At 39.8% G+C, this 66,743-nt stretch overlaps 1 pseudogene; it reads left to right on the forward strand.

Annotated features, from left to right (window-relative positions):
* The first annotated feature begins 13,797 nt into the window (after positions 1–13,797).
* LOC139641942 (alpha-2-macroglobulin-like) lies at positions 13,798–53,529 on the forward strand (annotated as a pseudogene).
* Positions 53,530–66,743: the final 13,214 nt, after the last annotated feature.

The following is a 66,743-nucleotide window of genomic DNA, read 5'->3' on the forward strand; positions in this document are numbered from 1 at the left end:
CATGCATTGCACAATAATGTAGGATCTTCTTTCTGTTAAAATCAAGAGCTAAATTTTCTCCAAAACTGCACCAGGTTACAGGACCTTCTCTCACTCTCACTCAAACAAATCTCAAAATACAAAAGTGCTCCAGGTTACTGGACAGAGCTTTTTTGTACAAATAAAATGAATGAACTGAAAACCAACTGAAAATGAATTGCGGTACATCCCACTTTATCTAACATGTTTTACTCTCCCAAAAGAAAACAGCTGCAACAGATCTATATAATAACACACCTAATGTCATTTATTTACATCAAAAGGTTATCCATGGAGCCCAGGCAAGCAGCCCAGCCCAATGTAATGGAGATTTAAAGAGTCATAGTGCCATCTTGTGGTGGAAAAAAATGACTTTTTGTTTTAATTGCTGAGATCGGGAGGTAGCTCGTTTCTCCCACACAGTAAGCAGGCTGACCACTATCATGCATGTGATAAACTGAAGCTTTGAAAAGTAAAATCTACACAATTATATCATATCACCGTTTATTTCCATGCACATGCGTGAGCTCTGTCCACCTGATAGCCGTCTGTTCTGTCAGTGGAGAGAGAGACACACAGAGTATGGAGGTTTCGGCGCATTGGCCGACACTTCCTGGGGGCACGGTGCCAGCCAGGGCCGATAGCTGGGTGGCGATTTGTTCCCGGTGATCCGTCCGAGATTTTGGTGGCCGTCCTGACGCCAATGTGTCACCGGGTGTCCGGCGAACAGGTTTTTCGGCACCAACGGGTACCAGGCTGACCTAGGAGTGGCTCGGGACGATCAATGCAACCCGTGGGCGCGGTGGAGAGGACAGCGGCGGAGAGTGGAGACGGGACGCGAGTTTTTACCGGCACAGAATCGGATATATGAGACTGATCTGCCGGTTACCAGTCATGGCCAATCAGCTGAAAACCATCCGATTCCGGTCACCGGCCGATCAATCTGTGCATCTCTACAAATAATCAAGATTAACATTACATTAACTAGTCTAGATACGTCAAAGACGCCACCAATGTTTGAGGAAATTAGAAAGCAAACCACCACCATCAATTTTGATGAGTTTCTCGACAGCTTCCAGCATAGCTGTAGCCGCTAGCAATGACAACGCTGACACAGAAACGCTACTTTGGAGACTGGTGCCAGGGACCTCATGATTCATAAAAAAAAATTAAGAAGAATAATTTTTCTAGATGAATTGTCACTTTTCACAAAGTGAAAGGTTTTGCCTGTTCAGCCTATTGCTGTCTCTCTCTCTCTCTCTCTCTCTGTCTCTCTCTCTCTCTCTGTTTCTCCAATTAAACAATTCTCCTCCTTCCTCTCAGGTGACCAGGCTGAGACAGAGTACATCTACCCTTGTGCTGCAGGTAACAATCTATAATAATATACGGTAGTACTGACATTAAAGAAATGTATTACAAAATTCATTTGACACAAAAAAAATGGAATAAATGCTGACCGATAAACATAGACTGTGAAACATATCTTTTTTTAACTGAATGCAAGGCATAATTAATTGATCAGCTATTGAAATGCATTTAACAATGTTACAAGTCAAAGACACAAAATAAGACTAGTAATAGATATAGACTGTAAGACCTGAGAGTTAAATGTTTACAATATAGTTTTTTCTTTCATTTGCAGGAGCTTGAAGAGAAATGTGTGGTTTCTAAATAGACCTGCATTTTATTAAAGATATGTGTACCTTGTGAACATTCATGCCTGTTTGTGTACATGTATGATCACATGTGTAGTATGCATAGTAGTTAACCTGTGTTTGATTGTTAGTGCAGTGGTGTAATTTATGCATGTACAGCAGCATGTATTGACACCATGTGGTCTGGTTATCAAAAGCAAAACTAGACCTATGCTTTATGTAAAACACAATTATTTCAAAATATAATAAAAATAAAACATAATCAAGAGTTTCAAGCTTTTTTTGGAAACTGTATGTTTAAGAGAAATTGGACATTTTTGAGAGTGAAATTGTCTACACAGGATTGTCATCCAGAGTTCATTGAAATCTTTTAATCTTAAAAGCTCAATGAAATTATGTGCCAGTGTAACCCTGGTTAAATCCACATTTGCTCCCTAAATGAGAAAAAAATAAGGTTTTTTTGTTTTTGTTTTAGAGCCATTGTGTTGTGTAATTTACAAATATAGGCCTAGATAACAGCATAAATATGGATTTAATGCATACAATGTAAAAAAAGATTGATGTAGTGAGTGTGACATCACCCATAGGTTTCTGAGGGGCTGTTTTGAAGCCAAAAGTTGGGGTGCACGAGCGCCACCATGTTGACAGTTTTTGGAGCCGAAGCAACTAGCACGAGACCGAGGGTTTCCCACAGAGCCACAGCGCCTCCTGCTATTTGTCCGTGATCAGCGGGCTGCGCGATCACTAGGAAAACTACCCCCTTTTATAACTATTATATCCCGTTAATGACACAGTTATTTTGAAAATCGCCATATGGACATAAATTAGAAGAAGTGAAATTAGCTACTGAGACCATAACCTCTTGTCTAAAAAATGTATTGACTTTATTTTGAGTGAAAAGTTGTGCCATGGTCCATAGACATGAATGGATTTGGGCGGGATTTCAAGTCTTTTTGGAGCCGACTCTAGCGGACGTTAGAGGAACTGCAGCTTTCAGACACTTCCTTATTGGCTTCAAAATTCACCTGTGGTTTTGGCCAGTTGGTTTCATGTAGGGTTGACGGTATTGACATTTTCTTACCGTGATGACAAACTAACACCCCCCTAAAGTTTGGCAGTTTACCGCAAACCCCAGATACTGCAACTTTTTATATTATTTATCAGTATAATGTTTCGTATAATATGTAGGCTAATTATATATTTGTCAATATTATATTTTGTCATTTTCCTGTAAAATGATAAAGACAGAACAAGAATTAGTATAAGTAATAAGTAGTAGTAGTAGTAGTAGTAGTAGTAGTAGTAGTAGTAGTAGTAGTAGTAGTAGTATAAGTAGTTTGAGGTACAGAGAAGAGCAAGTACTCACATGACGCTTAGAAGACCAAGGGGAAGGATGCCTCGTATAGCCTAGCACTAGTAGTTATGAACTAGAAAAACAGCTCCTGGAGAAACTGTGTGGGCATGCTGCAGGCAATTGGAAGTATACCATGAATTTCCATGAACATTTCGGCATTCATAATTATTTTTTCTTACCTGAATTTGTTCTTTGGTACGCATGTTTAGAAACATGCGTGGGGGCATTACGCATGAAGTGGTTTCCACTTAGAATGCCTTATTCTTTAAGCAAAATCTATTAAAGCAGTTTCAGACCTCATATGCACACTCACTCCGCCACAGCGCAGCATACTGTGCTGGAAGGCCGTTGGATGTGCTTGGACACCGCAGGAAGAAAGCTCCTGTCAACAGCAACAGTCAAAACCAACAATATTATTATATAGAGAGTCTGAGCACAGATGAAAACTGAATGATACAGTGAGCAAACTAAACATTGTAGAATCCGTAACGTAAATGATTGATAGATTTGGATCTGGATGACATATCAGCTTGTTGGTGTTTGTTGACTCATTTCTACAAACGTAGAGCTGCAAACAACAGGGCTGTTTGCAGATATTTTACAAGACACACTAGAAAAGGCACTAAAATACTTTATTTCAATCCAATGTATCAGTCCTTCAGGTCCTACATGTATGCCAGATGATGCGTCACATTGAAGTTAAATATTATTCACACTTACCCTAGTTGATTTTTCCATGCAGCTCCAGTCAGCTTTAAAAGTGTAAAACTTTTTTCTATTTATTTATTTATTGTATATTTTATCTGGGTGTATTGTTAGGTGTGTTTCAGTGTTGCTGATATTCAATTGCTGCAAACATCTATCTATTGCTACAACAACAGATAATTTGGGGGTTTTACATTAATAATAATAAGATTTTCATATATACTCTTAATACAACCACTCAGATTACCAAATAAATCTGAGAATTATAAATCTTCTTGAAAAAAGGATTCATAATTTCTGTAAAGTAAATGCACCATTAAAATACTTCCCGAAGATAATCTTTCTGATTGAAAATATAATTACTTCACATGGTTTAGCTATTTTGATCTACAAACAAAATTAAAATGGCTCATGTATGGTACCATTTTAGACAGTCACAGTTGTCTTGCAAACAGTGAGCTAAATAAAAAGTAGTGTTGCTGTTTCAATAAAAAAATCTTAGCATTATAATGGCAGCATATGGTACTATCATCCTTGATTCCAGATACAGTCAGGTACAGTCAGTCACCATATGGTCCCTTTCCAGAATAGGAATTCTCTATGACATGTCTCCTCTGCTGTTATCTCTATGGTGGCCGCAGCTAGTGGAATTCGACACACTCGCCGTGGGCCTGTACAGGATCTGTACTTGTTTTCCATCTACCAAGTCGCACCATCAAAACTCCATGTTAAGTAATTTCACACATATGATTACTCACATACCTTTAGAGCAACTGTGTGATGAGGCACACAGAGCTTCTGGACATGGATAAACTGAAAGCATTCATTGCACAATATTGTGCTTCCATATTTCAATGGAATATGATCCAAACACAAATATCGACAGCTAGTCGTCATAAACAGACTCTTTTCAGACAAACCATACCAAGGAACCGTTTCAGAGAAATCCTGTGGGAGTGTCCATGCAGTAAATTCAGATGAACAATTCTGTCATGTTTTTTTAAATACCTTATAGTTTGTTACTGTTTAGCATTTACTTGCAAAGTCCCTTTTTGCCGTTAGGGTTAGGTTTTTTCAACCCCATGTTTGGTGTCACATGACCGTGGTATTGCGGTAATACGGTAACCGTCACAGCCCTATCTTGTGGTGCAACTTTTTTCTGATCTTGTCAGTTATAATGATATATTCCCTCAAAAACGATAAATGCCATTGTATGGTAATAAGGAACATTCAAGGACATATTTGGTCATAAAATGTTTTGTTTTCATCTTTATTATGCTTTTTTTTTTTTTTTGTATTTGTAAGATTCTGTACATCTGTATGTAACCCACATTAGTTGCACTAAACAGTGACTATCAGCATACAGTGTTAACTCCATGAAGTTCCCCGTTCTCACCAGTAGAGTGCGCATACACGCTGCAGAGCGTTCTCTTTTGATTGATGCACGAGACACTAGAGCAGAGATATCCCTTTGTGAATTTTTAATATGCTTCTAACTTTCTCTAAAGTTCATCAACAAGTACTATCTTTTAGATTTTACACTAAGAAGACTCCCACTCTTGAAAACCAAAGGTTTACCTTGTTTCCGTTGTACGTTTACATTCTGTGGCTATGTGCAACGTTATGCATCCTTATTATGTATGCTAGAGATTCTAAAAACCAGTCGGAGACAGACTGAATGTATGTGATCTGTTTGGTTTCACGATTTATTCTTGGAAATATAGTAGCTAATGTTGCTATGTTAAGATTATGTTAAGGCTAAGGTTGTTGAGTGAATTCATTTACACAGCTTTATGCATTGTGTTATTGTGTCATTGAATTCATATTTTCATCAGACATCGAAAGTATTATACTGTATAGTGAAGAGATATAGATTTTAATCAAGAAACAACTACTGCTGTATGCAGGTTGGTTTTTATGATACCCTTTTGCAAGAGTGGATTCTGAATGTACAAGATGTCGAGCCAGAGCCCAACCCAGTGAGCCTCGTGGAGCGGAGTGCGGGCCAGCACGCGTGGAGGGTGTGACGTCCCATCTTTTGCTCCATCCTGTGTCCATGGAATGGAGCACACTCGTCTGTTCATGATAACTCAACTAAGATGTTTGCAAAACAAAATCACACTACCCGGGTAGATGAAGACTGACTGAACACAGACACTCTCTCTCTCTCTTTTCTTTTATTGGCCAGTGTATTTTGTTTATTAGTGCATGTGATACTAAAAAAATATATACTTACCAGTATTGTTCCTGTTGAATAGAATTCAATATAGATTGAATGGTTATTTTATTGGATCCATTGATGATATATGAGCTCTTATACTGAAGGCATTGATTATGAATAAATGTCAGTCATAGTTACGCTGTTTTTCTTAAACCTCGTCCTTGTCCATTCTATCCTCCTTGAGCGTACCTAACGTTACCATTGTCAATAGATACAGCCCATACATTGAGTTAAGCCTTTATTGATATATTATATTGTAGTAATTGTCCATGTCCATTACTATACTACATTGGACCTTAGTGTTACATGTAGAAGATAAGCGCTTTTGACATTCACATGAGGATTGGAGTCATTCTACTTTCAACTGGGTAAATTGCTCATTTTAACTGACATGAAGACATTATCAGTAATTTTGCAACTGGCAAAAACTTAGACGCCTTTGTTATTCAAACACAAATCTACTACATGACCTTTAAACATCAACCAACACCCATTTCAGAAGCAAGACAGTCCTCTAGCGGACAAAAGGAAAGACACTGAGAAAGGAAAGGCCATCCATTAGAAGAAGTGGTCAGGTTTCCCTCCATTTTATCAGCTCATTTTCAAAAGCCAAAGGATTGTGTTTTATAACTGTTTATAACTTGATTTGCATGTAATAACACTGACCAGTTAAAATATTTAGCAGTAGAATGAGTTACCAACATCACTAGGAAAAGTTGCATGATTTCACCTGGAGAATGTGAAAAAAATATCTTCCAAGTTTAAAAAAAATACTGCCAATCTTCTGTTAAATTTGTCTTTGGAACAGCTCTTACAGACACATTCACTCCCATCTCTCTTCTTTTCTATTTCATATTCTACCAACTTGTTTGCTCATGACAACTGAAAACAAAAAACATATCACAATCACAAGTTGCTGCCATCCTTATTGCTGAAGTAAACTGCTCTTAAAATGACCAGAGCCGTATTTGATATTAGTAGCCTTCTTTATGCAAACAGCAAAAGGCTTAGAAGAAAACAGTATTACGATGAGATGCTTGGGTGGCTTGTTTGAGGGCAACGGAGAGGAGCCAGTCCCAATGTTGCCAGACAATTTTCCATGTTTTCTGTAACTCACAGCACCCAGATTGTGCAAACTATGCTGTGCAAATTCTTTTATTTAATAATTTAATTTTTTTAATTCAGTGGTTCAATATAAGCAGGACAAATTCAAATTAATTTCTTTCTGTAGAAAGTACAGCTAAAAGCACGCTCTGCTGTGCTGTCTAATGTCTCTCCATGGATTTCTGTCCCTAGAGTTAATGTCAACTTTATGCTATCTTGTGCAGCTCCAGTTGCTTGAATTTTATAAGCGTTGCTTAATCATGCTTGACATTATCACTGCATTTATTTCAAAATTTGTCCTTGAAACACATAAGTACGGAGCCCTCAAGGGGTCACCTGATAGATAATAAATAATGTGGAAATCTGCACCCATGGATAAGTAAACTGTGCCCACGGATTAGTAAACTGTGCTCACGAATGAGTAAACTCTGCCCACACATAAGTAAACCGTGCTTAATGGATACAGGTTTCCTCATCAATTCTGTTTTCTGCCAGGTGACCCCTCGGGGGCTCTGTGCATAAGTTATTGATTAAAGGTAAATTATTTGCATAGATGGTTAACATTCAAAACAAGTGGATGCACACAGTACTCAATATTTCATTATTTCTTTTACCAATATAAAAATATTTATACACTATTTAAAACATTAGGTGAAACTCCTAATGTGCTGGACAAATTTGTTTTGGTTTGCTTTTGTACTGGGAGGTACGGTAAGAGCTCTTTGTAATCACAGAACCCACCTCACTGTAACACTGATAAAACCATTTGATCATGGGAACCCTAATGTTCTTAATAAAGGTCTTTTGACCTGCCAGTCAATCTTACTGCTATGATAGAAAAGTGCAGTATTTATTGATGAACTTAAGAGTTGAATGCCACAAGAGTTGAATGCCAAAAATGATGAGAATAATAATATATATAAAAAAAATCAAATAAATAAAATGTGAGACCTGTAGTCTTGGTCAGTATATTCTCAGTTTGTGCAGTATCAACCAAATTATGAAACAAAGAGGACAAAGAGTTTGTTTTTTGTGCTAGTGCTATCTGCTTTCAACAGGAAAATGTGCTCTTATCTCCAGAACTACAGTGGGTCTGAAGCAACGTAGATTGCAGCAAAGCAGCAGCATCTGGATCCTAGAAATTACTCTAAACAAGACTTTATTTAGTTTAAATAGGATTTATTTTAAAAACGCATACATCTCAACAAGTCATGTGACTTCAAAACTTCATGTCATGTGCTTGTCATATGACTTTTTTGTGTGTATTTATTTGCCAGAGTTACTTCCTGTTGCACTCATTACAACTGATGATGGTGTTTGGATGAACACCAAGATGTCTTGTTTGTACTTTTTAGTCCAGTGTTTTAAAATAAATCCTTTTTAAACTTTGTATCACCTGGATGTTTTGAAAATGAACTTATACAGACATATATAAACAAGACTAGGAGTCTAACAGCTCCGCGACAGGAATCGAACTCTGGTCTCCCACATGATAGTCTGCAACCTAACTCCCTGTGGCCCATATGACCCATAAAGTGGTGAACAGACCGACTGACTGAAAATGCCATCCATAGAGCCCCTGCTGTCACAGGGCTACAAACTAGACTATCCTAGAGAAATAACTTACCAGCCTCATCCCAAATTTACCAACATTTGGCTGATGATGGCTGGTGGTCATTTCCCATCCTGAGTGTCATTGTCACAATTCCATTTCTATAGTTTCCTATTCATTTTCGGTGGAGTGGTAAACCAGACATCACATCACAGACTTAGACTTGAAATAAGATCATCTTTCACAGCCTACTCAGTTCTCAGAATGAGATCTAGTAGTGAATGTGCACAGATACAAACTGAATGATACAGTGAGCAAACTAAACATTGTAGAATCCTTAGTGTAAATGATTGATATGTTTGGATCTGGATGACATCAGCATATCAACTTTGGCTTGCTGGTGTTTCATGACTCATTTGTACAAACATAGAGCTGCAAACAACAGGACTGTTTGCAGATATTTTGCAAGACACACCAGAAAGACACTAAAATTAAACTTGCAATACTTTATTTCAATCCAACATATCAGTCCTTCAGGTCCTACATGTATGCCAGATGATGCGTCGCATTGAAGTAAAGTATTATCTATTCACAGTTACCCTAGTTGATTTTTCCAACGCACCTATCACCTTTAAAAGTGTGCAAAATAATTTTAGCGTTACTAAAATTCAACTAAAATTATTCTTGGGATCAAGTGTCTTTTTGTTACCCTACCCTTGTTTAACAGAGCATATATAGTAGGGTTCTGGCTCTGTGACTGACAAGACAACTGCGTCAACTAAAAGTCTGTGGGCTCTTCCCTCACTAGCAACAGTCTGAAACGCAGATTACATGTTGTGAACACGGATAATATGAAGATGACGTTCCACCACCATGAAAGGATTAGGTATCAGTATGTAGCGATACCAGTGAGACCTTTGGAGAAAGCCCCAACCTTTCTGTGGCTTTCTTGAATCAACACCAAATGGCCTATCACAACAAGTGGCCATAAAGGTGTCTATTTGACACAACCCACAGCTTCAAAAGTGGTATCTGATAGCAGGAGATGTCTCCCCAAAAGCTCTTGGGGATTAACAACAGGATACCGTGAAGAGGTTTGAACTTTATCACACATTTCACAGTTAATGACCTTTATCTTCCAGCCATCAGGACGAGAAGGACTGAAGGACTCAGGAACACTAATTGTGAGAAATTCACTGCTGGACTGACTGGATGTTAAGTCACGCCCCACTCGTTACTAGACTCTTTGCGCACATAATATATTTAGTCTGTGGATGCTACTACCCCGAGTGGTAGCTGCCTTTACCTCCTGGTCCGCTAGCTTAGTTGAGCTGGCTAACTCTTTGTGTAACAGTGTGTGCGTCGCTAAGAATGTAAGTTCAGAACGTAAATAGTTACAGTATGGGAATGCTATCGTACATTAATCCTACTGTTCTCAATGTTACAGCAGCTCCCTCTGTTCCCTGTAACCGTCAAATTGTCCTTTATTCCATAATACACGGTATAATAGTGGAGCATTTTAATACTGAGTGCATGCTGTTATTGGATTGTGTGTATAATTTTATATGCCTATTTAATTATATTAGCATTTTCATGGCGTAGATATACATTAACTAAGGCAGGATAATAGCCACATCCATTTTCTTTCCTTTACTGTTGAACATGGCTCATATGCCATGAAGACCCACAGAGGCAATTGTGGTAAAGACTGCCACCATGTGGGCGTAAGCCGCAACTACATAGTCATTTTATTGATGGAAAGAGGCTTGTTGCAATTGTTGACTGTAATGCCTCATTGTGTTATTCTGTAGTTATTGATATATATATATATATAGTTATTGATATATTCATATTTTGATTCAATTTGTAAATACAAATTGAATCAAAATATGAATCAAGATAATTCAACTGAATACCACACAATAACTACAGAATAACACAATGAAGCATTACAGTCAACAATTGCAACAAGCCTCTTTCCTACAGAAACCACATGCTCATTCACATGCCAGTTGTTAATAAACCAGTGGAACAAACCCAGAGGTTGCAGATTCTCTCTCTAACTGGTGTGCATAGCCAGTTGGATACACCCAGTTATTCAGCATACGCACACTGAATTGCACACTAATGAACTATACACTTACACACCCATACCTTTCACACACCTGAATATAGGGAATCATCCTCCTTTCTTTATTTGGAGTACCAGACTGTTCTGATTAATCAAAAGGGACAGTCACCATTGGGTGAGAATGGGGATACATACTAGGGCTGGGCGATATGGACCAAAAATATCTCTGTATTTTTAGGCTGAATGGCGATACATAATATATATCTCGGTATTTTCTACGAAGTGGGCTAAATGTTCAGTTGTAAGTAGGGCTGGGCGATATAGACAAAATCAAATATCACAATATTTTTTACCAAATACCTACAGTGGTTAAATGATTAGCACTGTCAATCATAGGCTTTAGTTTTTTCTCCTTATCCAAACTATAAAGACTTCACGAGCCAAGGACCACACCATCAAATTGAAGGCAAATGAGGATGTTTATTTAACAGATATGAATGATGAAGAGGAGACTGCGATGAATGGAGGATGGAGAGATGTAGGGGAATCATCTGTGGTCTGGGGAAGGTTTCGGCGACGGATCCGCCCTTGCTCCCGGGCATGGCAGCAGACCCCCAGGGGGCCCTGTAGTAGAGAGGAGGAGTGGAGAGAGAGAGAGGGAGAGCGAGAGAGATCGAGAGAAAGGGGAGGGAGGGTGGGGCACGTAAATGAGAACGAACAGGTATGCTGGGCAGGTAGGCATTTAAAGGGAAACGACAGGAAGGGGAGTGATTGAGGTGTGGTCCTGCTCCTGAACCTCAGCTAATATAGCTCCAAAATGTGTAAAATAGGCCACGCCCATTGTGGGGAAATCACTGCAACGCTCTCCATTCACTTTGCGTGACTGAATGTACATCATTGTAATCATTACCAAACTAAAATATGCCTTAAAGCTGTTGTTTGCTGGGCTACACCTTCAACAAACTTAAAAACCCTGAATTAAATTAAATTAAATATTAAGTTTTTTGTGTTCCTGAGCAAAACAAGCGAACTGTTGAGAAGAAAAATGTGGATCCAGGCCATAAGGAGAGAGGTACATGGTAGAAGAGGGGCGAAACTTTGGGACCCCGAGAATAAGTACACTTATGTATGTGGCCAGCAATTTGTCAATGGCAAGTAAATTACCAGTAATTATTTTCCAGTAATTATTATATTCTTGTAAGATAACCTGTATGTTAAAATTTGTTTTAAAGCTACCATGCTGTCCTAACATTTGGTTACTACTGGGTCGTGCATTACAGCTGGATAGGTGCTGTCTAGTTTGGCCAAGCATATATATATATATAGGCTACATATGATGCATTCAGTTGCAAAATATATAATTTCCATTTGTATTTCAATAAATTGTTTTTTTAAGTAATATCAATCAAACAAACTAGTAGCCTAATACATTGTCAATAGGCCATATTAATATTAAATTAACGCACAGCCAACACACCGCTATACTGTATATAGTGACCCATATAGCATGATCATTTTAATACCAATATTTTGGTGTATTGTTTCTATTAGGTACAAATCAGTAGACTCCCGCACACTGTCTTCACTTACAAGAATTTAATAAATGACACAACGTCATTGCTGTACAATTTGGTGACATTATGTGAAGCTGTTTATTCGGGCTAGAATAAAAATCGAATAGAAAAAAAAAGGAAGATGGACTTGGAGCGTTTGCAGCAGGAATAGGAAGGTGAAGTTATTCCAGACAGGACGTTTGATTAGTCAAATGGTCTGTGAACATATTTTCTATCAGAAATAAAGTTTATTATTATTATTACTGAATTTAAAGGGCCTCCCTCTTGGACCCCCGTTTCTGTGTCTCGCTCTCCAGGCCTCCATGGTGCTGAAAGGACGCACAGTGCAAAATGCGGACTTGTAGCGCAGTGGATACTCCTCAGTACCAGATATAAGGATTTTGTTCCCACACGTTAGCTACTAAGTCGTGGCCACGCATTATTTTATTAACATGAGATGTCACTAGCACATGAAATAGTCTGTCTACATGTGAGAGCCTGTCTGTGGATATACTGAAAGATTCATTGCACAATATTGCACTTGTATATATATCCAATCCAATATCCAAACATGAATATTGACAGCCAGAAACACTTTTTTCAGACAAAGCACGAGCCGCTTCAGAGGAATACTGTGGGAGTGTGTTGACTGTGGATCGGGAGAATAGGAGGACGGAAGAAAGGCAAGTGCGTGCGTCAGAGCACGTTCCCAAACTGGATAGAGCTCATTAAAAATGTATAAATATTTAGCAAACATTGAGCAAATGTTATTCAAACTGTTTATTTTATATCATTTTATGCTATAGAACACTGTAAGGTAGGCTACAGCAAATGTGAGGTAAATCAGAAGTAAGAGGTCATACAGTGCGGCCCCCTGAAGGGCAAGGTTTAAAAAAAATAAATAAATGAGGTAAGAGTCCACCACAGTTTTAAGACACTAGAAACCCCAGTGGATGGGGAGTTTTGTTTCAAGAAGTATGGGCTGGAAAGTGAGTTTTGCAAGCCAGAAATCTCAGCAGTGAGTCACTGAGTTGTTGGTATTGATCAACAACCCTATCAACCCCCACAGAAATATTATGCTCATTTTGTGCTGTGATACAGCAAAAATGTATTCTTACTATTCCTGTGATGTCACATGCATTTCCTACCAATATGGTGCTTTACCTATTGCTCATTGGCAGTGGCTGCAATTTGCTTATAATCACCTCTTAATTTATGACAATCAGCTGTTATTTTCCTACCAAGGTGGCTGTGTGGTGACCTAACAGAATACTATGAATCGCCCCTTCAACAAGACTGATGTTGTACTTGGCAGTTTGACAGTGTGAATGTGTGAAAGTGTATAAATGTGAAGCAGAGTTTTAAAAAAGAGAATACTTGTTCAGTCGACTTCCCTGGATGAAATTGAACTTGGCACTTTGAATACTATGAATGATTGACTTATTTGCCATCTGCCATTGGGTTACATGATGAGTGGGTGTGGATGGGGCTGGGGTTTTGGTGGGTGCAGGGCTTACTGTAGTAGAACCTATTTAACCAACCCAGAGGTACACCCCAGTCAGCCATGGCTCTTCCTGGGATTCAGATGTGGACATGGAGGCTTTTTGCCTGCCTGAGCTGGATGTGTGTGGGTCAAGCAGTGCCAGGACCGTAAGTCTATTCTCCAATAACCCAGGAATGCCATGCGGTGTATTGTGAAATTTAGTTGTGACCTTTACACAGGACAGGTGTACAGTGGCAAAGAATTTGATTTGATGTTGTTTTGCTGTTTTGCCTACTGGGATGGATTCTTGTCCATGTCAGATCCAGTACAGTATGTATGTATGTTTCTGTGGTTGTAGGCAATACATGGTAGCCATTCCTGCAGTTCTTGAAGCTGGAGCTGAGACCCAATTCTGCGTGAATCTCCTGCAGCCCAATGAGACTCTGGTTTTGACCATAACTCTGATCTCCCAAGAGAAGAACACAACCCTCATCCAGGAGACGTCCGACACAGAGTTGCACAGCTGCATTAAATTCAAGGTCACCTCTCCAGATAGGCTTTGTTTTGTTTGAGATGCACCATTCATATCACAGATTGAGTGGCAATCAATACTGTATCTGTGTTTTTTGCAGTAATAGGGAATGGTTACCTTGATTTTTGTCTGTAATATCTATTTCCTTCACAGGCTCCTATAGTGCAGGATCAAGAGGTGTTGAATTTCGAGGTGGAGGTTAAAGGCGACACATTTCATTCAAAAGAAGTCAGGAAAGTCATGATCAAAGCCTATCGTCCAATGACATTCGTCCAGACAGATAAACCAATCTACCTCCCAGGACAAACAGGTAACTCTGAGTGGATGATTTCAGTCTCTGCTAGTATATAGTATACAGTATGTAGAATAGTATAGTATACATGGTATATAGTCTCCCTGCCTTCTACCCAGTGCATGCTGGGATAGGCTCCAGCCCCCCTGTGACTCTGAACTGGATGAAGCAAGTAAAGAAAATTAATAAATGAAATGAATGGTATAGTATTGCTCTAGAACAGATGAGATGGTCAAAATATTTTACTGAACAGCGATGTTGACATCATTGTATCTTGGCATCATTTAAGTCAATCACATTATCTTTGACTATGTATTCATCTAAAATTGATGGAATGCAAGACAGAGATCATCAGAGAGTAGATATTATTTATGTCTTATATCTGAGTAGATAGAAGATAGTTTCATTAGCTTATGACATTATTGTGGAGTAGTTGTAAAAGCTCTGTGTAATGTCTTTTCAGTGCATTTCAGGGTAATTACACTGGATACCAAGTTCAGACCTGCCAATGAGCTGGTGAGTGTTGGAGCAGTCTTACCTCTCTTTCAGACCTTATTTAGAGACCATGTTAGAGACCTTATTTAGAGACCACCAAGCAATACTGTGGGGCAAATTTTAAATTGTGCCTTACTGAACTACAATATACACACTGGCCAGTACTCTAAAATTGAATGTAAATGACATAATTGGACTAAATCTACAGTAGTGTGCTCTTTAGCCTCTGTTGTGTGTTTAATCAGTGTGGACAAACAGCTCAATGCTGAGGCTACTGTTGAAGCTCTGGGTCAATAGTACAACCAGGGCTACTCTGACCAGCAGTATTTCTCCTCATCTTGGCCCATTGGCCCCCTCTGTTAAACCGCATGCAAAAAATCTTGGAGTCGCATTTGACTCAGGTTTAAAGTTTGACAAACAAATCACTCAGGTAGTAAAAACAAGCTTCATGCAGCTCCGCATCATCTCCAACCTCAGATCTATTCTCTCTACTTCTGACCTGGAGAAAGTCATCCATGCCTTCATATCATCACGCCTTGATTACTGCAACTCATTATATTTTGGTATCACTCAGTCTTGTTTATCCCGTCTTCAATTAGTCCAAAATGCAGCAGCAAGAGTCTTGACAAGGTCAAAAAAGAGGGAGCACATTACTCCCATTCTTGCCTCCCTACACTGGCTGCCTGTTAGCTACAGAATTAATTTTAAAATCCTGTTGTTTGTTTTCAAGGTGTTAAATGGTCTTGCCCCCTCTTACATTACAGAACTCCTGTCCCCATATCACACTGTCAGAGTACTGAGATCGTCTGACCAAAGACGTCTGTCTGTCCCGAGATCCAGGACTAAGTGTTATGGGGACAGGGCCTTCTCTATCGCTGCCCCTAAACTCTGGAATTCTCTTCCTCCCACCATCCGATTCTCCCCCACTATTGAGATTTTCAAGAGTCATCTTAAAACACACTTCTACTCACTAGCTTTTAACTGTGCCTAACTTGGCTTAACTACCTCGGGTTTTCCCCCTTAAGTCTCCATTGCCACTTTGGGCTCTGTGTGACCATGTGCCTTTACTGTTATTACTATTATTATTGTTATTTATCATCACTCTGTTTTTTCTCCTCTATTATTGTGTTCTTTTGTTTTTATTCTGTGTGTGTTGTAAAGCTATTTGGATCAACTGTGTTGTGTGTAAAGTGCTATATAAATAAAGTTGGATTGAATTGAAATTGAATTGGATTGTGCTGCATCCTTGTCACAGATTATTTAGTGTCTGAAAAACCAAAGGAACTCATCTAATCCTTCATGTTACATAGAAACATTTTAGTTGCTATTAGGTTTGTATGCACAGAACCATACTAATATTATTTAAGACCATGTAGAGGATGGACTGATGGGAAGGATATAAATAAACAACTTCTCTTTTAAAAAAAATTACATTTTTGTTTTTGTTCTTGCAGTACAAAATCATCGAAATTGAGGTATGACTCCCTGTGGTAAATATGAAAATATCCACACCACAAGATATATTAAACATTAGATGAATGATCGCTGGGCTAGATGAATGACATTGCTGGTTGTTATAGACATTAATTTTGTTTAACAGGAGGTTTACCAAAGATTCCCCCCTCCAACATCAATGCATGTTCTGCCCATATATTTTTAACAGGATACTAACAGAAACCGGATTGGACAGTGGCTGAACACCACATCCAATGGTAAAATATTGCAGCTCTCTTACTCTTTGAACTCCGAGGCCTCCGAGGGAACCTACCAAGTAATTGTGGTGATTGACAAAAAGAAAATATATCACAGGTTCAAGGTTGAGAAATATGGTAAGTTATGTTCCTTTTGTTTACTTTCCATGGTATGTAATGAATGAGGAATGCTAACAACTATGTTTTGTCCCCAGTTTTGCCAAAATTTGATGTAAAGGTAATGCACATGATGAAATAAGCATTGAGCAGGAAGAAATCAAAGCTGAAGTATGTGCAAGGTAAGTAATGGGACTTTTTCTCATATTCAGACATTCTTGTAAATAATCAAAAAACAAGTGAATTTGGAGAGTGGACAAGCCCTTTACATAAATATATTGAGAGATTTGTACTTTAATTTAATCAGGTATACATTTGGACAGCCTGTGCCAGCCAATGTTCATATTGAGGTGTGCCGACCCCTTGGGCGTGAACGGAGGCTTTTGCTGATCACCCCTGAACATCCAGAGGGAATCCCTTTCCTAACTGACCCTTGCTACAAAGAGACACAGCAGGTACAGTTACTGTAGCCTACAGTATCTTCTCTCTGTTGAAAATGCATCCAGGCCTGATATGTAAACACATATCTCAGACAGATATTCATACTGTACATTTTTAAAGCTGCATTAGCTAAGATTTTTAAGTAAAAATCCACCAGTCTTAATCACAAAATCACAAAGGGATGCAAGAGAGAATTAATTGAGACGATGTAGATTTGCCCTTTTTTGACCAAATTAAATTCTGGTTTCAGATATGGACACTGATGGGAAATGCCACAGAAGTGACAAACCGAAACTTAAGCACAATATACAAAACTGTCTCTTAAACCCGTCTTCTTTTCTTTGGTCTCTTTATGACATTGGCCATCTTTTTTCTGTTATTGGCTGCCTTTTTCATCACCCAAACATGTTTTTAACCGGGTTTGTGAAGCACTTTGGGTTACACCATTGTGTGAAATGTGCTATATAAATAGAATTTGATTTGATTTCAACAGCAGCAAGCAGCGCTCCCGTCCAGCTTTCTGGACTCACCAACGGGAGCGTTAGATCTTTTTTCTTTCTCGTCCCTTTGGTATCCTTAGGTATGAAGCATCACAGACTGGCCGGGTTGGTAAACATGAACCAGCAGAATGTACTTTACAGCTTGATTTCACACAGTTATTACCTTAGATGCTTTTTTCAGCCCATACTGCAGTGGAAACCAGACTGAAAAACAACATGAACAAACCAGGAAGTAAGAACAGTTTTAGTGCTCAGAGTTAGTTGTGGAAATCAATGAAAAAGTCATGGAGTTTGCACCAGAGCCACAGTGTGAATCCTGAATCCTTTGGTATAGTAATATTATTTAATAATAAAACGAAAGGACTTGTGATTAGGGGCATTGGGGGTTGTGCAGGGGGGCAGTCAGTACCATGTGCAAACAGGGTTATGATTCTGTTGAATTAATTAATTCATTTATTTTGTACTTTCAAGACGGACAAGACTGGCTGTGCCACTTTTACCTTCAACATGTCAACTTTCACAAAACTCGAACAAAATCTGCTGTCAGATAAACTGTATCTCAATACCACAGTGGAAGAGGAGGGGACAGGCAAGTCTTCACATTGTTAATATATTTTCAAAAAGACAATAACTTATTTATTTTAATGATATGACATTCTAACTGTTGTACATGGTGGCTTTTCTCACAGGTATTATGCACCCACAAGGGAAAACCATATCACTATCTTATATTGTCGGAAAACTATCCTTTATTGACACCCCCAAGGTATATGAACATGGATCAATTGTGGAAGGAAAAGTAAGTACAACATATCGTCTTCACTTTGTCAGTGCAATTCTATACACTACATCCAAATGTCACTGATAGTCATCTTCATTCTCTGTGATACAACTTTGTGTTTCCATCAGGTTAAAGTAGTTTACTTCAATAACACACCAATTCCCAACAAGTTGGTCCACCTGTTAGAGGGTAGGTGGTCATCAGCACGTCTCATACAGAACCTCACAACTGACAGTGATGGTATCGCCACTTTCTCATTCAACACAACTGACCTCAGAGGAGACATCAATCTCAGAGTAAGTAGACATACTGTAGTATCAAAACCATGCTGTGAACTGACCTGTAGTAGTCAGATCATTACTCTCTCAGGAAGGTGATGGCATGAACATACTGACCACGGAAGGGCGGCCATATTGAGGTCCTCAGCTCCGGGCAATAATGGCTGAGAACGCAGTCAGACATTAAGCTGTCTGTGTGGTTTTTGACTGAGAATTTCCCCACTGATACATCTGAGTGATTTTGTGTTTGCATAATGCCAGTTGGTTAGCTAGCTAGCCTAATAGTATCTGGTCAGCTAACCATCACTGTATTGCTGTTAACACTATGTAGTAACTAGCTTCTACTCTAGTAGAAGCTAAATCTATCTAGTAACGTTAACCAGATTCTACTAGTCTATCTAGTAGAAGCTAGTGTTAGTAGTGGCTAGTAGTTGCATGTTAACATTAGCATTGGTTGCTTTGCTAAAGTAGCCTGCTGGCTAGTTAGCTAGCTAACAAAGTCAAAAACAAACAGTGTTTTGAAGTAGAGACTAGGGCAAAAAAAAATTGTATTCCTATTGTTATTACCACCACTACTACGACTACTACCAATAATAACAATAATAATAATAATCATCATCATACTAATAATAGAACCACATCAAGGCTGATCAGACCTTTTTCCTATTCCTGTTTTTTCTGCGATCCAGACAAGCACCACACCAATACCAGGCACCTACGGTTACAGGACTCCACACTATGAGAATGGGGAACACACCCTGTCTTTGGTCCGACCCTCTACACCTGATACTAAATCAGTCAGCTCCCTGGAGGTGAAAACACAGGAGAAACCACTTCCCTGCGGTGGAGAACAGAACATCTCCATCCAGTACACTATAGTTGGAGAGACCCAGGGCTCTGTGAATGTGATGTATCTGGTGAGTGGTGTATGATGCATTTCTCAATTTGTCATCAGTTCTCTCCAGTGGTGGCTGGTGATTGCAAAAATTGGGGAGGACAGGAGGAAAACCAACCCACCACATCATTTTATTTCACACTAGTTGGCTACTTATCTCTACTTTCTTATGTTTAACAAAAAATTAAGCAGTAAAACAATGGCTTACAAGATTTAACAAATGTCTTCTATCCTGTAGTTTCCAGATTAAACCTGCTGTTACGCGCGGCCTAGGGGAAACACCAGGTATAGCATAAAAGTGACTCCCTTCCTTCCCCACTCCCAAGGATGACCAGTGCCACAATAGGTGCAGTCCAAACAAAAGTGATTTATTTATCACGGCAGTGAAAAAACGTTGGGGGGAGCACAGCCAAAATAACAAACACAACCATCTGAAAATTATAACCACTAATTTACCTAAAGCAGCAAAAGAAAACAAAGAAAAACAAGCAGCTTACCTGCCTCCCTAATATAAACAGGAGAAAAGAAAAGAAAGCAAAAGGCTTCCCACCCCTACAGCTACCAGGACTGCTCTTTTAGAAGTTATTTATATTATGTACAACAGAGATCAATCTACAGCACTAGGTCAATACGGCGTTCACTTGGTTGATTTCAGACTCTATAACCAATCCTAAAACTAATGTGTGCTACATGGAGATTTCCGTGAGACGTAATGATATAAACAAATAGCTACATACGCAGGCCAGCTTTCACCTATTTCCTAAAGCTTGTTGTGAAAGTCAGCCTGAGTAATGGTGAATCTATAAAGCGAGCGAGTAAATGTTTTCAACTAGTAAACTTGCTACCTACCTCTTCACTTCATTGTGGGACATGTAACCTTCTGCGGGAGAAAAATCTGGCAAAGCAAGACTGGTAACCAGTGATATTACTCTGTAGGTATATTTATTTTAGCCATTAGCCTTTATGCACGTTTGTCCTATGTTTGTCCTTAAGAGTTTCTGTCGCTGTATGTGTTTACAAAATGTGTTGCGGTTTCTGTCACCCACTAGTGGTCAGAAAAAATCACTATCCTAGCTATTGATTTTTAGCTAGCTAGTGTAGCTTTAACCATACAGGCCTAATGCAGAAGAGAGTATTTATCAAGTATTTAGAGCAGTGGTTCTCAACCTTTTTTGGGCCTGCGACCCCCTATCCATTATCCAGGTCCCTTACTGCCCCCCCATCTAATAAAATGTAGGCTAATTGTCTTCCCTGAATATTAATTATTATTGTTATTATGATTATTGATTATCATCAAGTTTATTATTATGATGATTATTATTATTAGTATTCATATTATTATTGTTATTATTTATATTATTTATTATATTTATATTAGGCCTATATATTTATTATTTATTTATATTCTTATTATATTATTAGTATGAGTATGATTATTGTTCTGTGTTATATCATTAAAAGGCATGTCACTGAATGCCAAATAACAGATTTGCATGGGTCACACATGTCACATAGCCTGTGTCACATATTATGCAGCATGTAACTTTTTGGCATTAAATAGGGCAGAATTAATTTAGCAGATTTTTGAATGGAGTTTGGTCTGACGTTGTTTTGTGCTATTCCAGGCAAATTAAACCTGGTAAATGTCCCATGTTTTGGGATTTCACATTTCCTTTTATTCATATACTTATTAAAAATGTAGACCCCAGTAGAATCCTAGAATGTTGCTGCAGTTCACTGGGAATTCTCACTTAAATCAGCATTTTCTTGCTCATTCCAAACAAACAGCTATATCTCAAAAATAAAAAGAAATTGACTGTCACAAGTTTTTCCATTTAAAGAAAACACAACTTTCCCTTTAATTTGGTACCAAATACATGGCAAGGCGATGCAGGGCATCTCCTTACTTAAGTGTCATTCACAGTATGACAGCAAAATCCTTCCTATCTTGGCTAACGATAAGCTTTCAAAATACATACAAAACCTCCAGCACTTCAACACAGACAGTAATAAGATCAGACAGTAATAGTCGTCAAACTAATATTGAAAAAGTTGCCAAAGTTATATGGATAAAAGTCGCCGCAACCCGGCCAGTCCTCCTACCGACTCTTCAGCGCACCGCCTCCCGGAAAACAGCGTCCGTGTCTGGCGGTGAGAGCCAGGTTGCTGTTTAGTGAAGGTGATCTTATGTCTTGTTTTATCGAGCAAGAACAAGCAATTTTGATCACAAGACTTCAACTCACCGGCTGATGGCGTTGCTGTGACTCAGCTTGTCAGGTGGCAGGTGTCTGGTTTTAGAATATTGTTTTAGCAAATTGTTTATTTATGTTTATTATGATTGTATAGTTTGTGTTAATATGCTTTGGCAACGTTGTATTGTATGCAGTCATGCCAATAAAGCCACTTGAATTGAATAGTCTTATAGTGTGTGTCTGGATGCTAGACACTAAGTTGCTTTCACGGGAAGTCCGACAGCGGAATATCCCTCTTGTAAATTTGTAACCACGCCGATAACCACGGCACCACAACAATTTCCTCCAGGGGGAATACCAAGGAAGAGAGCGTCCATTTTCCTGAGTTGACACAGTAAACGCCATGTTGGTGAAATTTTATACGATACTCTGAGGTCCCGTTCCCGTGAAAGCAGCATGAAGCTGCGCTACAGAAAGCTGACAGAAACAGTGAAGTAAAGAATATGGAAACGATAGACCGTCTCGTCTAGTCTCATTGGTGTAAACTGGCAGATTTGAGAATGTTGCAGACCACATTCTTTAGCAAGTAGTTGCAAGTTTCAACTCGTCTCGTTGTGAATCTTTGGTGTAAACTCACCTTAAACAAATGCCCCCCAAGAACACCTCAACACCCCCCTTTCAAAAATATTGCTTCCAGCACCCCCTGACGTTCTCTGAACGCCCCCTGGGGGGCGGTACCACCCCCGTTGAGAAACACTAATTTAGAGTATTTATCAAGGATGTTAAATGTAAGAAGAAGCAGGCCTGCTCTAGAAGACTGATCACACTTTAGCTTGTAAGCCATAAAGACCTGACACCATAACAGAGGAGCTGTTATAAATTTGTGCAATGCATGGGATTAACACATCTCTGTTTTAGTCTCATTTCTCTGCAAACAAGCACCCTCATCAATCAACTCGTTGGTGGGCACACAACCAAATAGCTTCTGCCTACTATTTACGCCAATATGATCAACACACTTGCCAATGATTGCATATACAATCAAATCTCACGTCAAGTCTCAACTTGTGTACGCAAGTTTTCCAATCAGCATGGACTTGCGGTGCAGCATAGTAAATCTGGCTGAGTCGGAGAATTGTTATTAGACCATATATCCTGACTGGCATCTAAGCATATGCAGCCACATATGCGTCACTTAAAAATATGTAGCCTATGGCAAAATATTCTATTTTGTAAAGGCCTACATCTATACATATCACAGATGTATAAATTAAATATTCAAACCTCAGCTGGAGTTCGATTGTCGACGGCAACGCTGTTGACCGCAGCAGTGATTTCTTTCCATACTGCATTTTTCCGACTTCCTTTGATGCCACTTTTCAGGCTGCCAAATGTAACTAATTGGTTCAATTGGACTTGTGACGTTAGAGTTTCTATTTCGAGGTCAGAGAAGTTTTTCTTCTTGGACGTATTACGCCTCTCCATGTCGTAAACTCTGGGAGCGAGGCCTCTAAACCAAGAATATTTAGGGGCGTGATATTTAAATGACGATTGTTTTCAGTCGCCACATTTATCAACGCCCGATCATTCTTACGCTGTAATCGGCGAGATATGAACGTTTCACGAATCACATGTGAACCCTGTCGTAAGATGATTTCTGCACTCAGATCTGCGCTGGTTTCTAGGTTAGATTGATAAATGAGGGCCATTCTGTTAGTCGTGGGACTGCCAAGGATATCTGTCATACCCGACCAAATTCAGCTTGGAATCTTTCTGGTGACCTGATTTAGCATTTTTCATCATGGTTACATGTGGAGTTGGTCTTCCAGCAGTCTTGATCCTCATCTTTGCTGCGTAATCCAAACCATGGAATGCTTGTGACAATAAACGATCGCATTTTAATCAGAATGTCAGTAGTTGAGATTTTCCAAAGAGATAGATAAATATTTCATAGATTTTGTAATGGGTTATTTCAATCAATTACTTTTTTCATATTTTGATCTCCCTCTCGCCTATCAAAAACTAGAGGAGGAGCATCCTCCTCTGCCTCTATGCTCCTCTGGGCTGGGAAGGTTACTTTCAAAATAGGCTTAATAACACATTACTGGTTACTGACATAAAGGAATACATCAGGTTTTTGGCACATTGACCCGCTGGGCAATTATACCTGTTAAGTGATGAGAGCATAGACACCAAAATCATTGTGTCCCTGGTAGATCGTTGGCTCCAGTGCTCCATGCTAGCACTTTAGCATGAACTATGTTGAGTGATAGCATGATAATAACAGAATAATAACATTGAGCTTTTAGTGATAATAATAATGACAATGATAATGATAATAATAAAGTTGTCTTAAAATGGCTTGTAGGTTCATATATTTGTTAAATGAAATATCATTAATGCAATACAGTTGATGCAATACAGTTTTTGAGACTACTTCAGGTGAACAACCATGTATTCATCCGCCACACAGTGATTTTTAGCTGTACGGTCTCCCATCGCTTGCTGTAGGTGTTGCCAACTTCCTAACTTTGTCCCTAGATTTAACATATTTCCAGACCCCATGGTGACTTTATTTCTCAAAAGTGACTAGACACCATGAGGAACAATGGTAAAGTTTTGACTCTCTATGATTTTCTCACCAATTTGTCTCTCCAGATCTTATCCAGAGGAGCCATTGTCAAGCAAGGACTCTTAATGGCTGAAGTCCAAGATGGTCCAGGTAACTAAAGACCGTGGTTTTGATGATGAGGTCAGGGATGAACTTTCCATAAAGGACCAATCTGCTCTGTAGAAACACTTTCGCCCCACTGTTATCTTTGATCGTGTTTTGACTAATTACATTAATTCCTTTTAAGAGTATTCTTCTGCATTTTGCTTTATTTGATAGTCACAGGAGAGACAGGAAATATGGGACAGAGGCCCCAGAAATGTTTCATTTTAAAATGATGGCCTGAGCTTTTGATTCAGCGACTGACAGTTTGTGACAGCTAGACATGGATTTTACATGTACTTTGAGTCTGTAAAAGATTTGTGTATGACAGGTCAAACTCCTCAAAAAATACAGCTTACCAAATGAATTTTGGATTGGAGCGTAAAAGTTACTGATCTACAGATGTATGTGAATGATGATTAGTATCAGATCAGGTTTGATGACACAGGTCGGTTTGCTGTTTCAGTGACTGAGGGCGAGGTGTCCTTCATGTTGGAAGTGTCTCCAGAGATGGCTCCACTGGTCCAGGTTCTGGCATACACAGTCCTCCCCAGTGAGACTGTGATCGCCCACAGCGCTGACTTCTCCACCGAGTCATGCTTCAGTCACAAGGTCAGTGTGAGAAGAGAAAAGTCTGGCTTGTCAGATTTAGGGTTAGACTGATAAATTGGTTCGCTAATCAGGCCGATATTTGGCCTTTTATAAAAATGTATTAGACACTGACCAGTCAGTGTTGTCCACCTCTGATCTGATAGATATGATGCAGTTTGATTTTATATTCTTGTAGAATTGATCGATACTACACTGGTTGTTTACCTGAATTGATTGTAAGAGTGCATTGAAGTAGTTTGATTCCTGAAATCAGTGAGATGAATAATCATGATTAATAACTGTGATCCCAATATTTAATAAAAATAGTCAGGATTATCCTTTTTGTTCATAATTGTGAAGCCATATGACTATATATACAGTACAGTGCAAAAGTCTTAGGCACCCTAGATTTTTTATATACATTTCTTAGAAGTCTTAGATGTTTGTTTTCTACATTAGTGTGTCAGTAGACTGCTGTTTATTGTAAATTTTTGATATTCAGAAACTTTTCATTTCATTAGTTTTGAAAGCATCTTCGCTTTATGGATATCTTTGACATATGCCTAAGACTTTTGCACAGTACTGTACATATGTATGTATATATACACATATATATATACACACATGTAATGTATCAGCTATCGCTCCAATCCAAAAATATTAGTATAATCCTTCAAAATCTGTATCTAATTTAGTCAGATTATCAAATATTGTAATTTGTATTTGTCAGGTTATTATGGTGAAATGGTCATAGCTCTAAGGTGAAGGTGGTGTGTCTCTCTGTGTGTGTGTGTGTGTGTGTGTGTGTGTGTGTGTGTGTGTGTCTCTCAGGTGTCGCTGGAGTTTTCACCGTCCTCAGCCATCCCAGGAGAAGAAAACACCCTGCAGCTGTCGGCCCAGCCAGGCTCCCTGTGCGGCCTCAGCGCTGTTGACCAGAGCGTCCTCATCAAGGAGCCAGACAGGAAGCTGGATGCAGACAAGGTAACAGCTGGAATCAACCACAATAGTTTGTATAGATCATTTACTTTGTTTTAGTCTCATCGCCATGATTCTCTGCATCCTCATCATCATCATCAATCGTCTAGAGGTTACAGAAACGGGTTTGTAGCCTGAAGGTTGCTGGTTCAAGTCCCTGGAATGTGCTTATGGAATGTGTAACGCTCTCCCCTCCCTCAATGATTACTGCTGATATGCCCTTAAGCAAGGCATTGAACCCCCAACTGCTCCAGTGGAGCTGCCCAGTATCAGAATCAGTTGTACTGACCAAGTATCTACAGTACAGTGTAGTATGTACATTCAACTTGATCGGTTGCTCAGGTAGATCACATTAAGCATAACACATTATAAAACGACATATTATAAAAGGATATAAAAAAATGTAAATAGAACATTTTCTATAGAGTATGTACATAGTCTCTGTTAGAGACTGACTGATTGCACTGATAGGAATCTAGGAAGTCAATAATAGAATCTAACAGCCCCATTACATTTTGTGGAAGCATCCCTGCCAGAAATCAAACTCCAGTCTCCTGATTAAGAGTCTGCGATCTAACTCCCTGCTGCACACTTTCACCCACGTGACCAAAAGTAGTGAACAGAGCAACCGACCGATATTGCGATCCTTAGAGCAAAGTCAGGAATTTCAGTTTATATTGAGTTCTGAGGAAGTATTTCAGAATTTAAAGCATGTAAGTAGGATGAATCCCTGTAGGGATCCACCTCAAAGATAGGGGCTGTTTTTGGAGATCAGAGGTTTTGATAGCTATACTTCTGAAGCAGTATCATCCACATCTCATTATACAAGAGTAGCCCATAGCTCTCAGGTGCTTGTTATCAGTCAGTGCTATAAAACAACGAACGCTTGACAATTTATATATTTGACCCTTATGTTTCTTTTCAGATATTTGAGTTGTTGCCTGTGAAGAAAGCATCCTTTATTCCATACGAGGTTGAAGATGCTGTATCATGTTTGCATGTGAGATCAAAAAGATCCATTTTCCCAAACCCTCGACATGAAGAGAGAGATGATGCTTATACAGTTTTCAAGGTACCTTTTATGCCACATTTTCCATATTAACTGTTGAAAGTATAATTCATAAACAAAATTGCAACTATCAAATGGCTAACAATATGGACACTACAGTATGGACACAACTTTGCAGTGACATCTATAAATGTTGTTGGTTTATCTAGAATTTGGGACTGAAGATGGTGACAAATTTGTTTATCAGAATACCTTCGTGTCTCAAGTTTAAGGGAAGAGAATTCCTTCATACACACAGTGGTGAGGTTTCTTTCTTTTGTTCTATCCAGTGAAGCATGGTGAATATTAACCAGCATAAATCAGTTCACTGTATTATTGTTGCCGCCTTCTCATTGAAAACTGTTTTTTTCAGGCAAGTACCCAAAAATGATGCATTACATGTTTCCCCAAGAAAACATGCCTGTGTTACCTCCACCAATAGAGACAGTCCGCAGTTTCTTCCCCGAGACTTGGATATGGGACCTTGTGGAAGTCGGGTGAGCTTCTGTCACAAGCCTCGCGACATGATGTGATTTGTAGGCCCACCGTCTTAACCAAAAGGGTTCTGCACAGCACCAGAAAAATGTTCTGTATAGTAACATGCTCAAATGATTCTACATAGACCCTTTATGGTGCTGTAAAGAACCATTTAAAGGAATAGTACACCCAAAAATGAAGATTCTGTCATCATCTACTCCCCCTCATGCCAGTTGAAACACAGGTGAAGTTTGTCCATATAACACACAGGGAGGCTGCCAGCACAACTCCATAGCAGCCTTCTCCAAAACAGCTGAAGTCAGTGGGGACCAGTTCCAAAAAGATATATATATCAATATTTACACCATAATTTAGTGCAAATAGCCGATTGATTTGCAACAAATAATGTTGAATAGTTTGTTGCTGTTTTTGTTTTGGAACTCTAAAGAACAGGTCCCCATTGACTTCAGTTGTTTTGGAGAAGGCTGCTACAAAGTTGTGCTGACAGCCTCCCTGTGTGTTATATGCACTAACAAATTTCACCTGTGTTTCATTTGGCATGAGGGTGAGTAGATGGTGACAGAATTTTCATTTTTGGGTGAACTATTCCTTTAAGAACCACAATTTGAAAAGAACTCTGTAAAAATTACACTACATTCCTTATTCTAATTTGCCAGTTATTTTATTTTAACAAGTCAGATGTTTGTGTAAACCGTTACAGTGTTATATACAACCATTACCCAAATCATTGTTCCTACGATGAACACTCTTTTTCTGCGTGCACTAATGCTGCGGTCCCAACTTGTTGGTCAAAGTGACAACCTCGCTGCATTCCGGTGGTCCAGCTGGGAAAAACCAGGGCAGAAACATGGACGTCCACAAAATTTGATTCGCCCAACATAAAATACTGTTCCCCATAAAACAGCTAATATTATGTCAGTGATATAAGCTAGCTAATTTGCACTATTAAGTAATGAGTGCAGTTAATCAGATAATGAAGTGCTTTTCTTTCATCAACCTGCATTGTTTTTCTTTGACGAATCCGAGTTATGCATATTTGTCTCCTCAATAGTCCAGTTAACCTACAGTATTGGTGTCCTTCTGTACCTGTTAATCCAGAGATTCTGGATCGAAGGATGTGGCCCTCACTGTCCCAGACACCATCACCACCTGGGAGACGGAGGCTTTCTGCTTGTCCCCTCAGGGTTTTGGTCTGGCTCCTCGTAAAGAGCTCACTGTCTTCCAGCCCTTCTTCCTGGAGCTCAGCCTGCCCTACTCCATCATCCGGGGGGAGGAGTTTGAGCTGAAGGCAACCGTCTTCAACTATCTGCCTAGTTGCATCCTGGTAAAGAATGGTTAAGTCAGTCTTCCGTGACAGGTTGACCACAGCGCAATGTTATTGGGGTTAGATATTTTGTCAATATTGGTCTTTTATTAAAAATACTGGGATATCCAAACTGAAGGTGATGCAGTTTGTTTTATTACATATTTATTGATTAAATATAATTGATCAATACTACACTGGTCACATTGGGAAGCTTGTAACCTGATGTTATTGTAATGGGACTTTTTTGGGTTTAATGGATAGCTTTAGTGTCACATGGTCTAAATTACGTTTCAGTCTTCTGGGGAAGAATACTGAATACTTTTAATTTTGTTTTCTGGACATTTTTGCCACAAGTTCAAATTTAAAGATCTTGAATATTGGCGCGACATATAGACTATCAACAACTTAAATCCAAAAGATATCCATTGATATCAGCCTTCAAAATCCCATATTGGTCAAACCCTAGGTATTATGCTCACTTTATTAGAGGGAAATGTATTCATACCAATGCAATTGTCAATAATTGTTCTTGTTTCAGGTTTGGATGTCCACACAGAGGGCTGGATTTCCATAATTAGTTTTTCCTATAGTTTTCCAGTTTAAAGTTAACTAGCGTCTCTCCTGGACAGATCATTGTGAAGCCAGCCGCCTCCTCAGATTACACCCTCACCCCCCTCTCTGGTGACGAGTACACATCCTGTCTGTGTGCCAATGGACGCAAGACCCTCAGCTGGAAGATGGCCCCCTCCATCTTAGGTGAGAGCCAAACCTTCATCTATTCAATTTCAGTCAATTTATGCTTTTAGCTAACACTTACTGTGTGAACAGACAGCAAGTGAGGCAAAATCTTGCCTTGTTTCAGGTTTGATGACATAACCTGACACAACAGTCAGTGTCGCTGTGGTCCCAGCCATTATGATTAGTGGTTTTGGTTGACATCTTTCTATAGTCCCATTATGATTAGTGGTTACGGTTGACATATGTTCTTGTGGTGACTGGCAGCAGGTGTTTGCGTGTCTGTTTGTTTGTGTCCTTTAACTTATTGTTTAGCTAACCAGTGTTTTACTAGTTTGTACCATTTCGTGAATGTTTTTTTTCGGTGAGTTTACCGTGATCAGGTTGAAGATGGAGGTATTATTCCTACTTTTCCTGACAACCACGCTGAACCTCACCTTGGGATTGTTTGTCAAAGCTCATACAAACACGATTCACTACACTCAGGACTTTCTCCTTGGGCTTCAATCGCATAATTTCCCAGTGGATCAACTTGCGGACCCATTTTCACGCAGTGGCATGTCTAACATTTTTAACTACAAAAATGTTTTATGCACAGTTTTATAGAAACTCATGACAGGAAAAAAAGGGGGAAGAAGGGTGGTGTCTGACAATGGTTAAGAAAGTTAACCAAGAGTAAACGCCTTCCCCTACCTTCCATGGTCCTAGCAAATGTCCAGTCTCTAAAAAATAAGACGATGAACTGCAAGCTTGTGTGTCCTTTATGCAAGAGTTCAGAGATGTGTGTGTGTGTGTGTGTGTGTGTGTCTTGGCTTTCACTGAGACGTAGTTAACAGACACCGACTTGGTCTCTACATTGAACATTGATGGATTTGGAGTTCCGATCTGTTTGGACCATGACTCAAGAGTGACAGGAAAGCTCCATGGTGGGGGTGTCTGTATATTAACCCCAGTTGATGTAATAGTGTCACTGTACGTGAGCGGATCTGTCTTCCGGACATTGAGCTATTGTCTGTATCGGTCAGACCCTTTTCCCTGCCGAGAGAATTCCCCCTAACATTCCTAACAGTGGTGTACATTCATCCCAGAGCGGACGCCAAAGCTGCTGCCGATGTCATCTTTTCAGTGTCACAGTGACCATGTTAATTGCAAAAAGATGTTTAGCAGTTTTAATAATTTAATAATTAAGTACATTACTTGTCCCACTCGTGGTAACAGGACATTGGACCTCTGCTATGGCTCTATTAAGGGGGCCTACAGGTCTGTCGCCGACCCTCCTCTCTCTGACCACAATGTGGTGCATCTGCTCCCCACATACAGGACTGTGCTGCATAGGGATAAAGTAGACACGTGAAGTCCAGGTGTGGAGTGAGGATAGCACTCTGGCCCTACAGGGGATACTTTGACTGTACAGACTGGTCCATCTAGTGTGACCCCAACCAAAGCTGTTGTCTTCTATCCAAACAACAATCCTTGGATCACCAAGGATGCCATTCCAGACCTCAAGTCTGTCTGGAATGGCATGAAATCGACAGGTCTACACAAATGCAATAATGCAATAAACACTCTTTGAATGGCTTTACTTCAAATATGTGTGAACTTCTGTTTTTAAAATTGATGCACCTACTGTTGCAAAGCTTTTTAAACAAACTAAGGTCACTAAGAGCCCTGGACCAGACAATATTAGTGGCCGGGTGCTTAAGTCCTGTGCTTTGCAACTGAGTGAAATTTTTCAAGTCATTTTCACCCAGTCTCTTCAGCTGCAAACAGTTCCTAAAGTATGGAAACATGCCACCATTGTCCCTGTGGCAAATAGTAAAAACCCCAAAGTCTTGAATGATTTTAGACCAGTAGCTCTCACCTCCTTGGTGATGAAAAACTTTGAGAAGCTGGTTAAGCAGGAGTTACCGAAGCAGGTGAAAGGTCAGTTAGACCCACTTCAGTTTGCTTATAGGGCAGGCAGAGGTGTTGAGGACGCGACACTAACCCTCTTACACTTTCTAGTCCAATGTCTGGAGGCCTGGCATGCTAGGTTTTTATTTGTTGACTTTTCATCTGCGTTCAATACTATCCAGCCTTACCTACTTGCAGAGAAACTCCTTTGTCATTTTAACATGAACTTAAATCTCGTTGGCTGGATAGTGGATTTCTTGACAGATAGGTCACAGTGTGTCAGAGTTAATGGTGTTTTATCCTCCAAATCATTATCTTCCACAGGTTCCCCCCAGGGATGTGTTCTCTCACCATTGCTTTTTATTCTGTACACAAATAACTGCAAGTACTTATGACAATAGGTATGTCTTGAAGTTTGCAGATGATTCAGTCATTGTGAGTCTTTTAAACAATGATGATGTTGTGCACTGACCTGTGGTTGATGATTTTATAATTTGGTGCAATGATTTCTACCTGTCATTAAATATGTCAAAAATTAAGGACATGATTATTGATTTTCAAAGGTCACAGCCCAGTAATATTCACACTACCATCCAGGACGTTGAGATTGTCCCTGATTATGAATATTTGGGAACTATTATTGACAACAAACTGAGTTTTGAGTCCAACACTGATGCTGTTTAAAAGGGTCCAGCAGCGCTTGTTCTTTTTAAGATTTTTAAGGTGTGCAGTGTTTTAATGACTCTGTTTTATCAGTGTTTTATCGAATCTGTTTTTACCTACTGCATTGTGGCTTGGTTTGGTTGCCTCACTCTGTCCAGTAAAAATAGGCTGGCAAAGCTTGTCAGTGGCCAGTAAGGTGATCAGGGTGCACCAAGCCCATCTTCAGGACATTTACAGTAAGCGGGTTATCAATAAGGCTCAACTAATCCTTAACTGTCCTGACCACTCATTTTATAAGGAGTCCTTCCCTCTGGCTGCTGTTTCAGAATGCCAATAACAAGGACAGGGCATGCCAAGGGAAGCGGCAAGCTTCCTTTATTCATGTAGTCATTGACAGGCTTAATCTGTTAGCCCAACTTTTAACTTCAGCCTTATATTATTTATTACCTTTTACTTATTGCCACTACACAGCACTTTACTTCATTTGATTTTGTACTTTATTTTGCACTTCACTTGCAGTGCATCAATGATGGATCTGGTATTGTTTCCCATATTTGATTTTTCATTTTCTGGTTCAGTGTGGTAGGATTGTCTTTGTTTTTTTACTTGATGTGTTAGTTTATTCTGGGAATTTCTGTTGTGTTTATGTGACCTGATGTGTTTCGATGACCCCTGCAGACCACATTTCCTTCGAGATAATTATAAAGTAGAAGTTATGATTAGTGGTTTTGGTTGATATCTTTCTTCCCTTCAGTCAATCAGGCAGGGATGCTCAGTGAGATGATGTGCTTCCTCAGATGCCCTCTAGAGGGCGTCTTTGATTGCGAGATGCAGTGCTTCCCATACAGAGGCGCAATATCAAGTTGGTCAGTGCATAGAAATTGATCTAAATCGATCTCTGATGTGCGCATCACGTCATGTTTGTCATGTGGAGATAAACAGACAGCAGACCAGCAGCATTGTATTCAATCCACAGAGTCTGTCTGTGTGAAAACAAAGTGAAACTTAACATTCCACAGTTTGCTCCACACTCGCCTGTGTAACACGTCTCCTACGGCCCTACAAACTTTAATGGTAGGTAACGTTATTATCTTGTGGTATTTAAGTTATGTTATGGAATTAGGTAATTGATCCGTGTTGCAGTGCTTTAGTGCATAGAATTGAACACACATGCTGTGGGTCTGTACAGGATCTGTGCTTGTTTTATATAAAAGACATATCATAGGTAGTGCTCAGGGAAACCACACACCACTTCAATGAGCTTGTCATCAGCGGCAAAACTACCATATATGCAGGTAATACAGCTGTTAGGGCCCACACGGGCCCCACTTTGTCTCATAGCTTTCCTCATAAGATCTTGAGCACTGAGTCTACAGTATACATGCAGCCACTAAACTTTAAGGGTCAGCGGTAAGTATTTATAGTACTCAATGAGCCAAGTCATCTGTTCCATGGTGTCACATACTTGATGCCATTCATTCACCAAATAAATAACAATGCAATAACATAAAAGAGTTTTACATATAGTTTATTGACTCCTCCGTTACATTTCTAAATTAAGTTTAAATAAGGATTAATGGGCGATTTGATGTTCAAAAATGTGCCCCTGCCCCGCGGAATTCTGGTTTATGGTGGTTATGGACACATGCGTACTACTGCGTTTAGAAGTTAGAAGAGTTACAACAGCAAGTACAGCGAGATGATGGAGTACAAACACAAAAGCGGGTTTTAGAAGCGAAAACTGAAATGAGCAGCCGAGAAAGAAAAAGCAAAGCTTCCAGAAATAGCCAATTTCTTTAAAAAGAAAGACGAGATAGCAAGCAGCACTAGCTGTGCCACTGAGCAAGAGCCACCCGTTGGCTCGACACCTGCTAGCACCAGCGCGCCAGCCGGCAAAACTGGAGATGGTGAGAACAAGGGGCAAGAGGACGTGCCGGAACCTGCCGCCATCGCCACAACTGCCGCCATCGCATCTCTGCATGATTATCCCATGGACAGAGGACATTTTCCCGAGAAGGGAGACACAAATGTCAAACGGTATATTGTGTCTAAGGGGCCATGCAAATTTACAATTTCACATTTGGCAGACGCTTTTATCCAAAGCGACTTACACATGAGATTTTCATACAACACAAGCAAAGTTCTAGTTAGGAGAGAACAACAAGAGTAAGTGCTATAAAGCTAAGTTCTGGTCCAACAGGACATAGGTGCTACGAGGCAGTGCTACAAGTCATAGAGTCCATAGAGGCAAAAAAATATATTTTTTATTTTTTGGTTACACGGGCCATTAGGTGAGAAGGTATTCGCTAAAGAGCTGGAACTTTAGCCTTTTCTTAAGGATTGGGAGGGACTCTGCGGATCGAATGGAGTTTGGTAACTCGTTCCACCACTGGGGAACCACAGAAGAGAAGAGTCTGGCTAGAGTCTGGCAAACCCCTGGGCCCTTTCCCACGGGATCCAACACAGGGCAACCACTGCTTTTCTACTATCTATTACACCAGCAAAACCAAATCTGGTTTGGAGATACCAAGGACATGGCTATGCTACTCGCCCAAGCTAGATGTAGCCTATTGCGAGACCTGTTGGCTATTTGCAGATCGCTCAGTGCTAGATGGGAAGTCTGCATGGAAAACAAACAACTGGCGTAATTTATCCACGAAAATCCAGCAGCATGAGACATCTTCTGTACATACCACTGCATTTGTGGTATATGATCAGTAGCATTTGCACGGAACTATTGACAAGGATATGGAGAAGGACATTCTTCTTGAAGCGAACTTTTGGAGGCAGGTACTGGACTGTCTGATTAATGTCACACTTTAGCTATGAACAACATGCCATTCAGAGGACACCGGGAAATATTAGGCCAAATGAACAGTGATATTTTCCTATCTATCATTGAGCTGATGGCAAAATATAACCCAGTCCTAAAAGATCTAATTAGTCACCCAGCTCGCTCATTGAAATACCTAAGCCCATCAGTACAAAATTAGCTTATCGACATCCTTGCAAAACGTGTCCAAAAAGACATTCTGGATGAAATACAGGCAGCCCCATTTTTTTCTGTTATTATGGACACTACCCAGGATATTGCTAAAGTAGATCAAATGAGTCAGATCTTCAGATATGTCACCATAGAGAGAGACGCTTGCGGTGTAGCCAGTGATTCTGTGAGGTGTCGGATTCGTCTGCCAGTGAACTTGCCAAGGATATAATTGCATCTATAGAGGACAACGTATTAGATCTAAGTGCAGAGGGCAAGGGTACGACGGTGCCGCTAAAATGAGCGGCATATACACAGGAGTACAAACAAGAATTTCTGCCAAGGAGCTGACGGCTGTATATGTACACTGTGCCTCTCACAACTTAAACCTCATCCTTAATGATTCTCTGAAGATACCAGAGGTAAAGAAGTTTTATGACACAGTCGAGCGCATATATGTGTTCTTTGGGCACAGCATAAAGAGATGGTCAATACTCTCAAATAGGCCTACAACCCAGTCTGACTCCAACATCAATCCCAATGTCACTTTAAAAAGACTATGCCCTACACAATGGTCATCGCATTATGAAGCAGTGACCACTGTGAGATACCGCTACACTGACGTGCTGAAGGCATTGACTAACATCTCACTAACAAGCAAAAAGAAAGATGAGGTGGACGAGGCTATTTCATTGAAGCGTGCAATCGAAAAATTCAGCTTCATCTGCCTTGTTGTCCTCCAAAACAAGATTTTGGAGCGCACAAACACAGTGTCCAAACTTCTCTAAGCTGAAGACGCAGACCTGGCCACAGCAGTTAGGCTACTGGACAGCACCATCGCAGACCTGCAAGCCTTCCGAGACTGGTTTGAGGGTGCCGTTTAGCAGGTGCAGAGTCCTATTTTCGTGTGACTGTTCAATGCCTGTCTTGACATTGTGATCTCCCAGCTGACAGAGATTCACAGGTTTGAGGACAGTGGACACATTAAAATGTTACGAGTCTGGGTCGGACCCAAGCGCAGGACACAGACAAGAGGATGTTGGCAAAGAAGCGGTTTATTGAGCAATGGATGGAGTTTGGCGTGAGCGTGGGGCGAGGCAGGCTGGACGTTTGGGGAAGCCGGAGGCTGCTGGTGGACAGGCGGTGGAACAAGCATGGAGACGGGCAGAAGGGTAGCGATCCTGGACACAGGAGATACAGGTTAAATGCAGAAAACACAAGGAGAAAGTCACCAGGTAAGTTTGCGCTGAGAACGGCCTTGAGCTATCTACCACAGTAGTGTAGAAGACAATCTGGCGAAGAGTGGATGAAGAACTGGGGTAGATATACTGTGGCTGATGAGATGATAGCAGGTGAGGTGACTGGTGATGAGCTGATGACGGGCAGCTGAGCCGGGAGCCAGGAGAACAGGGAGACCACGACCACACCAAGACACACAAAAAAAACATGGAGAGGGACAGACAGAAGGAAACACTAGGAACACATGGGAAGGAAAACACAAGGAAACACTAGGAATAACAGGGAGTACGGCCACAGTCATAACCATACCCCCCCCTCAACAGGCGCCTCCATTCGACCCACCAGGTTTGTCAGGGTGTGCATGGTGGAAGTCCTGGACCAAGGACCTATCCAAAATGTTCCGGCGGGGAACCCAGCTGCGCTCCTCGGGTCAATAGCCCTCCCAGTCCACCAAGTACTGGTAGTACGGACGGTGTATGCTGGGTGGTCGTCGATGATGCGGGGGGGTGGAGGGACTGCGGCTGGGGGGCACATGTGAGAAGGGAGTTTGAGCTTGATGACAGTAGGGTTGATGATAGAAACAATTTCAAGGGTCCAACATACCGGGGCGGCAGTTTCTTGGAGTCAGTCTTTAGTGGGAGATCTCTGGAAGATAGCCAAACTTTCTGACCTGGTTGGTAATCGGGGGCTGGAGTCCGGCGGCGGTCAGCAATGCACCGATTGCGGTCAGCAGAGCGGAGCAAGGCGGTGCGTGCATCCTTCCAGACCTTACGGCAACGGCAAAGATGGGCTTGGACTGAGGGAACAGAAACCTCCTCCTCCAGCGCTGGAGACAGGGGTGGTGAAAACCCATGGTACACTCGAAGGGTGACATACCTGTGGCTGCGCATGAAAGGGAATTGTGCACATATTCGATCCATGATAGGTGAGTGTTCCAGGATGAAGGATTTCTGAAGGCGACGCAACGGAGTGCTGCCCCCAGATCTTCGTTGGCCCGCTCCGCTTGGCCGTTAGTCTGACTCACTGACAGACTCACTGTTGCTCCAAGGGCTTGGCAGAAGGACTTCCAGACTTGGGAGATGAACTGAGGGCCACGGTTGGACAATGTCAGTGGGGATTCCATGGAGGCGGAACACATGATGCACCAGGAGGTCGGCAGTCTCCAGAGCTGTGGGGAGCTTAGGGAGAGCCACAAAGTGTAGAGCTTTGGAAAACCGGTCTACAATGGTAAGTATGGTGGAATTACCTTGAGATGGTGGGAGTGCGGTGACAAAATCAAGAGCAATGTGGGACCATGGGCGACTAGGCAAGGGGCAGAGCAGACCTGCGGGTGGTTGGTGGGAGGCCATGGCGCGAGCACACACCGTGCAAGCATTGACGAAGGCTCGAGTGTCTGCAGCTATGGCGGGCCACCAGAAGCGCTGCTTCAAGAGGGACAGGTTGCGGCTGACTCCTGGATGACAGGAGAACTGGGAGGTATGTGCCCACTGAAGGATCTTAGAACGGACAGAGTCCGGGACAAAGAGTCGGTTAGTAGGGCCATTACCTGGGTCGGGCTGAGTCTGCTGAACATCCCTGACCAGGGACTCAATTCTCCAAGTCACCGCAGTCGCCACGCAGGATGCAGGGAGGATGGTGTTTGCGTCAGAGGAAGACTCCTCAGAGGCGAACTGGCAGGAGAGGGCATCTAGTTTGAGGTTCCGGGAGCCTGGGTGATAGGTGAGAGTGAACGAGAAACAACCGAAGAACAATGCCCAGTGAGCCTGGCGGGAGTTGAGGCGTTTGGCCGTCTGGATGTAGGCCAAATTCTTATGGTCTGTCCATACAATGAATGGGTGTTCGGCCCCCTCCACCCAGTGCCTCCACTCCTCCAGGGCGAGCTTAACAGCCAGCAGTTCCCGGTTGCCAACATCATAATTTCTCCCAGCTGGGTACAACCGGTGGGAGAAGAAGGCGCAAGGGTGAAGCTTCTGGTCGGTGCCGGAGCGCTGCGAGATCACCGCCCCCACACCAGAGTTTGAGGCATCCACTTCCATGATGAATTGGCGCGAAGGATCAGGATGGGTGAGCACAGGGGCTGATGTGAAGCGCCTCTTCAGCTCAGCGAAGGCTGCACCTGCCTCAGGGGTCCACGAGAAAGGAGTGGCAGTAGAGGTAAGTTGGGTTAGAGGGGCAACCACTTGGCTGTAGTCTCGGATGAATCGTCGGTAGAAGTTGGCAAAACCGAGGAACTGCTGGAGCTGCTTGACTGTCGTGGGTTTGGGCCACTCTGGCACTGCCTGGACCTTTACAGGATCTGTCCTCACCTGCCCGCTCTCAATGATGTACCCCAGGAAGGAAGTTGAGCTGACGTGGAACTCACATTTTTTCGCTTTAACGAAAAGTTATTTTACAGGAGCCTCTGAAGAACCTGCCGCACATGCATCATGTCATAAAACTTCTACTGCCTGAACACTGCACTGCAACAGATGATTAACTTTTTGAGCAAGCAAACAAGTTATGTCATCTTTATAAAGATGACATAACCTCGGCATTTCCGACGCAACTCCTGTCGTTCCGTGGGTGTTTAAGAGAAAGTACCTCAAAAGTGAAAACAATCCAAGAACTAATCAAGATGTTGATCGTAGACAACAACTGCCTCGCTGCAAGCTTTGGGGAAGTCTGTACCGTTTTACTGCTTTTCTTAACAATGCCAGCGACTGTAGCATCTGGCGAACGATCCTTTTCCAAGCTGAAGCTTATTAAATCTTACCAGAGGAGCTCAATGGGACAGACCCATTTATCTGGACTTGCCACGTTATCAATCGAGAATGCCCATACCTGCGAGCTGGATCTAAAGGGTTTAATAGACTTCGCACAGCGAAAAGCCCAGAGAGTGTGCCTATGATGTAAGTAGAACTTATTTATTATTTATTTGACTAATAACCAACCTACACGCTTGTGTTTTGTGTTTGTAAGGCCTATGCGCAGACATGAATAATGTTGTCAGTGCGGGTGCGCTGTCACTGATTATGTTACAGTTTTCATCTGTGTCTGGTGCGCTGTCACCGATTATGTTACAGTTTTCATCTGTTATGGCGCTCCGACACCAGATTTTGTCAAGTGTAGCACGGCAGTCTGTTAGGGTTAGACTGAATAGCAAGCGGAACATTATGATGCATTGTGATTGGCAGGGCCCGCTTTGACCATCTTGCATTGGGGCCCGGCGCTGACTCGTTACGCTACTGCTTGTCATCCATTTTGGAAAGAAATTTACAGGGGCCTGGGTAGAGTCCTGCTTGAACTGATTGGCATTCACTTTACTGTAACAGGCGAATTCCTCTCTCAAGTTGAAAAAATGGACTGTAGCTACTGGAGCGAACACCTCTTTATTTAGTCTGCGCCCCCTTAAAGCAAAGTTACACCCATCTCTCTCCATCCACCTCCCTCCATTGACTTTGCATGTATTTGTGTGGCCTTTCAGGATCTGTCTGCGTGTAGGGTTAACATTAAAATAAGCTTCAATTCCTACATCACCAAAAATGACAAGCAACCAAAATTACATAGAGTACACTAATGAAAGGGATCATCTCAGTTTATGACATTGTTAGAATATCCAGCATCTGTGAATTAATGATCAGAGGTTGATCATTAAACCTCATATTTACTGTGTTTGTTGATCTTTCATAGGGGTTGTGAATGTGTCAATTAGTGCTGAGGCTACGACATCCATCACTTTATGTGAGAATGCGACTATACCAGACAGAGGTCGCATCGACAAGGTCACACGCTCTCTCATTGTAAAGGTACGTGTCTTGAAAACAAGATGACGAGGAAAAATATTCAACAGTTATATGGTAATATTAGTCTTGTTTGTATTGGAGATAAAATGAAATAAACTGTTTTATCTTTTTTGTCCTTACCTTACCTTCCTGTTCAGGCTGAAGGAACTGAGATGACGAAGACCTACAACTGGTTGCTCTGTCCAAAAGGTCAGTATGGTTTAGAACAGGGACGGTCAAACATTTTTGACTTGGAGGGGCAAGGGCTAAATGGGTGGTTTAGACATTCACAAGTTTGAAAACAAAAGTATGAATTAGCTTCCAGGTCTTCGTGGTTATTATGCCAAGTTAAAGTAAGGTAAGTTATCTCAAAATCACTACATTTTATCGAATAAATAGAAGAACGCATTACTCTCCAGAATGTTTTGGAAGTCACAAACAACTTTGTGGCAGGCCAAATTTGAGTCATGGGCCCTATTTTGGATGTCAATGAAGAGCTTCAATACATGAATATAAATGACATCTTAGATGCAGTACTGACCTCCACTTGAGTTCCTCTCTATAAGGTTATTATTTTATGCCCCTGTGGTCATGCTCCTGTTGTTTTTTTGCTGTACCTAGGAGAGGCTTTGACAGAGGAAACAGAGCTCCAACTCCCTGAGAACGTGATTGATGGTTCTGCCCGTGCTTCACTATCAGTCCTAGGTAAAATGTTGAATTGATCAATTTAGTGTTGCTATGACGAAGCAAATACTGGCAGGTTAACAGGCTCACTCCCTATATAAGACGAGGCACCACAGGTGATAACAGTGATTTTGACTGGATTAGGCCATTTCATGATATCAAAATAAAATACTAAACAAAACTACTACTGTAGTTTTTACTAGTTTTTTTTTCAGTTTTTTCAACTCACCTTGTTGATATGGCAACTAAATTTGGCATTCTAGTTCTAAATTTAATTTACTAGAGGCTTTTTCAGTATCTTGTGTTATTTCATTTTCATGGGATATTTTGCCTGAAAAATACCAAAAGAGAGATTTTTGCCATGTACTTAATATTTTGCAAATAATAATAACCCTTATAATGGTTATTGTTAAAGGTTAGGTTAGTTACTAAAGAGTCATTTTTTCTGCAGGTGACATCCTGGGCCGGGCCCTCCAGAACCTGGATGGGCTGCTGAGGATGCCGTATGGATGTGGGGAGCAGAACATGGTGCTCCTGGCCCCCAATATCTACATCCTCCAATACCTGAGCAACACACAGCAGCTGACCCCAGCCATCAAGGAGAAAGCTACCAACTTCCTGACCAGTGGTGAGCCTCGATTACTCTGAGATTGCAGCTAAAAAGTAACAAAGCATTCAAACCTATCATTTTTCAAACCCCTGGGTTATTATCAAGCTGCGACACAAAGTCATGTGTAAAAAGTATTAAAATTATATTTGGTAAAACATTTTCATTTTTGGTGGTGAGGTTCACCTGTTACCACCAGTTTTTGGGTATTTTCTAAATTATACTTGCAAATAGATTAGATTAGATTTTTAGATGAGTTTCGTTATTGTCATTGTAACAAGTCCAACGAAATGACATTTAGTAGCAATTTGTAAATGTAGCTAGAAAAAATATACAAGAAATAAGTAATAAACATGTCTGATTAAAAACATAAAAACATAAAAAAAAATAAGTGCTAACAAGTTAAAAGTGATGAAAATGTACTATTTCACTCAGGTCAGAGGTCAAGAAAGAGTGGAATTATCAAGGTTCCATTAAATATAAGGTGCAATTTAGTCAGTCCCATAGACAAATAGACAAATTGACACATTGAAAATGTGCAGAGAAAATATAGTACTTTGGTCATTTTAGTTGGTATATGTGTTGTCCAAGTGAAGTATGATTCTCAGATACCAGAAGGAAAACTTACCAAGTGACTTCACTCCCATTGTAGTTACCAGCACAGTCGGTGTTGATAGTTGACCGCTCCTGAAGTCCTATGAGGATAAAACTGACAACAGTAAGCTTTATTTATGTAGCATTTTTCTAAAAGCAGAGTGGCAGAGTTTACAGAAAACCATAAAAATATGGCATGATAGAAATACATGCGTAAAAGTAAGATCAAAGTAATTGAATATGAAGATACTTAAATGTACAACACTGAAAATGCAAGAACATGAGTTGAGTTGCAGTAGTCAAAATGAGAAGATAGAAAAGTATAGATAAGTTATCTACATCGTCACACAATAAATTTGGAATAAATAGGACATATGACATGAAACAATAACTGGTATACAACCAAATATACTATTTTATACAAAAGTGAAATATCACTTCAAGCCCCTGGACATTGCAACCTATGCCAAACCTTTTTGGCAGGGTGCAGCATGGGTCTGTCATACCTGACAAATTTCAGGGATTTGAACTATGTTGATTGTTGACATTGGAATGACATTGGACATTTTAGTTTTATTAATAGTTTTAGGTTTGATTTTAGGGTTATTTTTAGTCACCAGTGTTGGGCAAGTTACTGAAAATTAGTAATTAGTTACAGTTACTAGTTACTTCTCTCAACAAGTAATTGAATTACTTTACCGATTACTGCATAATAGTAAATATAATATATATATATATATAATAATAAAAGTAAATTTTGTGTTACTTTTAAATGTCTGCTTCAGTTCTCTTATTACACATAGCTATATTATTTTAGTGTTGCTGTGGAACAGTGTGGAACAAGACAACTGTCAAATTTTATCTATCATTGTACCCATTATCACTATGATGAAAAGTAAGTAGTGGAACAATAAAACACAATAGATCCTCGCTTGATCTGAAGCCTCGACAGGCCTTCAGATCAAGCATTAGTACACTGTGTGGGCTAAGTTACCGCACCGGTAGCAGTGTTGCCAACTCTTTTCCAAGGAAAGTAGGTATTGGCTGCTCGGAAAGTCACTAGAAGTCGGCAGATGATGTCATATGATAATTTGCATATCAGTATATAATGCTGCACTTGTTATGCACGCCACGGAGTAGCCCGTTTTAATATAAGTGCTGCCAGTTTCACCATAACTACGTACAGCGTAATTACAAGTGGACCCTCTCCTACAGTCGCTGCTCTCAGCAGAGGGAGGAGCTACACTGTGATCATCAAACCTCTCTGAATTAGACAAGCAAGCAGAGAAAACTGGCATCAGCCATACCAATTTATTGCCAAATGCTGTGGGATTCAACACATTAACATTGCTTCCCTTGGTCAGAAAAAGTCGCCAGATTTGGCTAGTCACTTTTGAGAAATAAAGTCGCCAGGGAGTTTGGTAGTCTTGATTCACCTGCACCACGTAAAGTCGGATGATCATAAACCGGATAATCCAGTAATGAGTAACGAGCCCATTTAAATTTCAGTAATTGTAATTGCGTTATTAATTTGAAAAAGTAATTCGTTACATTACTAGTTACTGCCAAAAGCAGTGGAATTACAGTAACATTACTTTGTAACATGTTATTCCCAACACTGGTTATCACAGAGCCAAAAGAAATATGTGAACAAAATAAATGAGAAAGTCTTTTGCAGAATGTAAAGAGTAGAATCTCAGTATTTTACTGAATGCATTTGTTGGTCGTAACTTTATGATAATCATGTTTTCAACCTTGTACAGGCTACCAAAGGCAGCTGAACTACAAGCACAGCGATGGTGCTTATAGCACATTTGGATCAGGAACAGGGAACACTTGGTGAGAAAGTTACTGAATCACATCCACACTTCATCTGTCTTCACAAACACTATCACTGAACAGAAAGCATTTTTATGTCCCTCCACTGCGGCACATGGTATGTGGGACATTATGTCGTCATGGTGACGTCTGTCTGTCTGTGTAGACAGATTCATTCAATACATGATAGAAACGTCATACTTTCACACCTCCCCCTATACAGTAGATGATCTGAGTAGACTTTGCTGCATACATTTAATGTATGCAGCAAAGTAATATGTATGCATACATACATATTAATGAGGAAAAACGTATTATCTTGAAACTACTGTGCTTTAAACCTGAGTGATTTTCCAACCACTAGAGAATGACAGAAGCTGCAACACATTTGTAAATAAACCACAGCAAAGCTGCTGGACTACAGAGGCTCCAAAGGACAAACCTAGCGATGGTCTGTGCATAAATGTAAACGTACTAACGGAGAAGTGTCACTGGTTACCAGACTCGCTTTGCCAGATTTTTCTCCTGCTGAAGGTTACATGTCCCACAATGACAAGTGAAGAGGTAGGTAGCAAGTTTACTAGTTGAACAAGTTTCCTCGCTCCCTTCATCGATTCTGCCAGTACGAGACTTTTTCCCTGGAATAGGAGGGGGAGAGCGCTGCTGTTAAACAGCGAGGGAGGAGACGAGCTAGTTTTAAAAAAATTAAAAACTACTATCTGAGTTTTGACAACAAGCTTTAAAAAAGAGATGAAAACAGCAACACAGCTGGCCCACATGTGTGGCTATTTGTTTATATCATTATGTCTCACGGAAATCTCCACATAGCACATGTTAGTTTCAAGATTGTTTATAGGATCTGAAATCGCTTATTGCAGGTTTAAGATACGGAGTTCATATTAATATCACCCATTTGTTATGCAATGGCGCCGCCAAGGGGTGGCCAGGGGGGTCCACGGCCACCCTGATACAATCGCTGGCCCCCCGTGAGTCGCATATGCATAATATGCTTCTGAATATGCATAATATGCGTCTATCTGATATTTTACATTAGGTACTATTCATTTAAATCAATAATGTATATTTTTTCATAATAGTTCATATGAAAGAAAACAAATGCATAGCCAGCCAGCCGCTTTTGACATCTGTCACTGCGTCACACTCCGACCCCCGCAACACGCTCAATTGCGCGGTAAAAGATACAGTAAGGTCACATTAAACCCGTGCGAACCGTTTATTCATCTGCCACAGACAGACATCCTCCAATCAACAGTAATCTGCATTCTCCCGGATCCACTCTGCTCAGTTGTTTATGGAAGCCGGTCATTCACCCACAACCCAGCAGCAAAAACCCAGACTCTTAGACTGACTGGACTGAACTGACTGACTCCATAAGTAAAAAAAAAACTATTTATTTGAACTTGAAGGTTTTTTTTTGTTTGTTTGCTTGTTTGGTTGCTACTTACAAACTGAACTGAATTTAACTTTGTTTACATTCATGAACTGAACTGAAATTAATTTTCTTTTTTTCTTTGGGCAACAGGATTTATATGGACTAAAACAAACTGTGAAAGAAAACCCGTAGTGGAATTTTGAGTTGGAATATTTTTTGTTTTGTGAATTTTGGGACTGTGGGATTTTGGGCGTTTTTTTTGTGAAAGTCTTTAAATATATGAATATTTTGGTTCTGCACAAGGATTTTGTGTTTGTGTTCTTGTTGGGTTGAGTATGGTCATTCGATGTGTAGGGTGTACATTTTTATTGGTGTGCATCCTTTTGTGAGGTTTGATTTAAACACTGAGAAAAAAAAAACTACAAACAAAATAAAAACCTGGCTGACCAATCTTAAATGCCAGGAGAGAGACCTGGCTGGCACCCCTAACAAAATAAAAAATAAACAAGAGAACACAGAAAGTCAAACTGTCACAAGACGGATATACGAATATTTGCAAATAAGTGCATATCTTAATTAATTAATTAGACATATTCTGTATATATTTTGTCAGTGAATGTCTAATCAGTGTTTTTCGTGGCCTCAGGTTGACTGCTTTTGTGCTGAGATCCTTTGTGAAAGCAAAGTCTTTCATCTACATTGACCCAGCAGTAATTGAACTGTCAAAGACTTGGCTGGAGAGTAAACAACAAAGCAATGGCTCTTTCCAACAGTCTGGAAAACTCTTTAACAACAGGATGAAGGTAGGGGGGAAACGTCTCTATTGAGTTTGTATGAGCATGATTGAAACTGACCAAATGTACACACTGATCAGACTTGGGGTAGAAATATACATTTTTATTGAATTCCATTTATGTTTTTTTCAATTTATTTTTTTATTTAGCACACAAGTGTAGTTCATACAAAATACCCATAGTATCTACCATCCATTAAATATGTAGAGCAAACACTCAACAAGTGATCATAATCATGATGAGCATGTGCAAGGAAGACCAAAGACACCCAGAGGGGCTTATCAAGTGTCTCCCTCAGTCTCCCTAAGTGTAGCTAATTTCTCAAAGAGCGTTGTGAGCGAGCTGAGTAAGTTGTGTGTGAACGTATCGTTTTTGAAGGAGATAGATACGTTTCAGCTTGGTAGGATGGGTGGTGGCCCAGATGATGTTACAGTAATCAGTGTAAGGATAAATCATAGAATAGTACATGTGAGTTGTATTTTTTGTCCAGACAATAGCGAATTTGAGTTAAGATACCAGTATTTTTGGGCAATATTGGATGTAATCTCTTTAATATGGGGTTTCCAGCACAGTTTACCATCAATTAAAATGCCTAAAAATCTAGATAATGACATTAAAGAAATTGTATTATTATCAATCATCACCTCAACATTTTTAGCACTTATTTTGGTGTTTCAGCAATTGAATATTCAAAAGTTTCATATGTAAATGTAAACAATGTAAAAACAAATTTTTCTACCTTCAAAGTTTGTTAGTTTTGAACCATTCTGAAAATGTATGTAGTTCATTGTTTACTGCTGTAATTAGATACTGAAGATTGCTATCTATAATTCCACCCTGGACATTGGAGGTAAAATCGTCATTACAATGCACACGTTATGTTTCCTCTCTACAGGGTGGAGTGTCAGATGAAGTGACTCTCAGTGCTTACATCACTGCTGCCTTGTTGGAGATGAATATGTCAGCATCTGTGAGTATAGACTCTTTCCAGTACAACTCTCTCATGCTGTTTTCACACCCAGCTGCACGATTGAAAGGAATTTTCAACCAAAGGACATCCACACTGATGAAAATGAAAGGAATCCAAAAGAGACCAACTAATGCAAATGCTAATTTATTTACCAGAGGTGAAAAAGGCACAAAAAAAAGTGTATATTTGCACCTCATGTAAATAAATGGCGGTGCATTTTTGCATCACTTGGCTTTTTTTTGGATTTCATCAAGTTTTATCAGTGTGTAGGTTCTTGTTGGTTTCTTTGTACCTATGATTTTTGAAGTGAAGTTATATTATAGGAGTTTTCCTCAGAGTAGACATCTGTCACTTGCTCTGTTAAGGTATATGGAATAATTTCACCTCTTGAAAGTAAAGTTATTATAAGGGTCCATGGACTGATCAAAACATGATTTATCTGTTAAAGCATACTGTGGTGAATAGCAGCTTGTCTTGCCTGAGGGAGTCCATCAATGATCTGAGCAACACCTACACTACAGCTCTGCTGGCATACGTCTTCACCCTGGCAGGAGACATGGAGATCCGGGCTCAGCTTCTGGCGGTGCTTGACAAGGTTGCATCGCAACAAGGTGAGACATCTTCCTAAAGCAAATTGTTATTGCTTCATTACTGTCAAGGTAACTTACACTGTGCCTTTTTGTGTTTGTGGGTGGATGTTTTCAGGGGGTTTCCTCCACTGGTCTCAGAAAGCCACAGAAACATCAGCCTCTCTGTCTGTGGAGATCAGCTCCTATGTGCTGCTGGCCAAACTCAGTGCCTCCCCTACTACTGAAGACCTGGACTATGCCTCCCGCATCGTCAGGTGGCTGGCCAGCCAGCAGAACCCCTACGGAGGCTTCTCCTCTACACAGGTACAAATCAGACAGCGGCAGACTGGGATTTTAGTTCTACAAACATTTCTCTGAGGTAGAGCTGTTCTGGAGGCCGAAATAATCTCATTGGTTGAGTTAATTCTTAATGGGCGGAGCCAAAGAAACACAATTTATCAGAGCGCAAGTTAGCTAACTGGCAAAAAAATATACACTTAATACTTAGAATTTTACTACTGTAGACTCTAAACTCTGATATCATTTCATTAAATGAAACACATCTACCACGCGATGATCAGATTGATTTTCCAGGTTATACCTGGTTTGGTAACAATAGGAAGTTACATGTAAGAGCCAGAAAAGCATCAGGAGGAGTTGGCATCTTGGTCAAAAACTATCTGCTGGAACATTTTAGAATAAACGTGATGGATAAAACCATGGACGGGATAATAGGAGTACGTTTGGAACACCGGGAGCTGCAGTTTAGTTTAGTTATTTTTTCCTGCTACTTACCACCAGAGGGATCTACAAGAGGACGGGACTCAGTTAATTTTTTTAGTCATCTGCTGGCTCAGGTCTATTCCCTAGATGCTGACGTCATTTATCTATGTGGTGACTTTAATAGTCGCCCATAGACATAACCATAAACAGTCATGGGGAATCGTTTCTTGACTTTCTCAGGGACTGCAAATGCTGTGTCCTAAATGGCAGAATAAATCCTGCTAATGACAATTTTTACATCTATATCATCAAGAGGAAAAGCTGTTGTGGAATAACCCCCCATGATTGTCTGGACACTTGTATTGACTTTAAAGTGATCACCTCATCTGAGCTTTTGAACAATAACCCTGTTTGTATTGACCTTATAGGGAAGAGATACAGGTTATCAGACCATTCTTTGTTAATGCTTAAATTTAAACTTAATGTTACTACTGAGATGCATTCTTCTGACGTTGATACTGGGGTCAGTCCAACTAAAAGACGACCTAGAATATTTCCAAACAATTTTCTTTCTTCTAATATGTGTCCTCTTGCCCTGTTGGAACTTATTAGTAAATTAGAAGGATACGAGAAAACACAAATTAATATTGATAATTGGTATAGATTATTTTGTGTTATAATGTGTAGGGGAGTGAATACATGCCTATTGACAAAATTAGATTTTTCAAGTCAGACATATCACAAAATGAGTAGGACTAAGCCGTATTGGAATGCAGAACTCAAAAAACTGTGGAATGATAAAAGACAGGCAGAAAGGGAATTTGTCAAATGTAAGGATCCACTGACCAGAAGGCAACTTTCTTTTTGATAAGAGTATACAGATCTACAAAAGGCAGTTTAGGAGAAGACAAGCACTACAGCTGGATCGATTACAAAGTAACAACCCACAACAATTTTGGAAATAAATAAATGAATTGGGCCCTAAGAAATTAAAGAAAATCCCAATGGAAATTATACTAGATATCGGTGACACTGAAAACAAAAAAGAGGTAGTGCTTGGAAAATGGGAGAAAGACTTTCTGCAGATTTATTTTCAGGAAATCATATTCCATCTGGTTTTGATGACATGTTCTTAAATTATATTTGTGCTACAAAATGTAAGTTGGAGATGGCTATGGATATAACCAAATACATCTCTGAACCACAACATTACTATAGAAGAAGTAAAAATGGCTATAGACAAAGCAAAACTGAATAAGGCATCTGCAGTAGAATGTATCCCAAATGGAGCTTTAAAATCTCCACATCTCTTAGAGGTCCTCTTTTATCTTTTCAAGACATGCTTTGAACATGGTATAATCCCATCAGTATGGTACAAGTCCATCATTAAACCTGTTCCAAAGTCATCAAAGAATGACCCCAGAATACCACTTAATTATAGGGGCATCAGCCTCCTTAGTATAGCTTACAAATTGTATTCTAATATACTGAACAATAAGCTCACACAATATTTAGAAATGGGGCAGTTTCTGGTCGATGAGCAGAATGGATTTAGAAAGAAACAAGCCTGTATCGATCATATACATTCAGTATCAACTATTATTAGAACTAGAATCGCTGAAGGCAAACCAAATTAACATGTTTTGTTAATTTTCAAAAGGCGTTATGGAAGTGGGGGTGGATGGTAGATTCTATAAAGCAATCCAGACCTTGTATAGCTGCCCAGTTGCCTGTGTTGAGATCAATAATGAATTTAGGCGTATGCTTGGATGATACTAAATTGGGTATTTTATTATACACGGATGATATAGTTTTACTGGCAGAGTCTGAGTCTGACCTACAGAATATGTTAAATGTGGTTAGTTTGTGGTGTTGTACGTGGAGATTAGCTATAAATCAGAGCAAAACACAAATTTCAGAAAGAAAGGTATGGAAAGAAGTACACAAAGAATTAATTTTGGCTCAGTTGCTTTAGAATATGTTAGTGCATATAAATACTTGGGTTTCTTTCTTGATGAATTTATGACTTATGAGGCTGGAATTGGGTCCCTTGTTGACTCTGCTGGGAGAGCTTTGGGATCAGTTATTAACAAAATGAAAGTATGCAATGACCTTGGCTATTCTGCATATACCCAACTTTACGATGCATGTGTCATCGTAATTATAGTGAATTTTGCTGCAGGGGTGTGGGGCTTAAAAGAATCTAAAACTATAGACAATATACATAATAGAGCTATACAATGTTTCTGGGGGTCCATAGATTTGCTCCGATACCAGCAATTCAGGGAGATATGGGCTGGGTACCAGGGTCTGTACAACAAAAATGTTAAATGATCCAACTGTGGAACCATCTAATCAAAATGGCAAAGGACAGAATAAATAAGAAAGTATTTATGTGAAGCAAATTACACAGTTCTCCATGGGCAAAAGAGCTTTACTCAATTTTTGAGGAGGATGTTATGTATCTACAGGAATAATCTGTGCTGTAATGTAAAATTAAAAATAGGCTCTCACTGAAATTGGAAGAAAAATGGTTTGAAAACATTCTGTCAAAGCCAAAATTAAGGACACATGTGCATATCAAACAGAATTTTGGCTCTGAACTATATGTTACATCTCGTCTATCTAGAAGCCAAAGATCTTTGGTTGCACAGTTGAGAGCTGGTATTCTTCCTCTGGCTATTGAGGTTGGTCAATTCAAAAATATTCCAGAGGAAAACAAATTGTGTGAACTTTGTGATTTGGGTGAAGTGGAAAGTGAGTCCCATTTTCTTTTGTACTGTACAAATTATGCTGACCTAAGAGAGTTACTGTTCCATGAAATTGTTCGACAAAACCCTGAAATATTCTGGAAAAACTGGAATGGCTGTTTAATTTTGATGTGTTTCAGATTGCTAACTTCATCTCAAAAGCCTGGAAAAGAAGGCAAGATAGATTATTTAATTAATATTTATTTAGATTATTCAGTAACACATAGTAAGCTTCTGTCAGTGATTTAGGAGTTCTGTCCTAGCCAAGGATGGTCTGAAGATCTGAAGGTGAAATATGCTTTTGTTTCTTTATTTTCTTTCTTTGTTGTGTGACAGTGTATACGCTGTACTTTGGTCCTGGCTTGTTTGAATTTATGGTGTATACAATTGTGTACAATTGTGTCGTGCATACAATTGTATGCACGACACAATAATAAAATTTCATTCATTCACTTAAATATGGATTATTAAATATGAAATGTGCTTTATACATAAACGTGTAAATTCATATATTTGTCAAGTATGTATACATTTGTTTGCTATTGTTGAAGTGGAACTGGGTTTGTGTGTTGTAGGACACAGTGGTGGCTCTTGAGGCCCTGGCCCTCTACTCTACTCTGTTGTTGAGTCCAGATGGTTCAAGCACAGTGACAGTCCAGTCTCCCAGCGGCCAGCTGACATTTGATGTGAACCAGAGCAACAAGCTGCTCTACCAGGAGAGGGCGCTGCAGGATGTGACAGGAAAGTACAGCCTGGAGGTGAAGGGTACTGCATGTGCCTCAATGCAGGTCAGTGGACGAGCTTGTAACTCCTAAAATTGGTTCAATGTTCCTTCTGATGATATCAGTGACTGTTTACAAGCAAAGAAATGTACATTGACCATACTCTGGTTGAGGCTTTACTCAGTCTACGCTTTGATACCCTGTGATGAACAATATTAATATCCTGAGCAATAGAATATTTGAAAGCAAAATCATGAAACTGAATAATATGGGACCTTTAACAGAACATTCCTGTCTACCTGAGCTGTCCCGTCCACAGTTAGAACAGCATGAAAATGTTTGGCTGGCAGCAACTCCTCCCTTTTTGAGATTACTTCTAAAACAAGGGAAAGAAATGATCATCCCATTAGTCACAGTATTATTAAGTACTGCTAGCCGACATGATTTTTGTTAATATCAAAATATACCCATAGCCCTGAGTCTGAGTTTACACAGACAGTGAAAGTAGTAAGCTGCTTCCATGTTAAATATGGGAGTAAGCCAGGAATCTTAACCAGGTTTCTCATCATCAGATTATAAATTTACCAGGTTATTCAAACCCAGTTATGATGTTTGCGTGCATCAACCCAAAACAAGGTTATTGGAATAACTGGGTTAAGATGGGAGTTCTCTGTGTATCTAAATGTAGCCAGTGCCAACTTAACATAACTTATAACTTATAAAATATTGCTTACTTTGCATGACTACTGAAAGCATCCTTGTGTATCAATTTCCCAGATGGCTGTTCACTACAACATCCCGACTCCTACTGATGACACCACTTTCAGCATCCTGGTCAAAGTAGAGGCGGACTGCACCAGCAACTCTCTGAGACCTAAACTCAGTCTGAATATAACATTCCAGTAAGGATCAACCATAAGATCTAGACTACAGCAATGATAGATGAATACTGCAATTCTTCTGCATCCAGCATTTAGCTAGTACTAAGTGATTGGTGATACATGCTGACATTTTATGCTATGTTGTAGGTTAAATATAATCATTAGGGGAAAGTAAAATAGTGCTACATACAATATCAAACATTTATGGTTCTACTACAGATATACTGGAAAAGAGGCCATGACAAACATGGTGATCCTGGATATCAAAATGCTCTCTGGTTTTGTCCCAGACCTAGAGTCTTATAAAAAGGTGAGTTATTGGAGTGTCTTTCACCTGAATGGTAAAGTTTTGTCACTGCATCATTCTTAGATATTATGGTGACAGGATACACAGATAACCCAGCTGAATATTACTTCTTTACAGCTCAAGCGCGCCCTGTTGGTGGATCGTGTCGACCAGAAAGAAGATCATGTCCTCCTTTACATACGGGAGGTGAGAGGAATTCACAGCGATGAATTTCAGATGATGTTCTCCAAATCTGTCCCTGGTCATTCATCTATGTTTCTGTCAACAGGTACTGTCTGGAATACCCATCAACTACAGCTTAGAGCTTGTGCAGGAGCTCCCAGTGCAGAACCTGAAGGCAGCAGTGGTCAAGATCTATGACTACTACCAGACAAGTAAATAGATACACAATGCTCCTACACAAAGCCATAAACCCATTTACTACATCACACACTGGCAGACTATGCTCCCTTGTAAGGCTGCGTAGTAAAATGAAAAATCATCAAAATAGTAATGTCTATTATTACAATTTTCAAACATTGACCTAATGTATGCTCAGTGGTGGAAATGGCCATGTTTTACTGGGGGAACCATACTTCGGTGGGGTGGGTGGGGTACTCCCCAGAAAATTAAGATAATCACTAAAGATGTTTACATTCACAGATTTTTTATAAACAAGTAAATGCTAGTCAAGTGCATTTCATGCATTGCACAATAATGTAGGATATTCTTTCTGTTAAAATCAAGAGCTAAATTTTCTCCAAAACTGCACCAGGTTACAGGACCTTCTCTCACTCTCACTCAAACAAATCTCAAAATACAAAAGTGCTCCAGGTTACTGGACAGAGCTTTTTTGTACAAATAAAATGAATGAACTGAAAACCAACTGAAAATGAATTGCGGTACATCCCACTTTATCTAACATGTTTTACTCTCCCAAAAGAAAACAGCTGCAACAGATCTATATAATAACACACCTAATGTCATTTATTTACATCAAAAGGTTATCCATGGAGCCCAGGCAAGCAGCCCAGCCCAATGTAATGGAGATTTAAAGAGTCATAGTGCCATCTTGTGGTGGAAAAAAATGACTTTTTGTTTTAATTGCTGAGATCGGGAGGTAGCTCGTTTCTCCCACACAGTAAGCAGGCTGACCACTATCATGCATGTGATAAACTGAAGCTTTGAAAAGTAAAATCTACACAATTATATCATATCACCGTTTATTTCCATGCACATGCGTGAGCTCTGTCCACCTGATAGCCGTCTGTTCTGTCAGTGGAGAGAGAGACACACAGAGTATGGAGGTTTCGGCGCATTGGCCGACACTTCCTGGGGGCACGGTGCCAGCCAGGGCCGATAGCTGGGTGGCGATTTGTTCCCGGTGATCCGTCCGAGATTTTGGTGGCCGTCCTGACGCCAATGTGTCACCGGGTGTCCGGCGAACAGGTTTTTCGGCACCAACGGGTACCAGGCTGACCTAGGAGTGGCTCGGGACGATCAATGCAACCCGTGGGCGCGGTGGAGAGGACAGCGGCGGAGAGTGGAGACGGGACGCGAGTTTTTACCGGCACAGAATCGGATATATGAGACTGATCTGCCGGTTACCAGTCATGGACAATCAGCTGAAAACCATCCGATTCCGGTCACCGGCCGATCAATCTGTGCATCTCTACAAATAATCAAGATTAACATTACATTAACTAGTCTAGATATGTCAAAGACGCCACCAATGTTTGAGGAAATTAGAAAGCAAACCACCACCATCAATTTTGATGAGTTTCTCGACAGCTTCCAGCATAGCTGTAGCCGCTAGCAATGACAACGCTGACACAGAAACGCTACTTTGGAGACTGGTGCCAGGGACCTCATGATTCATAAAAAAAAATTAAGAAGAATAATTTTTCTAGATGAATTGTCACTTTTCACAAAGTGAAAGGTTTTGCCTGTTCAGCCTATTGCCGTCTCTCTCTCTCTCTCTGTCTCTCTCTCTCTCTCTGTTTCTCCAATTAAACAATTCTCCTCCTTCCTCTCAGGTGACCAGGCTGAGACAGAGTACATCTACCCTTGTGCTGCAGGTAACAATCTATAATAATATACGGTAGTACTGACATTAAAGAAATGTATTACAAAATTCATTTGACACAAAAAAAATGGAATAAATGCTGACCGATAAACATAGACTGTGAAACATATCTTTTTTTAACTGAATGCAAGGCATAATTAATTGATCAGCTATTGAAATGCATTTAACAATGTTACAAGTCAAAGACACAAAATAAGACTAGTAATAGATATAGACTGTAAGACCTGAGAGTTAAATGTTTACAATATAGTTTTTTCTTTCATTTGCAGGAGCTTGAAGAGAAATGTGTGGTTTCTAAATAGACCTGCATTTTATTAAAGATATGTGTACCTTGTGAACATTCATGCCTGTTTGTGTACATGTATGTTCACATGTGCAGTATGCATAGTAGTTAACCTGTGTTTGATTGTTAGTGCAGTGGTGTAATTTATGCATGTACAGCAGCATGTATTGACACCATGTGGTCTGGTTATCAAAAGCAAAACTAGACCTATGCTTTATGTAAAACACAATTATTTCAAAATATAATAAAAATAAAACATAATCAAGAGTTTCAAGCTTTTTTTGGAAACTGTATGTTTAAGAGAAATTGGACATTTTTGAGAGTGAAATTGTCTACACAGGATTGTCATCCAGAGTTCATTGAAATCTTTTAATCTTAAAAGCTCAATGAAATTATGTGCCAGTGTAACCCTGGTTAAATCCACATTTGCTCCCTAAATGAGAAAAAAATAAGGTTTTTTTGTTTTTGTTTTAGAGCCATTGTGTTGTGTAATTTACAAATATAGGCCTAGATAACAGCATAAATATGGATTTAATGCATACAATGTAAAAAAAGATTGATGTAGTGAGTGTGACATCACCCATAGGTTTCTGAGGGGCTGTTTTGAAGCCAAAAGTTGGGGTGTACGAGCGCCACCATGTTGACAGTTTTTGGAGCCGAAGCAACTAGCACGAGACCGAGGGTTTCCCACAGAGCCACAGCGCCTCCTGCTATTTGTCCGTGATCAGCGGGCTGCGCGATCACTAGGAAAACTACCCCCTTTTATAACTATTATATCCCGTTAATGACACAGTTATTTTGAAAATCGCCATATGGACATAAATTAGAAGAAGTGAAATTAGCTACTGAGACCATAACCTCTTGTCTAAAAAATGTATTGACTTTATTTTGAGTGAAAAGTTGTGCCATGGTCCATAGACATGAATGGAGTTGGGCGGGATTTCAAGTCTTTTTGGAGCCGACTCTAGCGGACGTTAGAGGAACTGCAGCTTTCAGACACTTCCTTATTGGCTTCAAAATTCACCTGTGGTTTTGGCCAGTTGGTTTCATGTAGGGCTGACGGTATTGACATTTTCTTACCGTGATGACAAACTGACAAACTAACACCCCCCTAAAGTTTGGCAGTTTACCGCAAACCCCAGATACTGCAACTTTTTATATTATTTATCAATATAATGTTTCGTATAATATGTAGGCTAATTATATATTTGTCAATATTATATTTTGTCATTTTCCTGTAAAATGATAAAGACAGAACAAGAATTAGTATAAGTAATAAGTAGTAGTAGTAGTAGTAGTAGTAGTAGTATAAGTAGTTTGAGGTACAGAGAAGAGCAAGTACTCACATGACGCTTAGAAGACCAAGGGGAAGGATGCCTCGTATAGCCTAGCACTAGTAGTTATGAACTAGAAAAACAGCTCCTGGAGAAACTGTGTGGGCATGCTGCAAGCAATTGGAAGTATACCATGAATTTCCATGAACATTTCGGCATTCATAATTATTTTTTCTTACCTGAATTTGTTCTTTGGTACGCATGTTTAGAAACATGCGTGGAGGCATTACGCATGAAGTGGTTTCCACTTAGAATGCCTTATTCTTTAAGCAAAATCTATTAAAGCAGTTTCAGACCTCATATGCACACTCACTCCGCCACAGCGCAGCATACTGTGCTGGAAGGCCGTTGGATGTGCTTGGACACCGCAGGAAGAAAGCTCCTGTCAACAGCAACAGTCAAAACCAACAATATTATTACATAGAGAGTCTGAGCACAGATGAAAACTGAATGATACAGTGAGCAAACTAAACATTGTAGAATCCGTAACGTAAATGATTGATAGATTTGGATCTGGATGACATATCAGCTTGTTGGTGTTTGTTGACTCATTTCTACAAACGTAGAGCTGCAAACAACAGGGCTGTTTGCAGATATTTTACAAGACACACTAGAAAAGGCACTAAAATACTTTATTTCAATCCAATGTATCAGTCCTTCAGGTCCTACATGTATGCCAGATGATGCGTCACATTGAAGTTAAATATTATTCACACTTACCCTAGTTGATTTTTCCATGCAGCTCCAGTCAGCTTTAAAAGTGTAAAACTTTTTTCTATTTATTTATTTATTGTATATTTTATCTGGGTGTATTGTTAGGTGTGTTTCAGTGTTGCTGATATTCAGTTGCTGCAAACATCTATCTATTGCTACAACAACAGATAATTTGGGGGTTTTACATTAATAATAATAAGATTTTCATATATACTCTTAATACAACCACTCAGATTACCAAATAAATCTGAGAATTATAAATCTTCTTGAAAAAAGGATTCATAATTTCTGTAAAGTAAATGCACCATTAAAATACTTCCCGAAGATAATCTTTCTGATTGAAAATATAATTACTTCACATGGTTTAGCTATTTTGATCTACAAACAAAATTAAAATGGCTCATGTATGGTACCATTTTAGACAGTCACAGTTGTCTTGCAAACAGTGAGCTAAATAAAAAGTAGTGCTGTTTCAATAAAAAAATCTTAGCATTATAATGGCAGCATATGGTACTATCACCATTGATTCCAAATACAGTCAGGTACAGTCAGTCACCATATGGTCCCTTTCCAGAATAGGAATTCTCTATGACATGTCTCCTCTGCTGTTATCTCTATGGTGGCCGCAGCTAGTGGAATTCGACAAACGCGCCGTGGGCCTGTACAGGATCTGTACTTGTTTTCCATCTACCAAGTCGCACCATCAAATCTCTATGTTAAGTAATTTCACACATATGATTACTCACATACCTTTAGAGCAACTGTGTGATGAGGCACACAGAGCTTCTGGACATGGATAAACTGAAAGCATTCATTGCACAATATTGTGCTTCCATATTTCAATGGAATATGATCCAAACACAAATATCGACAGCTAGTCGTCATAAACAGACTCTTTTCAGACAAACCATACCAAGGAACCGTTTCAGAGAAATCCTGTGGGAGTGTCCATGCAGTAAATTCAGATGAACAATTCTGTCATGTTTTTTTAAATACCTTATAGTTTGTTACTGTTTAGCATTTAATTGCAAAGTCCCTTTTTGCCGTTGTGCTACTGAAGTACTTTTTTCAACCCCATGTTTGGTGTCACATGACCGTGGTATTGCGGTAATACGGTAACCGTCACAGCCCTATCTTGTGGTGCAACTTTTTTCTGATCTTGTCAGTTATAATGATATATTCCCTCAAAAACGGTAAATGCCATTGTATGGTAATAAGGAACATTCAAGGACATATTTGGTCATAAAATGTTTTGTTTTCATCTTTATTATGCTTTATTTTTTTGGTATTTGTAAGATTCTGTACATTCTGTATGTAACCCACATTAGTTGCACTAAACAGTGACTATCAGCATAGTGTTAACTCCATGAAGTTCCCCGTTCTCACCAGTAGAGTGCGCATACACGCTGCAGAGCGTTCTCTTTTGATTGATGCACGAGACACTAGAGCAGAGATATCCCTTTGTGAATTTTTAATATGCTTCTAACTTTCTCTAAAGTTCATCAACAAGTACTATCTTTTAGATTTTACACTAAGAAGACTCCCACTCTTGAAAACCAAAGGTTTACCTTGTTTCCGTTGTACGTTTACATTCTGTGGCTATGTGCAACGTTATGCATCCTTATTATGTATGCTAGAGATTCTAAAAACCAGTCGGAGACAGACTGAATGTATGTGATCTGTTTGGTTTCACGATTTATTCTTGGAAATATAGTAGCTAATGTTGCTATGTTAAGATTATGTTAAGGCTAAGGTTGTTGAGTGAATTCATTTACACAGCTTTATGCATTGTGTTATTGTGTCATTGAATTCATATTTTCATCAGACATCGAAAGTATTATACTGTATAGTGTAGAGATATAGATTTTAATCAAGAAACAACTACTGCTGTATGCAGGTTGGTTTTTATGATACCCTTTTGCAAGAGTGGATTCTGAATGTACAAGATGTCGAGCCAGAGCCCAACCCAGTGAGCCTCGTGGAGCGGAGTGCGGGCCAGCACGCGTGGAGGGTGTGACGTCCCATCTTTTGCTCCATCCTGTGTCCATGGAATGGAGCACACTCGTCTGTTCATGATAACTCAACTAAGATGTTTGCAAAACAAAATCACACTACCCGGGTAGATGAAGACTGACTGAACACAGACACTCTCTCTCTCTCTCTCCATCTCTCTCTCTTTTCTTTTATTGGCCAGTGTATTTTGTTTATTAGTGCACGTGATACTAAAAAAATATATACTTACCAGTATTGTTCCTGTTGAATAGAATTCAATATAGATTGAATGGTTATTTTATTGGATCCATTGATGATATATGAGCTCTTATACTGAAGGCATTGATTATGAATAAATGTCAGTCATAGTTACGCTGTTTTTCTTAAACCTCGTCCTTGTCCATTCTATCCTCCTTGAGCGTACCTAACATTACCATTGTCAATAGATACAGCCCATACATTGAGTTAAGCCTTTATTGATATATTATATTGTAGTAATTGTCCATGTCCATTACTATACTACACTGGACCTTAGTGTTACATGTAGAAGATAAGCGCTTTTGACATTCACATGAGGATTGGAGTCATTCTACTTTCAACTGGGTAAATTGCTCATTTTAACTGACATGAAGACATTATCAGTAATTTTGCAGCTGGCAAAAACTTAGATGCCTTTGTTATTCAAACACAAATCTACTACATGACCTTTAAACATCAACCAACACCCATTTCAGAAGCAAGACAGTCCTCTAGTGGACAAAAGGAAAGACACTGAGAAAGGAAAGGCCATCCATTAGAAGAAGTGGTCAGGTTTCCCTCCACTTTATCAGCTCATTTTCAAAAGCCAATGGATTGTGTTTTATAACTGTTTATAACTTGATTTGCATGTAATAACACTGACCAGTTAAAATATTTAGCAGTAGAATGAGTTACCAACATCACTAGGAAAAGTTGCATGATTTCACCTGGAGAATGTGAAAAAAATATCTTCCAAGTTTAAAAAAAATACTGCCAATCTTCTGTTAAATTTGTCTTTGGAACAGCTCTTCACTCACACATTCACTCCCATCTCTCTTCTTTTCTATTTCATATTCTACCAACTTGTTTGCTCATGACAACTGAAAACAAAAAACATATCACAATCACAAGTTGCTGCCATCCTTATTGCTGAAGTAAACTGCTCTTAAAATGACCAGAGCCGTATTTGATATTAGTAGCCTTCTTTATGCAAACAGCAAAAGGCTTAGAAGAAAACAGTATTACGATGAGATGCTTGGGTGGCTTGTTTGAGGGCAACGGAGAGGAGCCAGTCCCAATGTTGCCAGACAATTTTCCATGTTTTCTGTAACTCACAGCACCCAGATTGTGCAAACTATGCTGTGCAAATTCTTTTATTTAATAATTTATTTTTTTTAATTCAGTGGTTCAATATAAGCAGGACAAATTCAAATTAATTTCTTTCTGTAGAAAGTACAGCTAAAAGCACGCTCTGCTGTGCTGTCTAATGTCTCTCCATGGATTTCTGTCCCTAGAGTTAATGTCAACTTTGTGCTATCTTGTGCAGCTCCAGTTGCTTGAATTTTATAAGCGTTGCTTAATCATGCTTGACATTATCACTGCATTCATTTCAAAATTTGTCCTTGAAACACATAAGTACGGAGCACTCAAGGGGTCACCTGATATATAAAAAATAATGTGGAAATCTGCACCCATGGATAAGTAAACTGTGCCCACGGATTAGTAAACTGTGCTCACAGATGAGTAAACTCTGCCCACACATAAGTAAACCGTGCTTAATGGATACAGGTTTCCTCATCAATTGTGTTTTCTGCCAGGTGACCCCTCGGGGGCTCTGTGCATAAGTTATTGGTTAAAGGTAAATTATTTGCATAGATGGTTAACATTCAAAACAAGTGGATGCACACAGTGGGTACTCAATATTTCATTATTTCTTTTACCAATATAAAAATATTTATACACCATTTAAAACACTAGTTGAAACTCCTAATGTGCTGGACAAATTTGCTTTGGTTTGCTTTTGTGCTGGGAGGTATGGTAAGAGCTCTTTGTAATCACAGAACCCACCTTACTGTAACACTGATAAAACCATTTGATCAAGGGAACCCTAATGTTCTTAATAAAGGTCTTTTGACCTGCCAGTCAATCTTACTGCTATGATAGAAAAGTGCAGTATTTATTGATGAACTTAAGAGTTGAATGCCACTCTTAAAAAATGCTGATAATAATAATATATATTAAAAAAAATCAAATAAATAAAATGTGAGACCTGTAGTCTTGGTCAGTATATTCTCAGTTTGCAGTATCAACCAAAGTATGAAACAAAGAGGCCAAAGAGTTTGTTTTTTGTGCTAGTGCTATCTGCTTTCAACAGGAAAATGTGCTCTTATCTCCAGAACTACAGTGGGTCTGAAGCAAAGTAGATTGCAGCAAAGCAGCAGCATCTGGATCCTAGAAATTACTCTAAACAAGACTTTATATTTAGTTTAAATAGGATTTATTTTAAAAACGCATACATCTCAACAAGTCATGTGACTTCAAAACTTCATGTCATGTGCTTGTCATGTGACTTTTTTGTGCGTATTTATTTGCCAGAGTTACTTCCTGTTGCACTCATTACAACTGATGATGGTGTTTGGATGAACACCAAGATGTCTTGTTTGTACTTTTTAGTCCAGTGTTTTAAAATAAATCCTTTTTAAACTTTGTATCACCTGGATGTTTTGAAAATGAACTTATACAGACATATATAAACAAGACTAGGAGTCTAACAGCTCCGCGACAGGAATCAAACTCGGGTCTCCCACATGATAGTCTGCAACCTAACTCCCTGTGGCCCATATGACCCATAAAGTGGTGAACAGACCGACCGGCCGACAATGCCATCCATAGAGCCCCTGCTGTCACGGGGCTACAAACTAGACTATCCTAGAGAAATAACCTACCAGCCTCATCCCAAATTTACCAACATTTGGCTGATGATGGCTGGTGGTCATTTCCCATCCTGAGTGTCATTGTCACAATTCCATTTCTATAGTTTCCTATTCATTTTCGGTGGAGTGGTAAACCAGACATCACATCACAGATTTAGACTTGAAATAAGATCATCTTTCACAGCCTACTCAGTTCTCAGAATGAGATCTAGTAGTGAATGTGCGCAGATACAAACTGAATGATACAGTGAGCAAACTAAACATTGTAGAATCCATAGCGTATGTTTGGATCTGGATGACATCAGCATATCAACTTTGGCTTGCTGGTGTTTCATGACTCATTTGTACAAACATAGAGCTGCAAACAACAGGACTGTTTGCAGATATTTTGCAAGACACACCAGAAAGACACTAAAATTAAACTTGCAATACTTTATTTCAATCCAACATATCAGTCCTTCAGGTCCTACATGTATGCCAGATGATGCGTCGCATTGAAGTAAAGTATTATCTATTCACAGTTACCCTAGTTGATTTTTCCAACGCACCTATCACCTTTAAAAGTGTGCAAAATAATTTTATCGTTACTAAAATTCAACTAAAATTATTCTTGGGATCAAGTGTCTGTTTACCCTACCCTTGTCAAACAGAGCATATATAAATAAATATAGTAGGGTTCGGGCTCTGTGACTGACAAGACAACTGCGTCAACTAAAAGTCTGTTGGCTCTTATTGATATATACAACTGAATACCACACAATAACTACAGAATAACACAATGAAGCATTACAGTCAACAATTGCAACAAACCTCTTTCCTACAGAAACCACATGCTCATTCACATGCCAGTTGTTAATAAACCAGTTGCAGATTCTCTCTCTAACTGGTGTGCATAGCCAGTTGGATACACCCAGTTATTCAGCATACGCACACTGAATTGCACACTAATGAACTATACACTTACACACCCATACCTTTCACACACCTGAATATAGGGAATCATCCTCCTTTCTTTATTTGGAGTACCAGACTGTTCTGATTAATCAAAAGGGACAGTCACCATTGGGTGAGAATGGGGATACATACTAGGGCTGGGCGATATGGACCAAAAATATCTCTGTATTTTTAGGCTGAATGGCGATACATGATATATATCTCGGTATTTTCTACGAAGTGGGCTAAATGTTCAGGTGTAAGTAGGGCTGGGCGATATAGACAAAATCAAATATCACAATATTTTTTACCAAATACCTCGATATCAATATTGCGACAATATTGTAGAGATGACTATTGGTGCTTTCACAAAATGTTTACACAATGAGATTTTTGATAAATAATCATCAGTAATGTGGATATAATGACTAAGTGGGTAAAGGCAAATAATAGAACAGCTAGAACAGTCTGGTAAGTTCAGAAAATTACATCACTTTACTGTAATGCAGCCTTTAAAACCGATTACGATATATTACGATATCCAAAATCTAAGACGATATCTAGTCTCATATCACGATATCGAAATAATATCGATATATTGCCCAGCCCTAATACATACCAATGTGTCAATACGAAGAAACAAAAGACTGCTGTTGACACTTACCAAATACCCAGTGAAAATAGGCTGTAATTACGTTGTGCTCTAACAGCCATCTAACATCCAACACCTCATATTTTTAAGGGTCCCTATTGTATTTGCTGGAATTCTTTATTTATCTCTGCTAAAAGTATTTGCAGCTCAGAAACCAACAGCAACCATATTTGGCAGGTTTGCTCCTATGCCCCCCCCAACTCTTCAGGCAAGGCAGACCATGCTTATTGGCCAGATGATGGCACTAGAGCGCAAATATTTATGTTTTGTTATTTTACGAAACTACCACAAGTCCGATTGATACCAAATTCTGTACACCCATCTGGGCATCTTACATCTACAACTTGTCATTCGGACTACCAATGTCAACCGTTTTGTTTTTCCACCATTTTGTATTTTATGCAAAATTGTTATTTCTAATCAGCTCTTTAAATTTTTGTCCAGCTTGCACCAAAATTCAGATTGAGAATCTGAGATTAACATTCGCATGAACCGTTATTAACAAATTAATTTCCCAAAAATTATGTCTAACTACATAATTGGCCAGAACTCCATGCTAGTTTGTTCAATTGTTGTGAAATTTAGTAGATATCTTAATCTAAGTGGCTTAACCCATATATGCAAGTTTCATTAACAAACCTCAAAAGCAGCAAATTCCTGTGAGCTTCTTAGTAGTGATGTGTCGGTCGTGAACGAGTCGGCTCTATGAGCCGGCTCCTTTAAGTGAAGGATGGGAGCCGGCTCCCGTCTGAGAGCCGATTTCTTTTTTTCTTTCTTTTTTTTTGTAAATTAATACAAGACAGAATAATAGGATGATCTTTTCGCCACACTGCTCGGCCACGCGCACTCCATGCACTGACTGAATATTGTGTTGATGTGTATGTGCGTGCGACCAATCAGTGTGATGACAAGACAGAACAGCAGAAAACAAGATGAGTGACAGTCACAAACGAAGTAGCATTTGGATGCATTTTCATAACATAGACAACCTAAAGGCAGAATGTAGTGTTTGATGTTTTTACATTATTTAAGGTTTTTATACCAAACATAATGTAAAATTATGGTATTCTGGAAATTATAAGGTTTAGTATAATTACATTGAATAATTTAAGTGATATATGCGCACACATACCAATCATAGGTCACAACATTGCTGAATTTGGCTGAATTATAAAAGCCAGAGGTACTAAATGAAGAGCCGTTTGGGAGCCGAAAGAGCCGGCTCTTATTGCTGAGCTGAGCCAAATGATCTGGCTCACTAAAAAGAGCCGGAATTCCCATCACTACTTCTTAGAGCTAGTGTTCTGAAATTCATTATGCATCATTATGCATCATTATGCATTCATTATGCAGGCATGAGTCAACACCAAATAATGGAATATGACCATGATTGGTCAAAAAGTAGTGCTATAATTGCTGTCCAAGTATTGATTGATTGGTTAATGGAGATAAAGTTGGATGTGGTTGTAGAATAGAGCCATACTATTCAGCAACCCTCCGCCTACTTCCATGGCGTGGATCCGCCCATTCTCACCTGACCTCACTCACTCCTAATCAATGGCCTACTACTATATATCCCGCCCATTTCCTTTGTTCTGGCTGGCAGCAACATGAACCACATGTGAGGGCCCTCTGTCCCTGTGATTCAGATACACACCTATGGTTGTGCGTGAAAAAAAAACCATAACCGTCAAGCCTCATCATCTCCTATTGCTCTACATGTGTGCATAGTGGCAATAAATGGCTTAAACGGAAACATCAGTTGTCCCTCCTACATTCTTATGGATGTACCATGGTGATGCTCAATCTCCTGTGAACCAATCCCAGAGATAGATTCTACAGTGGTTAAATGATTAGCACTGTCAATCATAGGCTTTAGTTTTTTCTCCTCATCCAAACTATAAAGACTTCACGAGCCAAGGACCACACCATCAAATTGAAGGCAAATGAGGATGTTTATTTAACAGATATGAATGATGAAGAGGAGACTGCGATGAATGGAGGATGGAGAGATGTAGGGGAATCATCTGTGGTCTGGGGAAGGTTTCGGCGACGGATCTGCCCTTGCTCCCGGGCATGGCAGCAGACCCCCAGGGGGCCCTGTAGTAGAGAGGAGGAGTGGAGAGAGAGAGAGGGAGAGCGAGAGAGATCGAGGGGAGGGAGGGTGGGGCACGTAAATGAGAACGAACAGGTATGCTGGGCAGGTAGGCATTTAAAGGGAAACGACAGGAAGGGGAGTGATTGAGGTGTGGTCCTGCTCCCGAACCTCAGCTAATATAGCTCCAAAATGTGTAAAATAGGCCACGCCCATTGTGGGGAAATCACTGCAACGCTCTCCATTCACTTTGCGTGACTGAATGTACATCATTGTAATCATTACCAAACTAAAATATGCCTTAAAGCTGTTGTTTGCTGGGCTACACCTTCAACAAACTTAAAAACCCTGAATTAAATTAAATTAAATATTAAGTTTTTTGTGTTCCCGAGCAAAACAAGCGACTGTTGAGAAGAAAAATGTGGATCCAGGCCATAAGGAGAGAGGTACATGGTAGAAGAGGGGCGAAACTTTGGGACCCCGAGAATAAGTACATTTATGTATGTGGCCAGCATTTTGTCACTGGCAAGTAAATTACCAGTAATTATTACCAGTTATATTCTTGTAAGATAACCTG

The sequence above is a fragment of the Centroberyx affinis genome, unplaced genomic scaffold, assembly GCF_046629955.1.
Source record: "Centroberyx affinis isolate AG114_WGS23_722 - 3 ecotype Tasmania unplaced genomic scaffold, CSIRO-AGI_Caff_v1 ptg000412l_1, whole genome shotgun sequence".
NCBI lineage: Eukaryota > Metazoa > Chordata > Actinopteri > Beryciformes > Berycidae > Centroberyx > Centroberyx affinis.